The following is a 72089-nucleotide window of genomic DNA, read 5'->3' as shown; positions in this document are numbered from 1 at the left end:
ATATATTAAATTTTTCGTATCTTCAAATATTACTATTAATATAAAGTACCAAATATGTTTTCACCTTCATAAAAAACTAATCAAATCTATTCTATAAAAAAAATACTAAAACATCATTTCAAAAACAATATTAAACGCACCCTTAAATTTAAGGTTTGCTTGCATTGAAGAACCAAGAATTATCATCATTCATCGTTTTAGCTCATTAAATTTATGTCAACATTTAGCAATACACATCTTACGTTTTTCCATAACAACCTCCAAGTAATAAGAAATAAGGCTATGGTGCCTCTTTGACACCAAACCCCATATTTTGTCCTTTTCTTATCAATTATTATCAACTATTAAATAATTATTATCAACCATTTGATTTAATGTAAAAGTATTTCAACGATTTAGATGAATTTTCTGAGTTATTAACTCTCCAATCCCTCCCGTTTGTTTCCAAATTAAGAAAATGACAAAGTTTCAATATTTTGACACATGATTCTAAATCGTTTTAAATTTTTATAATTAAATCCATTGATCTTGTTTGACTGGTAAAATAGTTTATTTTTAAACTTGCAATAATATATATTAATAATTAACTTTATTATATAATAAATCTATATGTTATTTACTAATCATAATTTATCATCGGATAAATTTGATTGCATACTAAATAAATTAACACTTATTCCTTCACTTTCAATAAATTAAAAAGTCATTATTTCATCCTCAATCATTAGAATTTTTATTAATTTAACCATTGACCACCTCGACAATATAAAAATTTAATTACACCCTTTGTTTATTTGATGAAATGATTGAAATGCCCATTTCAGTTAAAGTGCCTATTTTAACTTGAAATAAATAAAATATCCATAATTATAGCTTTAACTTCCATGTTTTATCTCTCAATTTCTTTCACTTTCCTTCATTTTCTCATTTGCCAAACAACCATGATATCAATAGATTAATTTCATTAACTGGGTTATGATTAACTAATTGATCCGCATTATGATATGCATGCTTGTGATGTGAGTGTGAACTTGTAATTATGATCTTTATATAATCACATCTTAATGAATTAATTAATTTCAAGATCACCTTTTCTCCCTCACATTCTGAATAAATAGCTCCCAAATTTCATTGAATACACAATGAAATTCGTTTGCGTGCTTAGTCGGGCCTTGCTCCTAAGTTCAAAGATGTTAGGGAATTTTAATCCCGCCCAAGATCTTGCAAGAAAAAATATCAAATAAATAATAAATAGAAAAATAGATGAGAATAAAACCAAACACACAACACAAGAATTTACATGGAAAACTCCTATACTGGAGAAAAACCACGGCCGCCAAGGATGAATGGAGAAAAATCTACCATGTGAAAAATTATTATAATCACTCTAGTATTCTTCTCATACCCAAAATCCTAATAACACCCAATCTCTCAATAGATCTATCGTTTCTCTCACACTAGAAACTGTCTACATGCAGAGAACTTATTATTGTGTTATGTAAATAAGTAAACTCAACCTCCTTAGATAATGATTATTTCTTGTAGGATAAGTATACTTTTTCTTATTTAGTAGCATTCTTCCTTGAATAAGTCAAGTCCCAAAGGGTAAATTACATATTCTTTAAATAGGAATCCTACTAAAGAGGAAAATATCCTAGGAAATGTCTTGTTGAAAAATAAGACATATTCCCTAACATTCTCCACCTTGGCGAGTTTTTCAATTAGGTGATAAAACATGATCCATTATGTATCCACACAACCATGTCATGTCCACCTTCTTTGCTCCACCAAAACTACACTCATATAGGGCTTATGAGAATCACTCCATCATGGTTACAATCTTGTTTTCTATTCAGCAGCCATAATTCTCTACACCAAGAATCATTATACTCTACCTTATCCAGAGTACATATATTCAACACATGTCGATCACCTTACTGAAAATACTCACTCTCATGTTTGGCTTCCTTGAGAGTCCTCAGCCATTGACAAAAAAAAAAAAATTCACCACACACCTTGCATAAATGCCAAACATGCCTTGTATGCAAATCTTGTGGACCCACTAGCAGTAAGCATTATCTTCCATGGCACTAGGGGCTTACAATGAGGATATTTTCATCATCTATTATAGGGAATCATCATCTCCCATAATGTTGAAAGACTTTCCGCTAGTGATACTATCAGTATCTTCATATACTGACTTGGAGCCACTTGCTGAGCTTGCTCCATTTACTTTCCAACAATCCCTTTTAAGAAGCCCTGATTGTTTACACACCCAGCAGACTCTTTCTTTTGTGATCTTGATCCCCACAATTATCAAGATCCCTTACAAAAGTAAAAGCCATTACACCTTCTCATGATGATTAAATGATCTTGATCCCCACAATGATCGAAAGGAAGTACTCTTTTTTTGTGCATTTTTTTAAAAAAATAATTGCACAAAATAACATTTTTCATGTTAAATAAATGAAAATTAAAATCTAAAAAGTATCCTTACAAAATTTCAACAGAATATCCCCTATTTCGCTAGATGCATTCAATCTCTATATATCAACAAATGGATCACACACAACCACAAAAATATGTTAGATCAAAATTCGCTAATAAATGAATTAAAGCGGCTAATATGCAAGATGTCATAAATTTCTAGAAAATTTTTGGCATGACCTCCCCTGAAATATAAGTTCCAATTTATCAAAATCTAACAAAATATATTACACACTTTCTGCACTTCAAATAAAATTTTTCAAATCAACTGCTTCAGCTTAATTTAAAAAAATCATATCTGGAGCCTCATGCACCCTTTCATGCTTTCATCCTTTCATTATTCAAATTAAGTTTCAATCAGTTACTATAAAAAAAATCACTTAATTAATTTACCATTAACTTGTAACACAAGCTTTATCCAAAATAGTAAGGGTTAGTTGCAATTGTTGTTGAAACAATAAGGGAAACAAATTTGATTAAAAAAAGAAAGAGAGAATGACATAGCTTCTAGTGAAAAAGACTAAGTATGTTATAAGAAGTAACATATCTATGGTTTTTCTCTCTTGCAATAAAACCAACATGAAAGTATTTTTTCATTATACTTTTTCTTCAACAAAAATAATAATTCTTCAACTTTCTCCACAACACAAACTTTTAAAAGTTTCCTACCATCAAATAGTATTCCTTCGCTTTCTTTTTTTTTTATAAACAAAATACAATTTAAAAGTTCTAAAAGCATATGATAAATAGTTTTTACTTAGTACATACCTCATGAGTCTTATTCCCCCAAAGATCACATAATTTGTCCCAATCCTCTTGTTTGACAACTTTTGGTAGATGTGTAGTGCCTCACTTGGAGGCCTTACTCAATGTCTTGTATCGATAATCAACATATCGTTTGCCCATTATTTTGTTCAAATAGCACAAAACATGCATTTGATAAAGGTCTAAATTAAACAACTCCTGCATCAATGAATAAAAGCAAGCCAAAGATTATTAATATGTGATTGTAACAAACATGTCAATTGTAATATTGTTGTTAAGAAAGTTTATATACATGTAAATATTTGAATAAATCTACCTTTCCATCCCAAGGAATCTTCAACCATGACACTACACGAACTGGAGCACAAGTTTAAACGATTGTACCACAATTGTTAATCAATTCTTTATAATATTTCCTTCTTGTTCATTCGTAATTGGTGAGATGATGATAACTATTCGGCCCTTTAACCTCACCATAGCCATTATATCAAGTAAGGCCTTGAGAACTTTGCACCTTTAGAGTTGAACATATATAAAGAAGAAATCACATAATAAAACAGAACACTAATCATACAAAGATAATAGTTAAGGAAATATTAATAGGAATTTGAGCTGATTTCGAATTGCAAGTAGAAAATTAATCAATTACAATAGATTTCAATATCAATAACCTCAAAGTTGCTCTATCAAACCAAGATAAAAAAAATTCATCAATTAATCAATAGAATAAATTAGACAACATATAGTTCAAGTTTATAATTTGTTACCTACACTACTTCAAATATCTTGCAATTCTTCTATAGTGTGAGGAATTGTGTTATCATGCAAAGTTGGAGTACTCTGTGCAGAAGAAGTTACATAAACTGGAGCCATTTGAAAGATAGAATATATTATTTAAAAATAAATTAGATTGTAATAAATTAAAGAAAATAATAAAATAAAAAAGGCTATAAGAAAATTAGTAATTAACCACATTAGATTAATTCAACAATGAAAATAAGTATGAAATTAAATACCCTATATACTTTAGGTTTGTTTTAGTCCAAATAAGAGTCATCCAAATCTTATACAAGTTCACAATTTGCAATAATTTAATCACCATCATCCAAAATGACTTTAACAAATTCATCATCACATAGAGATTTTTGCACAATTTTGGCATCAATTAAATTTGCAGCAACATCATCCCTACTGAATGATTTTTCACCAAAACTATCCGGTTACAACATTAAAACAATATAACCATTTGCGTTAGTAGATTGGTCCTCATCCTATTGATATACATCATGATCAATATTGTCATCATTCCCTTCATTTTTCTCTTGGATATCCCACACACCTCTTTAATTTATATTTTCCACTGCATTGCACTTTTTACTAATTGTAGGTTTATTAATATACATTACCAATTGTGCTTGAGTTGCTAGTACAAATCTACCTTCGTCATACCATGTTTGAGTAACATTGATTGATGTAAGATGATAATCTTTATGTACTATTTTCTTCTTCAGATGATAATCTTTACAACCCGACGCCATGACAAATATACTAACTCAACGACATCATTAAAACTCCCAAGAAATCAATCACATCATCATTGTGTGAACCAGAAACAAGTACTCCACTATTTTGGGTCGTACGACGATCATCACTTTCATTTATAAGAAAACGTACACCATTTACATTACAACCCAAATAGTTATATATTTTGACATCTCGCGCAAATGCCAATGAACACAATAGGTGTTCATCATCCAAGGATCCTTGAAGACACACTTCTCTCACCCAAGCAAAAAAACACATGTATCAAATCTTGATCACACTAATATTAATTAATATTTTATAGTAAAGAACCAATACTTTATAGTAAATAAATAATATTTTATATTAAGGAAAACACTTACACTTGACACAAACCATTTTAAAATAGTTTTTGTTGAATTTCAAACAAATTTGTTTTCCCTTCCATTTCCATCAGTCTCAAATGTTCATTACAATAACTAATAATTGTTAATATACTTAAACTAAATTCTATTAGTAAGCACAAATGCTAAAGAGAGTACTTCACTTTAAGTATGGTTGTACTTCATCAAAATTGTGTAGTAGAAACGAATGAGTTTTATCATTATCATCTTGTGATAATTCTTTAAATTTAATTGGCTGAAATGGTCAAGCTTTTTGTAATAAAATTGAAAATTCAACCCTCAATCCCCACCATTAAGATTTCACTGAGGTGGGGTAAATTTTGTTTCAATTTCATTGAAATACATTAAACAAAAGTCAATGCCTTATTAACAATATTGCCTTCCGCAATTGATCCATCCGCACGAGTTTGTTCTTGACATATTTCTTATATTTACCCAAATTTCTGTTAATATTCAAAGTTATATTGGTTAGATAAAATTAAATACTATGATGACATGTGTGAAAATGAAAATTATAACAGAATAAATACCTTTCAATTGGATACATCCATCTAAAGACAACTAGACCACTGTATTTTGCTTCTCCAGTTAAATGTACAGTTCAGTGTACTATTATGTCAAAAAATGATGGGGAGAAATACGCTTGAACTTGTAAAGTATCAAGATGATTCCTTTTTTCCCACAAAGGTTTCTTCAATCATTGTTTTCACACATAATTGCCAATACACACTTCCTTTTTTAAATGGGCATATCCCAATTGGAAGTAGTTACTCGAATAAAACATAACGATCATGGATTTTTAAACCAAACAACTTACAATTATTAACATTTACACATATACTAATTTTTTATGCATAGCCATTCGAAAACTTCACTAATTTCAGGAATTGACAAAATTCTTGCTTTTCTTTCAAGTAACAGCATAAATTGGCAAAAACAATAAAAACAACAACAAAAAATTGCAGCTTAAAGTGATAGAAATACAAAAAAATAAAAACATAGGCTAATAGGCTATGATGAAAAGCAGTTGCAAATCCTATTTACCACTAGCAATGCCAATATGTCATGTTTAAGAAAGACACCTAATATTTAGATCGATATTGTAAGGGTTGTCATTATACATATGTCAAAAATAATCATTTCATCCTATTATAGGAAAATTATCCATTCGAACAAACCTAATGTGCAAGCCTATAGCACCAAGTCCCATTCTCACCAAACCTCAATTGCCACAACAAATTCCACTTACATAATTAAATAACTTTCATTATATTGTATCTCTTGAGTTGTTCACAATAACACTTTGGTAAAGAGTGGGATATGGAAATTATGTTTGCATAAAACAAAAACCTTGAAATGATATGTCTCAATGAGTAAATTTTGCACAAAAAATAAAAGAGTGAGCAAAAATCCCACCTTCAGATGATATGATACTCTTTTGTGTGTTTTGTACACTATCTAAAATTTTTTGTTCCAAATCTTTGAAATTCCTGAAGCGTATATGAACTTTAATGGTACATCTAAGTACTTAAACTAAATCTATTAGAACAATAAATCCTTTGGTGAAAACCATCACTTAAATTCTCAGAATATTCATATTGTATCACCAAGAATCAATAGATAAATATACGAAAGCATACCTGAATCCATAATACTTAATTGTTCTCTGGAATCATGTGGTTTGTCTTTTAGATCGCACCTTCTCCTAGAGAATTCTTTAAACTTCTCTCTGCATTTTCATTGATGATGGAATGTCAGTAGAAAACAGAACAATACATGTGATTAGGGACCATAACCACTTATATAGATAACTTTTCCTGTTATCATTAGGTATTCCTATTTCAATTTATCGTAGAAATAGAAATTATCATTAAGTCTTTACACATTAGAAGTCCACACCCTATCAGATACATTAAAACCCAGATTATCAAAAACCTTAATATATCACTTTTAATTGGATTTAACCTTATATGATAATTTGTAACACATAATTATTCATGTTTAAGCCAAACGTTGGATTAAGGATCCAACAGTCTCCCACTTTAGCTATATTTGTAACCTTATAATTATGCTTTACAAAAGATAACTGTATGAGCTCAACCTTACTGTCATTACCAAAATGTATATATAACTAATTTAGTCCATTAAACATACTAACATAAGATCAAAGCGACTTTTGTTACAACTACTGTAACTCAACCTATCAATGGTCACTATGATAATATAATTGAATAATATGAATCATGATGTAGATATGTAGTATAGAAATTTCATTCAATTTGATCTTAACATGTCTATATCCAACTAGTTCATCTTAAACCTTAGTAAGATCAAACTATATCAAAATCAGAGTGTGAATAAAATAAAACTTTATTTTTATAGAAAATAACTCGAAATATTCATAAATTGAAATAACTGAAAAATGTATATATAGTAAAAGTATCTCAAATCATAAACTCCAACAAAAACTGAAGTTTCTTTAATGGCACAACACACATATGAGCAGTGTGCTCATGATATATTTTGGTGGCAATCATGGAGTTTATACTGATGTGCTCTATAGATAACTTAGAGGTATGCATTTCTACAGAAAATACCCAAAAATATCCACTCTAAACTCTTTCTTTAACAATTAGGAACTTGATGTATATATACTTTGACTTCGTTAAGATCCTATTGTTGTTGGAATATAGCATTGCTAATTTATAGTCAAAAATAAATTGAGTGGTCCATCAATACCATCTACTATACACAGCCCCGTGACAAAATTTTGTAGCCATATTCCATGATTAAATGTCTCATAACATACTACGAACTTCTGTGTCTCATAACAACCATATTCCATTATTTCTCTCAAATTGATTCAACTCCTTTTGCATTGGCATAATGCAAGATTCATCATTTTCCACATCCGCAAATGATCTTGGTTCAATTTGAGATATGAATGCATCAAGCTCACATGTATTCAATTTGAGAAGTACCTTCTTGTTGCTCCATATTTATTTGTTCTTGTCTATCCTTTTGATTTTCATGTGGTGCATCCTCTTATTTATCTTTTGATAATTTTTCTTGTAACTTTTCATATGCATCATCATCAACAACAACTTTCTCCGTAGAGGAAGGGCTAGACTCATTAAATGTAACATGCATAGATTCTTCCACAATTAAAATTCTTTTATTATATACTCTATAAGCTTTACTTGTGTTTGAATAATCAAGAAATATACCAACATCAGATTTTGGATCAAATTTACCAAGATTATCTTTCATGTTCAAAATAAAACATTTTCATCAAAAAACTTTGAAATAATCCATATTGAGTTTTCTATCTTTCTAATGCTCATAGAAGTCTTATTGAGATAAGATCTAATCAACACACGCTTTAAAATATAGCAAGCAGTGTTGACGGCTTCGGCCCAAAATTACTTAGACAATGTATTTTCATTCAACATGGTCCTATCTATTTCTTGAATATACATATTCTTTCTTTCAACAACTCCATTTTTTGTGGAGTTCTATGTGATGAAAATTGATGATTAATGTCAAAATCATTACAAAATTTCTCAAATGCATGATTTTTAAATTCTCCACCATGATCACTTCTAATACAAAAAATAACATATCCCTTTTCATTTTGAACTTTTTTGCAGAAAAATCTAAATGCATCAAAGGCATCATCCTTATTAGATAAGAATAATACCCTTGTGTATCTAGAAAAATTATCCACAATCATAAATGCATAATATTTATCACTTAAACTAGCATATTTAAAAGGTCCAAATAAATCCATTTGAAGTAATTGAAGTGATTTTGAAGTTGAGATATGGTTCTTGTTTTTTAAAGAAGTTTTGATTTGTTTTCTAAATTGGAAAGCTTCACAAATTCTATCTTTTTAAAAACCTATTTTTGGAAGGCCTTTAACCAAATCATTTTTCAAAATTTTTGAAATCAAATCCATACTTGCATGACCTAGTCTTCTATGCCATAACCAACCATCATCATGTAATGCGGAGTAACATTTATCATTAGTGGATGCACAATCTATATCAATGGTATAAACATTACCACATCTATTTCCTGCAAATAAAATCTTGCCATCACATGCATTCTCAATAACACATTTTGATTTATCAAAGATAACTCTATAACCGTTAGGTACCCAAATCTTTTTGGGTCCTTGAGTGTTAGTAATGGTTCCTTTTGGAATCCAAACACAGTTGACTCAATGGTATGCATTTCTTTTTAATGAAAATCTATATTTCATATAACCATTTTGATTGCAATAATGACAAACAATTTTATAATCACTAGTAGAGGTAACTTTAACAAAGTAATTCTTATAATACTTTTGCTTCAACTTAGGCTTATACCCAAGTTCTCCTTTATCAAATACACATTTTTGAGAGTTTAGTAATTTTTCTAAGTTATTTTGACCACTTGTGAATTTTAATAAAATTTAATTGAGTTCATTGCTCTTTTTCTTAAGCACTTTATTTTCTTTTATCAATTCATCAAGATGTGATTTTTCATGCTCATATAAAGTACTTTTTTTTACCTTTAAATGATGCAATCTTATCATGCAACATTTCATTATCTAATTCCAATCCCTTGATCTTTTCATTCAATGAATCATTGTATTTTTGCAGGGCATCCTTTTCATTCGAAAGTTCTAGCATTTTCTTTTTAAAGTATGCATTCTTTTTACCAATTTTTAACCAATCATCACGCAATTCCTTAAAAGCATCACATAATTCATCATAGGTAGGATCCATTACTTCCTCAAGTTCGTCAAATGATTTATCTCTAATTGCCATGAGAGCTAGATTTGACATCTCTTGTTCCTCTTCATCATCACTTGTTTCCCCATCGCTGTCATCTTATGTGGCTACCATTGTCTTCTTCTTTAGCTTGTTGAGAAGAGGACGTTCTGATCGTATGTGTCCAACTGCACTCATAACAAGTAATTGGCTCATTCTTCTCCTTTTGGTTCTTATAGTTTCTAAATATTTTCCGCTCACCGATTTTCTTGAAGAATTTTCTAAACCTCCTGGCCATCATAGCCATGCCTTCATCGTCAAACTTGCTTTCTTCATTACTCTCATATTTTAATGCTTTAAGTGCAATACTTTTCTTCTTCTTTTCTTCATTGCCTTTTTCTACTACCAAATCTTCCTCATATGAAATAAGAGAAATAATTAAATCATCAATAGGCAAAGTGTTTAAATCTTTAGCTTTCTCTATGACGATTCTCTTAGATCTCTATTCCATTGGTAAAGACGTAATAATTTTCTTAACTTTTTCGCTATTCGAAAACGTTTTTCCTAGGCCTCCTAATGTGTTCACAATATCCGTAAACATAGTATACATAGAATTCACAGTCTCATTTTGTTCCATTTGGAACAATTCATATTGTCGAGTATATCTACTAATCTTAGATTCTTTAACTTGATTTGTCTCTTCATAGAAAACTTCAAGTTTGTTCCATATTTCTTGAGCACTCTCACAACTACACACTCTATGAAATTCTTTCTTATCAAGAGCTCAAAATAAAGCATTCATTGTCTTGGAGTTTAAAGATATCTTTTTCTTTTCTAACTCACTCCATTGACTTGAAGGTTTTGGAATATCATCTTCTACTTCATTTTTCGTCATATGCATGAATAGATCATCACAAACAACTTCCAAAATTTCATAATCTAAAGTTTGCAAATAAATCTCATCCTAGGTTTACAGTCTAATTGTGGACTGTCCTTCCTTAAAGGTTGAGTCATTTTGGGTTGCCATGGATCTTTTACTCTTGACGGGTAAGTCCTAATAAGAGAACCAAGTTCTGATACCAAATGAAATACTAGTTATGCAACCCAAGAGAAGGCGTGAATTGAGTTTTTAAACATTAAACTAAGCAAACAACACAACAATTTAATCTAATGCCTTAATAAAATAAAAAATAATAAATTTAACAATGCTCAATAATAAAATAGTAAGGGAAGAGAGTGCAAACACAAATATTTTTACGTGGTTCGACAATCCCCACCTACATCCACGCCTCCAAGCAAACCACGCTTGAGAATTTCACTATCCAAGCCTCCCAATGCTTTAAATGCTTAAAATTGAATTTCAAGGTGTCAATGGACCTTTACAACTAGAGATTATCCCCAATCTTTTCACTCAAGTGTTTCTCACACTTACACACTCACAAATTTTACAATGAATTCAAGAATTACAACAAATACTCTCTTTTAAAGTGAATGTACAAATAATAGCTCAATGAAGATTTAATCTATGATGATTTGCGAATTGGAAGCTCAAAATATGTTATTTTCACTTTTTTATGCTTGTAAAAGTCTTTAAAAATGAATTGGATTTGAGTTTTATCTAGTTTAGATACAAAAACTATTCGTTATAGACAAAACACCAAGTAGCTGTTATAAATTTTGGCTTTGAAAATTTGACAATTTGCCTCAAGCAGCTAGCCGCTAACCATTGCCGGCTAGCCTTTAACTTTACCATATTTTTTATATTTACTTTTGGCCCAAAACTTAAAATATGGTCTAAAACCTTTAAAAATTACGCTATGGCCCAGAATGTTTTATATTTTTGTACATATGTCCAAACCCAGAAATTCTAAATGATGCTCGTTATTCCCAAAACTTTTTAAAATTATGCTATAGCTAAAACTTTATAATACTTCTCAAAAAGGTTCTTTTTATAATGCTTATTGATTTTAAAACTTTTTCAATTTAATCCAAAATTTGAAAAAACTCAAATCCACAAAGTACTTGTCTTATAAATATAAAACCTTTTGGTTTATGAAAAATAATTATTTATTAAACAAAATCTTGAACTTCTCAAATGCTAAACCATGTATATATGAAATCATATTGGCTTCACAAAAATTTGTCGCAATAATGACTTTGTTGAGCTATCTTTGTTATTGATCAAGCCATTGTTTGTTGAGTGTCTTGATCTTGATTTCCCTAGATTTACTTGCATAAATATCATCCTTCAAGAACTAGTGAATATGTGAAATACAATAGTTATCATATCATTTAAGACACATGTTTGCTATCATCAAAATTACAATATGTGTAGCCCTTTAGGCTAACAAAAGAGGCTGTAAGAGAATGTTTAGTACTCGTCCAGGTAACATTACCTTAGACAGCAGATAGGGCTAATCCTAAGTGGATTTCATACTATCTTGACATCCAACAAAATCGAAGTCAGTATACCCAACAATCTCAAGCTAATATGACCTCCAATATATAAACATGTAGTCTTTTATTCTCTGTAAGTACTGTAAGACCCCGTTTCGCTGCTTTCTAATGGTCTACTTCTGGATTACTCAAAGATCTACTCAACATTCCAGTAACATATGCAATGCCGGTAGCGTCAAGCATAACATACATTAAACTTCCTACTAGTAACTCATGAGGAACTTTCTGCATTTCCTTATCCTCAAAATCATTCTTAGGGCACTAATTGAGACTAAACTTGTCTTCCTTAGGCATAGTGGTATCACCTTGTTTGCAATATTGCATGCCATATCTCTTAAAAACTTTTTGATATAACTATTTTTTAATAATCTAGAAAAATCTTGGGAGTGATCTTAATGTATTTGTATCTGCAATACAAAAGAGGCGTCACCAAGGTCTTCCAATCTAAAATTCTTAACTGAAAATATCTTGGTTTCATGCAATAAGCCTATATTGTTGTTAGCAAGAAAAATTTCATTGACATATAAAACCAGAAAAATATACTTACTCCCACAGAACTTATAATATTATTACTTAATGAAAAATATACTTACAATTGTCAACCAAATTCATCTCGAAACTGAATGAGATTATTACTTAATGAAACTTGAGATACCATTATCGAGATACTTGCTTAAGCCCATAGATAGATTTCTTGAGTTTGCAAGCTATATTATTTGGGTCTCTTGACACAAAGTTTTCAAGCTGCACTATATAGATAGTCTCATCAATTTCACCATTGAGAAACATTGTCTTCATATCCATTTGATGTAACTTAAGTTTGAAATGTTTATAGTCAATGCCTTCTTTCTATATAAAGCCTTTTGCGATAAGACTGGCCTTGTACCTCCCCACTTCGTCTTTTAACTCCCTCTTGGTCTTAAAGATCCATTTGCAACAAATAAGTTTCGTACTTTCTGGCAATACGATTAGATTTTATACGTCTTTGTCCTTTATGGACTTCATCTCTTTATTTATAGCATCACATCTACTTCTGAGAGTTAGAACTTTCCATGGCTTGAGGAAAATTGATTATATCATCTTTCATTACTCTAATGTCAAGCCCATGTTCTTGGAGAAATACAATATAGTCATCTAGCACTGCACTTCTCTTTTCACTAGTGGATCTCCTTAATGGCATAGTTCTTGAAGTGGAAGAGTTTGTTCTTTGGGAATAATTTCATGTATGGGGGTTTCTCAATACTGTTATGATCTTTTGTGTCTTGAATAAGATTAGGAATAAGATCCTGATCAATGCCAATAAGACCTGTGGAAATATCAATGTATTCCTCTTCGAAGACAAAGTTCTTAACTGTATCTTCTCCCACGAACTCAACATCCTCAAAGAACTAAGCATTTCCTGACTTGAAAATTAACTTAGTCGCGGGATCATAAAACTTGTACTCCCTTAGAGTGTCTAATAAAATAGCAACTCACCACTCTTGAATACAGTTTTTTTTCATTATTCTTATAAGGCCTTGCCTCCCCAAACATGCAAGTGCTTTAGACAAGACTTATTGCCCATCTAAATTTCGTAAGGGGTTTTGACAGTCGCTTTAGTTGGAACCCTGTTAAGGATATACGTTGTAGTCTTAAGTGCTTCTTCCCAGAGTGATTCTGGTAAAGTAAAATGAGAAATTATACTCTTCACCATGTCCTTAAGCGTCTTCTTTTGTCTTTCAACAACACCATTCATAGTGGGCAAACCCGATGTAGTGTACTGTAGGACAATAACGTATATCTAATATTAACCATCACGATCAAATCTGATGCTTTTAATTCTTTTCTTAAGTTAGTTCTCAATTTTAGCCTTAAAATTTTTGAACATATCCTACTTTTCATTGAAGAGATATATATTCATATCAAGAAAAATCATTTATGAACATCATAAAATATTGTTGACTATTCTAAGTAGCTATAGAGAATGACCCACAAATATAAGTTCTAAGACATCCAAAGTTCTTTTGGCATAAAATCTTCTTTTATTGGTTTATTTCCACTTTATACAGTTAATACAAACATTAAAATCTAAAAAATCAAAGGGTCAAGAATTTTGTCTGACACAAGTCTTTTTATTCTCTGTTTGGAGATTTGACCTAACCTCTTGTGCTATAACACAACTGAATTCTCATTGGTTTTCTCTTTGAACCTCGTGTACTATATTACAAGGATTCATTAAATGAAGTAATCATATCAATCAAATAAAGATTATTGTAGCTTGAAAAAGTACCAGAATTAACCAATTTTGAATCATGAAACAAATTGAATTTTTCATTTCTAAATGAACAAGAAAAATCAGATTTGTCCAAAGTAGAAATGGAAATCAAATTTTACCTAAAAGACGAAACATTGAATGTTTCATCAAGATATATATAAAATTCAATCTTTAATAAAAATCTAAATATTCTAATTGCTTCAACTTCAATCATCTTGTCATTGTCCATATAGATGTATCTTTCACTATCACTAGGCTTCTGGCAATTTAGTCAACCCTGCATAGATATACTGATGTGAGTTTTTGCACTAGAATCTATCCACCACGTGTGTCTATGTATTAAAGTTAAATTAACCTAAAAAAAACCAAATTAAGAAGCACACCTTCCTTAGCATGCCATGCATGATAATTGGTACAATACCTTTTCTTATGCCCTTCAGCTCCACAGAAGAAACAATTAGTACCTTCTAGATTATTTAGTTTCTTTTGTTGTTTATTTTGAGGTGTTGTATTTGCAGCTTCTTCATCCTTCTTCTTTTTCCCGCCTTGTCCTTGCTCTTATACCTTATTGAAATTAGATTTGTCAAGAGCGTACCTATTTCTACCTTCGTTCTTGACAAATGATTTCTTAATGTCTGCAAGGGACTCCTTAGCTGTAGTTATCTTTTCAGACATAGAGCCTCTAAATGAATCTAGAATGATCTTCTTCATAATTATCATACACATGCGATTTGATTTCTCTCATCTTTACAAATCCTTCTGATTATCAAAAGTACTCACATCAGTAAGTGGTAAGGGAGAACCAACTCTTAACACAAGGTTAAGATCTATGTATGCGAGAACTATAAAGAGGTTCTCTTACCATGCCTTAAAATGAGAGCCATTTAGTATAGTAATAGAATTGTTGTTGGCTGCAATATTAATAGGAGTTATAATTGAATAGAAAACAACAAACAAACAATACAAGCTCATGCAAGTCTCGAAACAAAAATAAATTCAAATAAAGGCATACCTCATCTCAAGATACCAGAAACTCTTTTAATATTTCATCTTTGGACAAAATATTAACTTGTAAGTGATATCTTGGTGTAGTAATTAAATACTAATAATAAGTACACATCAAATAATAAATCTGCCTTTGGGCTGATTTACAATTCACATGTAAAATCGAATATTATCACATTTTTACTATCACAAGTGCACATGCAATTCTATCAAATGTGGACCTTCCTTTGGGGCTTACGATATTCATAGAAATTATATACACATAACTGTTTATATTTAAAAACAAATCAATTTTCATAAGAGAGTTCACTTTAGCGAAATGTCGCTTCAATTAATATATATATATATATATATATATATATATATAACCAACTGCGCCTTATGCAGATTGTATATTTTAAGATAAATTAATTGAAGCGACATTTCGCCAAACGTACCAATACTTTGAATTTAAAATTCTACCAAAATTACCCTAAAAACATTTCATTCAAAGTCAATGATCAACTATTGACATGGTGCCTAAATCGAGTCGAGTCAAACCTATTCGAATCTTAAACCAACCCCTTTCTTTTTCAAGCCCTATTTTTTTTTTATATTGTTTCCTTATGCGGTGGCCATGGCCGCTGCTTGTACCAATCTGCCATGGTCTGGTGGCTGCGGCTTTCATTCGTTCAGCCGAACCTTGCCCGACCATTCAACCACTTTCCTTCTTTTTTCCTTTTCCTTGTGCAGCGGCCATGGCCACCGTCTTTTCCTCAAGCTATCGCGGCTGAAATTGTGAAGCGCTATAAGGACAACCTAGGCCAATGATGCTGACACTAGTGATGGCAGAGGCTGCCACTGACCTATATTCACAATTTTTAAAAACCAAATTTCCTTATATATATATATATATTTCTAATTCCAAATTTTTAAATTTTTTTTTTCTTAAAAACAACTACAATTGTTCTCACACTCAATAATACTAGAATAATTAAATTAAAAAATACTAAAGATTTAATCATTAATTGGAAATAAATTTGATTCTCAATGATTCAATATGAAGAGGCTATGATACCACTTGTTGGAATAATAAATTCTTTGGTAAAAATCATCACCAAAATTTCAAGAGCATTCATATTGTATCAACAAGAATCAATAAACAGATATGTAGAACCGTACCTGAATCCATAATGCTTAATTGTTCTCTAAAGTTGTGTAGTTTGTCCTTCAGATCAACATTTTCTCCTAGAGAATCCTTTCAACTTCTCCATGTACTCTCATTGATGATGGAATGTCAATAGAGAATAAAAATATATGTGTGACCTGGGGACCATAAGGACTTATGTGGATAACTTTTACTATCATCTTTTGGTACTTTTATTTCAACCCATCATAGAAATAGAAATTATCATTAAGTCTCCTCATATTAAAGGCCCAAACCTTATCAAATACATTAAGGTTCAAATTATCAAAACCTTAATAAATCACTTTTAATTGGGATTAACCTTATATGATAGTACGCAACACATAATTATTCACATATAAGCCTAATGTTGGATTAAGGATCCAAAAATGTTGGATTAATGATCCAACAAAATCGTCTAAGAAAATACTTGGTAAACACTATTGAAGATAATCCAACTATGATCTAACACCTTAATCATATAAAAGTGTTTAATTAAGAACGAAAATACCATCACCACCAAAAAAAAAAAACAATTACTCAAAATATTGTGTAAAGCAAGCTAAGATCAAGAATTTTTAGATAAACAAGTAACAAAAACAAAACTAAAGCTTAATCAATACCCTAGCAGAACTGATGTAGGATGTTAATTTAGGATTTTAAATTTTTTATATTTTAAGATTTTTTATTTTAATTAGAGTCAATTATGGTACGTGTCTTACTCTTTTATTTTTATTATAATTGTGATTTAATTTTCCTTTTTAAGTTAACTTAGGAAAGAAAATTTTCTCTATTATAAATAGAGAAATCTTATTATTGTAACTTCAACATTTGATTAATTAATAAAACCCCTCTTTTATAATTTCTTGTGGAATTATCTATAAAGAATATCTCTTGTAAAGTTGTTTGGATTAGAGCTTAATGCGTTATTAAAAAATCTCATTGAGTCACTCAATTTTGAATAAGATCTAATCACACTTCGATTAGAGCGTACCTAATCGCATTGGCTTGCTCCGTTACTAGAATGACATCTAGCGTTATCTATCGTATCAATTTCACTTCCACTACGTCGCTCCGTCAAGAACTCAACTCAATCCCAAATAACAAAATCCCACCTCCGAAATGCAAATCAAGAACAACCTAGATCGCCCATTTCATCCAAAGAACAATCCACAAGCAAGATCCACAAACACATCCACAAGCAAGATCCACAAACACAACTACGTATATAAAAAGATAAAAGATGGAAACAAGATAACACTTGTTCAGTGAAAAGAATCACACAAGAGTAACCTAATGTGCAAGCCTATTGCATCACATATCAAATTCAGTTGTATAACCTTACCTTACATTGCTGACAATGGCAAATGAAGCCAAAGGCAGCAACAACAACTGGAAAGAGGAAGCAAATCAAGAACGGCTAGAAGCTGCAGTGTCGACACACTCAAACAAAAGCGACAACGATAGTAACAGACGTGGACATGGGCATGGGTGATTGTTAGCGGCGGCAATGGCTATATCATGGGCGTGTTTGCGTATGAGTGAATGTGTATGTCATTCTCTCTCTCTCTTTCACAATTGAGAAGATGAAGTCAAGAAATTAAGAAAGGAGAATTAGGGATTGTGTATGTTTTGGTCTTTTGCCATATATGTTTTACACACACACACAGAAACATATCTTATATTTTCATTGCTAATATTTTTTCCCGTTAAAATTTTTTGGTAAGCAAAATTTTTTTTAGCAATATGTTCTCTTTAGTGACGAATTCTTTGTCGCTAAAAATAATAATTAAATATCATTTTTTCTATTAAGAATCTGGCATCAAAATTTTCTTTTCTTGCTAAAAAACACTTATTGCGATGAAAGTTTTTACATCGCTAAAGACCAATATTGTTGTAGTGACCTTACTACCAGAAATAAAAGCTCTCTTAGACTACCTATAGGAGCAGTTGTTATAGTTAGAAAATAAATAATAGAAGTAGTAATTTATTTCTACAAAGAGAAAAACAAATCAGAAAAACATATTTATTTCTTAGCTGGGCGGATTTTTGAGTGAATACAAACAAAATTTTTTTTATTTTAAATTTCAATAACAGAAAAACAAATTAATTTTCTTTTATGCCTCACGTCATTGGAATTCTGTTTCTCCACAAATGATAATAACTAATAATCGTACCCTCGCGTATATTTAAATTTTAATTATATTTGTTTAATAAATAAAGAAAATCCATTTAATTTATCCGTTCAACTTTCCTCAATAGCAATAAAATGGACGTCCGATCAATTAAGATATTTTTTTTTTTTAATGCAAGACAAACGAAATTTCATTAAGAAGTACAAAGCAGAACACAACCCCAGAATACAATTTCAAAAATTTAAATCAGCTCTAGTCTAAGCCCCTGGAGTTAATAACAAAGTAGCAAGATCAATAGACATAAAATTTGATACAGAAATCAACCGGGAAAACCTAGGTTTATTGAAGTTCAAGAGGAAACCAGTGCAATTGGGATTTCCCGTCACAATTACGTACACAAAACTTTCAAAGCACCATTGGAGATATCACTTCAGCTCGTTCAAACGACCCTCCGCCACTTGTGTTAGTTTTCCCGATCGATAAATACCAAGTGACGAAGTCTGACTTTCTACGTGTAAGAGATTTGTAAGTTCGAAATCAAAAGGCTTCAAAATTGAAAAATTTTCCAGCAAAAATACAAATCACCCACTACACCCACGAAAGCTTTCATAGATCAATAAATGATGTCGAGTAAAACCACCACAACTCTACAGATGGAATAGCACCTTCACAACTGAAAGGGTAAAAAATCATTAAGATCAAATAAATAAGCAAAGAAAAAGGCGAAAGTAAGAGGTAATAAATTTAACAAAAGTTTAGTTTTGATTTATTCTCTCATACATACAGTACAATCATAAATTTAACATTTAATTACCCAAATTCATCGACCCCAAAATAAAACCAAAAAGAAAAAAGAAAAAACAATCATAACACACAAATCAGAAAACAATTAAGTAGATCATGATCCCCGGAAGTATAAAGAGTAACATCTCTTATTATAACACTTACTTAAGAGATGGAGAACCTTCTCCTTCTGGGCTTGGTACCATCCATAGCAGCAACGTCATCATCAATATTAGAAGTATCCTTAGACCCATGCTTAAAGGGATTCAATTTGCCAAATGTCTTCGACATTGATGAGAAGAAAGTGTGCTTTTTATGCCCACTAGTACCACTCTTACTAGAGCTACCTGTCCCTGCTTGATTATTACCTTTCTGCATATCCGAGATATAAAGCTTCATCCTCGTCAGCTCTGACCTCAATGCTTCGTTTTCTTTAATCAGCGATACGTCTGCCTGCAATTGATTCCTTGTTGCTGCGGCATCCGGCGTGCTCCGATCGTTGTCCAGTCCGCTTCTTAGCTTTAGCTGGTCGTAATACAAGGCATGCAATACAATCTGCACTGGCAATCGCTTGTTCTGTGATGCGTGAACTCGAGCTTCGTAAGATAGTTTTAGTGGGTCCATTGAACTGCAGATTTTCTCCCGCTCTATTTCGTCGAGATTTGGATGAGCCTGCATTCCCCCATCAAATGCACAAAATTAATAATTGAAATGAGCAACGCTCAAAATATGTATGTATATATATATATTATTCTTTGGTACATACACTTTTATATTTTTTATACAGACATATTATTAAAAAATTACAAAAATTGTGTTAGATTGGTGACATAATTATAACGCGATAATTTATTGTTTCCTTGACACCGTGAATAAACGGGTGGGATTCAAATTGACTCAAATTTGAGAACATACGAATACAAGTGATCCAAAAATGGCCGCACCTGTACCTATTGGCAAGTTTTTTTAATTAATTAAGGAATGTCAAAATTAAATTAAAAAACTAATCACTATCAGATTAAATTAAACATCTCATCACTATCATAATTACCTTAAGATAGATATCAATGGCTCGGTAGAGATCATCGTCAACTTTACGTGAACCTTTGGGAACAAGATTAGCGATTCCATTGAATTTGGAGATGCTTAGCTCGCCAGAAGTTGCTATCTCACCCAGATAAGTACCGACAGTTTTGGCAACTCTGTGCATGGCAGGGGAACATGAACAAGATTCTCTAAAATCACCAGACCCACTAAAAACAGCCATGCTTTTCTCTTTCTCAACGAACCCACTAATGATCTTTCTCACGCTTTCAAGATCAAATAGCCTCTCCCCATCGTAAGTAAAAGAGAGGACCAAAAGATCATCAACAGAAACGTGCTCCAGAATAGCTGAAACTCTTTTCTCGAGCTCGTTTTTGCAAGAAGTGGAGGCTTTAAGGAAAATAGCAGATCGTAGAAGGCAACAGAGGAAGTTGATTGGGAAAGCTGCTTTTTCGGAGGGCATTAGAGAGACAATGGATTCGAGAAGCTCACGTTGCTGGTATCTCACCTGGGAATTGGTAGATTGAGCATCCGAAGACTTAGTTCCATTGCCTGCAGAATGGTCTCTAACAAGATCTCTAAGTGATCTCTCTGTGTATGTTATCAAAGCACTTGCTATGGTTAGGGCTTTTGCTCCTCGTTTTTTCATGGCAGCAATGATTCTGCTGAAGAATTCAATGTCAATGATCGATAGCTCCTCCGTCCACCAGTTTGGTGGCGTGCGACAAGGGAAGTTCGCTTCGTAACAAGCCTATATATAAATTTATATATATACACAAACATAAGCAAAGCAAAGCTTAATTAATTAAAATTGGAATTTAATTAATTCTTCATTAATTAACACGTACTGACAGGATCCAAAATGTGTTATAATTGAAATAACATCTTTTTTTTAGTCTGAATTTTACTATAAAATTTTAAAGATCTCTCACTGTATATTTTTCTATCAGTGTATAAAATGAAATAAAATTAAATTTATAACTTTTTTATTTATTAATTATCAATTAAAATCCTTCCTTCATCGGCGCTATATTAAGTTTTTAAAAATCTCTTATTATATATCTTTTAATAGTAATATATAAATAAAATTTAATTATTATATTTTTTATTTATTAACCACCATCAAAACACATAAATTGAATTATTTGTTCCGTATTAAAAGAGAATCATGATCATTGTAATTGTGTATGTACCTTAGCAGTAGCAACATCGATGCATCGTTGAACAATTAAGAGGTCCTCTGCGAGGGGAAGAAGAGCTTCGCAAGATTTAAGAACAACAACGGCACCAGAGAGACTTGACAAAGCGACTTGAGAGAGGAAGTCTTCAGTGCGACCAGCTAGGTTGTTCTCGCAATACTTGTCAGTCATTTGGAGAAACTCAGCTGCACAACGCAGAGCTGCAACGTTGTGGACTGTGATTTCAAAGTTCACTCCATAACAGAATTTCGCTGCCTTTTCGAACATCTCAGGGCCTCCGGGAATGTTAGATAGATTGATTCTTGTCAAGTCTGCTTCTTTTGATTCAATTATCAGTTTCCTTATGTAATTGCTCTTTGCTACTAACATGAACTGATCATCATCATAACATCATCATCATCATCATCATCATCATCATCACCATCAATCATGGAAGCATAATTAACGAATACAATTATTTAGTTGTGTAATTGTAACTTAATTTAATTTTTATATATATTTACACACGCACAAACACTCACACACCTTATGAAGAGGGAAATTTGCTTCACCAACTGCAACCACGATATCAGTTGGAATTTCCTGAGAAAAAACCCTGCCAAACAGAAATAAAAATTTAGAATAAAATATTAAGTGAATTAGAAATGGAGTAGTTTTGTACCAAATTACTGAATTACCATTGCCCAGTTCTTTCTTTGGCACTAGAGAACCTTTTGTTTAGAGGGGTAGCCATGGCTGTCTGGTTTGGGGAATCTGATATGATGAGAGAATCAAGAGATCATAGTCCGTATAAGATTACCAATATCTCTCTTGTGCTATATAGAGAGATTTTTCATCTACATGTAAAAAAGATGATGAGGGAATATTAATATATATATATATATATATATATTTTTTTTTTTTATCTAACAATTAAAATATTTTTAGATACTTTTTTTCATTTACGAGGTTGGACCATTCTACCCCATTTTCAGTTCCTGACAAAAGAGCTTCGAATTTAACTATCTTTATCTTGTTAGTTGCATGTCAACGCCACTCAACTAATGTTAGGTTATCTTTTAAAGCTGATTGACTACGAAATTGACTTCACCTCGTTTTATATTTTATATTTACTTGCTTCCAAAGAATCTTATCATTCATTTGCATTTATAATTATGTGTAATTTAGTGAGTTATATATTATTAATTTTTTTTATCGAATACCTATTAATGGATATCAAAAACATAAATCAAAGACAAAATGAATTTAGGATCTAAATTCCATCATATCAGCTCCTATGACTCACATAATTCGTTCCTTTCTTTTTGGAAATTGGAAGCAGCATGCCAGCATGAATTTGCCATGATCTTCTCCAATTATGATTCTTTGGCTATTTAAATTGCTTTAGATGTAACATGTATAATTAGAATATGGAGTCCATCAATTCAACTCCTATTTTTTGATAATTAAATGAACGATTATATATAAATAATTTGGGATTAAACTGAATTATTTTATATTAAATTTTGATAAAACTCATGAATTTTGTCCAACACCGCAATTTTTTAAATTACAATTTTAGGTTTATTGAGACTAAACACATATATTTATCATATATGCTAAAAATCTATGGAGATTAACTTAAAAATTTAGTTCCACTAATAGTATTTAAAGAAAAATTTATATATATTCTGTATTTTTATACTGAAGAAAAGTAATTCCATCAAACCGGTGCCATCAACATTGCTCAACAGGGACACTAGTTAATATCATATAAATTAGTGGTTGTTAAGTGGGAACGCGTGTCTGTGCTTTGAAAAGTATATATTTGTATTATAGACTTTCCTACCAGATAATTAATAATAATCATAATTATTATAATATCCAATAGAGGTGAGAAATGAGTAGCTTTCCCCTGTCGTCGTTTCAAAGAATGCCTCAAGAATAAGGTGGATAATCCAGAAAAAATAATAACAACAATAAGCTTTTCAGTCGTGGATCCAACGGCTGAAAGTAACTGTCCATATCACAATTGGAACATGATTCTACCCTAATAATGGTGAGCTTATTCAAATGAAAGTGATTCAACTGTCCATTCCACAATTACAAAAGTGATTCAAAGAATGAAACGAAATGCAATGAATGTACGTACATGTCTGTGGGAGCAAAGTGATGCCTCTACCACAAACAAATGAGTGGCCAGGATTTTTGTCCAGCTATGCTTTCAAAAAAGTTTGGGCTGCTTTGTCGCCACGTCATCCAAGCCGCCTCTTTTACCACGCCAACATCAATTTTCAGGGAGCTGCATCGCACCGGACAGACAGGAACAGGTAAGAAAATAGCGAAAGCGAATGTCGCCGCCCACTGGAATCACACCGCCATCTGTGCTCCCAATAAAATGTATACACGTGGAAATTCAATATCATATCTTCCACTCCAATTGAAGGTGCGGCGGCAGCAGGTACAGATGAATTGACCACAATTTGATACACCACCAATTAAACAATTAATTACAATTATACCTTCTCTCCTGGGGATGAATAATATAGAAAAAAAAAACGCTGGGGCCAGCCTGATCGTGGAAGGACCAAGCTAGGCCCATTTATAAATCTCAAATTTCATTTTATATTTTTAAATACACTCATTTATAACTGAAATCTCAAGGCCCAATCCAAAATGCCAGTAGAAATACTAAAAATTTTATTTTTTTAGAATTATTAAATTTTTTTTAAAAATAATTTTTTAAATTAAATCCAGGCTTGCCCAGGTGCTCCCCGTATAACCTAAACAAGCGAGGGTCAGGAAGGGGTCGGACTTTTCCTAAGCTTAGACTAAATTTATGGTTTGATCATACATGTATGTAGCTAGAATACGAGTATACCTCAAATTGTAAACATATATGTAGATTATGACCATTGAAAAAAACAAAAATTCAACGATCCAATAATCTAAATGCATTCATTTTCAAGAATATACCTATTCTAGTAGTTAATTCTATTAATGCCAGTAATATCTCTAAAATAATTTTTGGGTTCTCATAGAGATTCAATACTATATTATAAATTTTAGTAGAAGAGAGAATACAGTTGTACAACTCATACATCTATTAAGATTAGTTTAAAAATGTAGTCTGACTAATAATATTGGAGAAAAATATATCTTTATTTTATATTTTTATTGTAAGAGAAAATACATTCATTTGAAGGTTCGAATTAATACTTTCAATATTATTGAGAGTATCGACCTATCATTGAGTTATGAGCCCCAATGACAGATGAGTTGTTTGCAAGCTCTAATATCGGAATTTGCCAACTTGCACAATACCAAAAATGAAATTTGACCTCTGTGGCGTTTTTCCACTTGAAAATAAATTGTGCATCAAATTCACGGGTAGGTGCTTGCTGGCTTTCTTTGCTTAAATAAAATAACATATCAACATCCACATTCAAGAATTGTCGCCTCAACGCCAATTTGGTACGCTCTTGGCCAAGAATTTTCAAATTTGCTACCTATCTATGTTCCGATATCTTTAAAGCGCTTTACCTCTGCATTTAGGCAATCTTTTCGTTAGACAATAAATAATAACTAGTTATAATTTAGTATTAATTGCGGTTAGGTTGCTCTGTCTAGGTATGTTGAGTACGTGCAAACATTTGCACCATAAAATAATTAAACTTACATATAATACTTAAAACGACTAATCACACGTATGAAGACCTTTTTTTTTTTGACAAAAAAAAAAAAATTGGATGGTACAGAAAAACTTTATCCATTAAACTATAATTTTACTTTTCTTACTCGAACTTAGGTGAATCAATATGTACGGAGAAGGGAGAGAATCAACATCCCCACACCCATCCTCTTATTCTCACACTATTATTTTCATAATTACCAGAGGGGGCTATGTGGATTCTCGAATAATAAAAATAGATTTTTGAGGACTAATTCCTGAATAATTGATAATTTTATTCTTTTGAACTTGATATAATCATATTAGAGTAAAATAATAAAATCATATTATCGACATAAATCCCATAAAAAAAATTGAATTATTAAAAATATTATATTTTTTTTCATTTACATCCATACAATATCACAATTTAAATATTCTCACTAATTTTTTTCTTAAAAAAATAATAATTAGGTATTAAATTGTTCATGTCCCCATTTTCGATGACCATACATGTTCTAAAGTGTTCGGAATTTGATGATCTTCTACTCAATAAAGCCACCATGGGTTTCAGGTGCGAACGTTCACATTTTTTTTAATGCGGACACATTTTTAAATCGTGCGGTTTAAAAAAGTTAGTTATTGAATGAACTGGAAAACCATGCAATAAAGTATTAAAAACTAACTCTTTTAAACCTCGCAATTTTAAAGTGTGTTCGCATGAAAAAAAAAATGAGGGCGCCCACATTAGAGAAGGACTATATATATATATATATATATATATATATATATATATATATATATATACACACACACACACACAATAAGAATATGAACCAATGTGAGGAAATTATGTTAACGTAGGCTGATTAGGTTCTCGAATCGTAAATGTTGATGGTCCAAGATAAGAGTAAAAGAAAACGCCCAAAAAATCATCAGAAGGAAGTCCTACAAAAGCCAAGGTGCAATCAGTGCGGCAAAACTTACCCTGGGGAATGTCAAGCCAATACTAGAACATATTTCAAATGTGGAAGGGAAGGACACTTCATCAAGGACTGCCTAGAGAATGATGTGCAACAAGAAAAGGCTAATGCCCGAGTATTTACACTTACCAAGATGGATGCGGAAGGAAACCCCTCAGTAATATCAGGTGAACTATCTATCCCCAAAACTCCTGCACATGTGCTAATAGATTCAGGAGTTACAAATTCATTTGCCTTGCAAGCATTTATTAGGAAAATAAAAAATGTCCCTGACATAATAAATAGACCTTTTAGCATCATGGTATCATCGGGTGAAGTATTGAACTCGGGACAATTAGTTAAGGCATGAGAAGTCAGCATAAGTGGTCATAAACTATGTGTTTACCTAATAATCCTAGAGATGCATGACTATGACATAATTCTTGGCATGGATTGGCTATCAAAGCACTATGCGAAGATAGATTGCAAGAAAAAGGAAGTAACTTTTCGACCACCACAAAAGGAATCATTTACATTCAAAGGAGAATACAAAGAGAAAAGAATATCTATCATCTTTGCCTTAAAAGCAGCCAGACTATTAAATAGAGGATGTGAGGGGTATTTAGCAAGTGTGGTCGTCGAAACAAAAAAGCAAAGACCAAAGTTGGAAGGTATTCTAGTGGTGAACGAATTTCCTAAGGTCTTTCTTGAAGAACTTTCAGGATTGCCACCGAATCGAGAAATTGAATTCAAAATCGATTTGTTACCGGGAACTGCCCCAATTTCAAAGGCGCCCTATAGGATGGCTCCATCAGAATTAAAGGAGTTAAAGAGTCAATTACAGAAGTTACTAGACAAAGGCTACATACGCCCAAGTCATTCACCATAAGGAGCACCAATACTATTCGTAAAAGAGAAGGATGAATCAATGTGAATGTGCATCGACTATCGAGAGCTAAATAAGGTGACTATCAAGAATAAATATCCACTTCCGCGCATTGATGACTTGTTTGATCAGCTACAACGAGCATTAATATTTTCAAAGATTGATCTATGATCAAGATATCACCAATTAAGAATTAGAGAGGCAAATATTCCTAAAACAACATTGAGAACACATTATGGACACTATGAGTTTATTATCATGCCATTTGGTCTAAATAATGCCCCAACAGACTTTATGGACCTCATGAACATGGTATTTAAAGACTATCTATACAAATTCATAATAGTGTTCGTTGACGACATTTTGGTCTACTCACGAACAAAGGAATAGCATGTTGAACATCTAAGGATCATTCTTCATACCTTAAAGGAGAAGCAACTTTATGTAAAGTTCAAGAAATGTGAATTTTGGCTTGAACAAATTATATTCCTATGACACGTCGTGTCTAAGGATGGAATTTCAGCAAACCCCTTGAAAGTGGAAGCTATGAGCCAATGGTCCAGGTCAACTAATACAAGAGAAGTCAAAAGCTTCTTGGGTTTTGCTGAATATTATTAAAGATTTGTATAAGGGTTCTCCAAGATCCCATTGCCATTGACCTAATTCACAAAGAAAAATGTCATGTTTGAGTGGACGCCAGAATGGGAGAAAAGCTTCAAAAAATTAAAACAGCAATTGGTTACCACTCTAATCTTAGCCATTCCTAACAACTCTGAAGAATATGTTATCTATAGCGATGCCTCCAAAAGTGGCATAGGATGCGTTCTTATGCAAAATGGAAAAGTCATTGCATACACTTCTAGACAATTGAAGGAGTACAAGAAAAATTATCCAATGCATGATTTGGAGTTCTCAGCGGTGGTGCATACATTAAAAATATGGCATCACTTTTTAATAGGGGCGCATTGTAAGATTTACCTTGATCATAAGAACCTCAAATACTTTTTTATACAAAATGAGTTGAATATACGATAACGGCGTTGGCTAGAGCTTGTCAATGACTATGATTGTGAAATAAACTATCACCCTAGGAAAAGCAATTGTGGTAGCAGATGCACTAAGTAGAAAGTCAAGCCCATCATCTTTAAGGATTCTACCTAACCCATTACAAAATAATATTTGTAAGGCAGAGATCGAGATAGTAATAGGAAAATTAGCCAACATGACGCTTCATTCGACCTTATTAGAAAAGATTAAGGAATGGCAGAAAGGTGATTCCTACTTGAGGAACTTGAAGATAGAGACAACCTCAAAGGAGACGTCGTTTAAGAAGTTAGAGAGGGGAATCATCTTGTTCAAGGACATGATATGTGTACTAGATAATGAAGATATAAAGAAATAAATTCTACTTGAAGCTCACACAACCCTATATTCACTTCATCCTGGTACAACAAAGATGTACAAAGACTTAAAGAAGCATTATTGGTGGCTTGGAATGAAGAATGATATAGTTGCGTTCGTGGCAAAATGTCTCACTTGTCAACGAATCAAAGCGGAGCACTAAAGACCAGCAGAACTTTTGAAATCCAATCAAGTTCCTCAATGGAAGTGGGAAAAAATCACAATGGAGTCATTGGTCTTCCAAGGACTGTAAAAATGCATGATGCTATTTGGGTGATTGTCGATCGACTCACAAAGTCTGCTCACTTCTTGTCGATTCAAATGATGTACACCATGGACCAGCTTATAGAAATATACATAAAAGAGATAGTACAGCTACATGGTGTGCCCATTTCTATTATTTCCAACCGAGATGCAAGGTTTACTTCGACATTCTGGGAAAAGTTACATAGCGCTATGGGAACAAAATTAAAATTTAGTACAACATTTCACCCTCAAACAGACGGCCAGTCAGAAAGATCAATTCAGACGCTCAAAGATATGTTGCAAGGATGTGCTATCGACTTTCAAGGATTATGTAGTAAGTAGTTACCATTGGTTGAATTTGCCTACAACAATAGCTAACAAGCAATAATCAACATGGCACCATATGAAGCTCTATATGGTAGAAAATGTAGATCGCCTATTCATTGAGATGAGATAGGTGAGCAAAGGTATCTTGGACCCGATTTAATTATTGCTTCATCTAAAGCAATCAATAAAATGCGTCAAAGAATGCACGCAACTCAAAGCCGATAAAAAAGTTGTGCAGATAAGAGGCAAAAGCCTTTGGAATTTCAAGTTAGTGACAAAGTATTTCTTAAAGTTTCCCTAATAAAGGAATCCATGAGATTTGAGAAAAAAGAAAAATTAAGTCCAAGGTCTATTGGGCCATTTGAAATACTCGAACGTGTTGGGAATATTTCCTACCGACTTGCACTCCCACCATCGTTAGCAAGAATACACAATGTCTTTCATATCTCCATGTTAAAGAAATATGTTCCAAACTCCTCTCATGTGCTAGATTATAAGCCTCTTCACTTAACCTATAAAGAACGTCCAATTCAAATTCTTGATAAAAGGATAAAGGAGTTAAGAAACAAGAGGATTCCTGTAGTTAAAATAATATGGCGAAATAGCTCAGTGGAGGAAGTAACATGGGAATGTGAGGAAGAAATGAAGAATAAGTATCCTGAGCTATCTAGTAAGTAAATTTCGAGGAAGAAATTTTCTTAAAGGGGGAGGAAATTGTGAGGTACAATTTTCTAACTTAAATATAATAAAATTTACTTTAAGTTAATAAGCTCCCTTAAGTATTAAAATAATACTAATAATATAAAATATTTAATTCTAAGTAATGATGACATAAGTGATGATGTAAGAGAAGTTTGTAGAGGTAGTTAAAAATTCTAGAATTTATTAAGGTATTTATGAAGGATAATCTCAACTATTGATCAAGCGTTATGGTGGAAAAATTCTAACCATCCATTAGCCTTAAGAAATCCTATAAATATCCCTTACCCCCTTTCATTTTCAATGCGACCTATAAATTTCACCATCTTCTATTCTAAGTCATAATATCAAAAGTAAAGAAATCCTTAATTTAGAAAGGTCTAAAAAAGTCCAAATCAAGAGATAAGTAATATTTCAATTGCAATGTAGGGACAAAATTTTTTTCATACTTAACTTCAATTTTAACAATTTCTTTATCTTGTAATGACTACTATGATGTGATTAGTTATATATGCTATGGTTGGCTTGGCCGCCTATATTATAGTCTCATTTTGTTTCATCTCTATATGGATGGCACTGCTGCCATATTATAGTCCCATTTTGTTTAATCTCCATATGGACGGCACTGCCGCCTGCATTAAAGAACATTGTCCTTAAATACCATTGTATGTTAATTCTATTGTTCCTCTACGAACTTCACATGTTATTATATAAGTTACATTGAACACATGCATTTCATGGACTACTTTATAAGAAGATGTTTTAGAAAATGAATTTATGAAAAATAGGTTGTTATACTATAAAGTGGTAAAGTTCCCAAAGAGGGCAAGCCCTCCAAGCTTAGTAAAAGGCAATCTTTTGGGGACGGAGATACGTAATGCCCAAGGGCATACTGTTTAAAGAGTAAAAGTGCTAGCCTGTAGTGCAACATACCTAGGGCCCTAATAAAGTGTCTTTTTTTTTTGTATTTTCTAAGTTATTTTAAAAACTCAATATGATCACCCATGTGCGTAATAATTTATATATGCATCAACGCGTTATCTTACTGGACATTAACTCATAAAATCCTTACATTGCAGGTAACGATGGGTAAGGCAAGCTAGCGCCAAGTCCTAACCAAGATAAAGTGCATATGGGCATAACAAACCTTGGGTTTTATTATGGGCTCAGCTTTGTTTCAATAAAAAAAATAAGTATCTCAGCTTTATATAATAATAAAAGTTTTGAAATATGCTAAGGAATCTCTGTATGACTCATACTTTTTGTAAGAAAGTTTTGTTTGTTGTGTATAACTACTTTTAGAATTCGTATTTATATTAAAAGTATAATATTTTTAAACATTTTTAAATAAATATTTTAGTGGAGTGTTACAAACAGACCATTGGTATTTGCGTTAATTAGTCATGTCTAGCGGATTGATTTCATTCAGTTCAGCTGTGTGTGTATTGTAATCACCAATGTTTGCACTTCTACATGCTTATCATAATAGTTTCCTTCACAAAACATCAGGAAATATCTACTTTAAGTTTGCATAAATGTGCTTGCAATAATATCTTTTCAAATTTTGAGGAAACACCCTCTTTAATGTATTTAATATCCCCTTCAATTGGTCACTCATGCAATACAAGTCCTCTCTATTATTGCAGTTGATCTGTTCATACAGTTTCTCCATAAAGTACACCCAAGATTCTGTGTTTTTATTTTTTACTACACATATTCCAATAGATAAATGCCATAAATAGCACCTATTCTAACTATAAACAATAACACTCCCTTATAAGGACCTTTAGGAAAACGACCATCAACACACATAAACTATCTAGAGCCCCTAAAGAATCCCCTTCTATTGCATCAAAGAACATAAAAAATCTCCTAAAATAAGGATTAACTCTACCCCCAAACAATCCCTATCTAATGATATTGTGAAACTAAGATTAAAAGCAAGTATAGAATATATATAATTGAACAATTTGTTGTAGCTTACTTTATGGTATTGTTCCAAGAGTTTTAAGGCCATATGTCTTGCTTGATACAGCCTCTAATTACAGCAAGTTATTCGATATCTTCTGAATAGTTCTGATGGAATGACATCAATTGGCAGTTGAATATTAGCTTTCAAGAGGTGAAGAAAGGTAATAACTTCTTTGGCAAATGTCTATAGGGAAAGTTGAGTAGTGTCAGTCTCTTATCAGGTCATCAAACTTTGTCTTGATGATGAACATTCCCAAGTGCACTTCTTTAGAATCCAAATCTTAGAAAAAAAAATGGCATAAACAGACATTATAAGTGAAAGCACAACATAAGTATCTTTGTTAATTATTGTCATTTGGTGGTGGTGGTAGTAGTATTAGTAGTACTAGTAACAACAACAACAACAATGATAGTATAAATAAATAAATAACAATAGCAATAATTAATAATAATAATGACATTAATAAACAACAACAATAATTACATCAGTAATAATAATGAAAAATAATAATAACATTAAGAAATTTTAATAATAATAATAAATAATAGTTAAAATAACAATAATCACATTAATAATTCAAATAAAAATAGTAAACACATATATACACTGTTGTGTTTTGCCTGTCGCATGAAAACACCGCAACTTCTTAATAACAGTTCAAACTCAACAAAATTTGGCCGAAAAAATCAAAAAGACAATTTTGATCACTTCTATTTTACATACTATTAGCACAAAAATCACAAATTAATGGCCATATATGCCTCCCTAAACTGTGAATATTATAAAGCACAAAAGAACACAACAGATTGCAATATTCATCGACTAATGTAGACATATGTCCGAACTCATTCTATTTTTAATCAATTTTTCCACCACCAACTTCGTAACAATAGTTCTCGTCAAAAAAAAAAAAACTTCGTAACAATAGTTCAAACTCAAAAAATTTTGGCCTGAAAAATAAAAAAGATAGTTGTGACTATGTCTATTTTACATACTCATTTGTATAAAAATCACAAATTACTAGGTTTATATACCTTGTTACACTATGAATAGCATGAATCACAAACAAAACACAATCACTAATAATTTTTTTCAACTCATGTAGACAAATGTCTGAACCCATTCTCCTTTTAATTAATTTTTCCACCACCAACTTCATAATAATAGATCAAAGGAAATTAACACCAATTTCTAAAATTTCTACCTCCAAAAACAAGAAAATAAAAACTAATTAATAAATTTTAGACTTTGATAAAGTAATTGATGTCTTTCGAGCTTTAATACCAGTAGTATAACCAGGCTGCCGTCGATATTCGCGGATCGGAAGTCTTCTCTAACCGCCCAAGCTTGTCTTGTTCATGGGTTATATGCTCTTTGTGATGATTTGCTTTGGTTCCAGTGACTGCGAGTAGCAGAGTGGAATGAAAATGGTTTGAATTCTTGTTGTAAGAGTGAGGTATTTTGATTGAGTTTTGTTGTATTAAATTAATGCAATTTCAATATTTTACACAATGGATAATTAATTAGATGTAATTATTGCATTCTTTTTAGTTTGTAACATCAACGACTTTCTACATTTTTAGGTAATTTTTAAAAACCTCTCTAAGGTTTGAGGCAATTGCAAATAGATGGCGAAAATCGGTTTATTTGTAAACAACCTCTTATGCTTTTACTCCGTTTAATCATCATTTAAATAGTTGTGGGCACTTATGACAGTTCATGAGAATTTATGACAGTTCATGAGAATACCAAAATTTTGCAATATTTGTTTCCTCGAGTATAGTGACTTGCCTTTTCAATCACTATGCTATGAAATCCAAACTTGTAAGGTTTTCAAAGGCTTTGAAATTCCTCTGCTATTTTATTTTTTTAATTTTTATATTTTATTATTAATCAAATCTATTAAAATTTTAAAATACAAAATTATTAATTAGATAAATAATTGAAAAAGACAAAGTTAATTTTATTAAGTTTTATAACTCCTACTACAATAAAATCTCAACTACAAATTTGCAAGTGTGATGAGAAGCCAATAAAATCTCAACTACAAATTGCAACTACAATAAAATCTCAGCTTTCATAACTCCAAGTAGATAAATAACTCCAATTACAAAAGTACCTCAGAAAAACTATGATGAGGAGTCAAATTGGCTTGGTGCCAATGTTGTTAAAATTGATGTAACATTCTTCAGCTCCTTAGACAAGTCTTCGATCTTGAATTACTGCGATTGTAACTGATCTTTTGTATTCTACAACTCCCGCCCAGTTGTCTGCAACCGATCCTGAGTTGTTTACAGTTGAGCTAGAGTTGTCTGTAACTCAGAATGGGTGGATTCTAACTCAGTGCGCAACGCCTCCTCATTGGATGATGGAACTTGAAAATTTTGACGAGCCCACTTTCGTTTTGCAAGTCCCGTGTAATAGTTTGACTTTTCTAATACTTGTTGTGACATATGTTAATCACTAATTGGTTGAGATCCTTCAGCTTCAGATAATTGATGTAACTCAACCATTTTTTCCTATAATAAAAAATAATCATTTTAAAATAAATTTAATTATGTAAACAATCTATTTAATTATGTAAACAATCTTGAATTTAATAAGAATAAAAATCTTACATGTGCAGATTGTGCCTTCGAATTGATCCATCCATTTTTTTCATTGTAATGAGTGGAACGAAAAAAATCTGGAAAACTTTGCACTTTACCTGACTAAGAAGACTGTGAATAAGAAAATTTATAACATTAGAAATGTTAACACTTAAAAATTATGACTTAACATAAATTAAAAGGCATTATACCTGCTCACAATGAATCTTAAATGGTTTTGATCCCCCACGATGGTTGAAAGGAAGTTTACTCCTATTTTCTGCATTTTTTTTTAATTTCATAGAATTATGAGATCTAAACAAAGAGATGATGAAAGGAGAAATAATAAATGAGAAAATAAAATAATAAAAATGAAATTGACATCAAATTTAGAAAATTCCCTAACAACGAAGCTAAAAACTTAACACGACTAAAAAGTGTTGATTACTCCTAAACATAAGAGTTTTGATTATTCATAAACATAAGAGTGTTTAGTTATAATATAGCCTGGTGAGTTGGTGTCCAACCACAAAAAATCTAAAAAACTAATAATCAATTATTAAATAAAATTAATTTTCATAAAAAGAAATTATTTATTTAAAAAGAGTTAAGGTTACAGGTTTCACTCATGGTATTCAAATTATGGTCATAATATTCTCTCTTAATTATATTTTTACTAATTTAATTATTGTTAGACTTAATTATTAATTAACTAGTTATGGATAAATATGGGGATAAAATACATAATGTGCCATAGCCATTCAGATGTGTCAACATTATGTTTAAATACTATATGGATCCAAAGTGAATCTAGTTTTATAAATCAAAATAAAATAAAAACAACTGGTGAAAAATATAACTTGTAAATATAAAATCAAATTAATAAACTATAAACTTAATTAAGAAAATAATTAATTCCATAATTTGAATTTTTGAGCTCACCTTTCATTTTAGCTTCGAAAATTAAGTACTCATTTTGACAAACAAAGCACTCATTTTATTTAAAAAATTTATTAAATATATTATAAGAAAACTAAATACAAAAGAAAAGAGAAGAGGTTATTTTCTAAAATTTTATCTTTCGTTCATCCTTTCCAATTTTTTTCCTCTCTCTCCCCCTATTCTTCACCTCCTCGTCCCCTTTTACAAGCAGCCAGTGGCCTCTTCTCTTCTTATTTTATTATTATTTTTATTATTATCAAGATAGAAAGAAAAAATAAGTGATAGTTAAAAATGGCAACTACCACCTGACCGTTGCTCTATTATTTCCCAATAATACCTTCCACTTTTAACACCGTCTCTTTTTTTCTTTTTTTAATTCAGCTCATCTTATTTGTCTCCCACTTTTGACTCTGATTTCTTCTTTATTCCTTAAGCATATCTAAAATATAAAATTAAGATAAAATTAACATACTACAATTTAATTTAATATAAAATTATATTAGGGAAGCATTAGGATAATTTATGAGTAATGAATGCATTAATCAAAATTATAAGTGAAAAAATATAATTTTAATTTTTATTAAATGTAACTTTCTATTGTTAATCAATAATAACATTTTTAAATCATATCACTATGTAGATCGAAGAATCAATGGTTAGACTATTGTTGATGAATAAAAAATCTATTCTAAAATATGATGGTTATAATTAAAGTTATTTTACTAAGTTCGAGTTTATGAAAAGAATAAATAAAAAGATGGAGGATGAAGTTTGCAAGTGCTAAACTGCTAATTACGAATAAAGAAAGAAGTGTGATGAAGTTCAGTTACTCTATAGATGAAGATATAATATTAGAATAAAAAATATTTAATTAAATACAATTTAAGAATTTTGAGACATTTTCGTTAATAATATTATTAGAAACATTTAATTTAGCACACATGTTTATTTTGGTCATACATTATTATTATTATTATTATTATTATTATTGACAAATTAATATATTTTTGTTAAGTATTCCTTTTTAACTGATATATTCAAATAATTTATTGTATATTAAATAGATATTATGTTATAAAATGTGTTTATTAACCCATGTTAATTTTCATGTATTTTGGAATTTCTACATAAGATTACATTGCTGTCCATGTAGCAGCACTCATTCCAAAGTCCAACTAGGCCAATGGATTTAAAGTGAAAAATTTGAAACAATTCGGACACATATATCAACATTTAGAAACCTCTGCCTTTTCTGAATTTTTAGCAGACAATAGGGATGGCAAATTCCATAGCCATCTAGGCCGTTATGCAACTCTGGTTAGGTCTAATGGTTAAATCACTAAATGACAAAATAGAGGTGCCAAACACCAGTTACAAAATAGCTGGATCCTTTAGCTCAAATATTCCAATTGGTTTCGATTTTGTTCCAAGGCTCATCAGTCCCAGTTTCTTTATGGGTAATTTTTAAAAATCTCCCCTGAGGTTTGGGTTTGTTGCAGGTAGATGGTGAGAATTTATTTATTTGTAAAAAATCTCCTACTGTCAGTTAACTTTAACATTGACCGTTAGTTGACTGTTCAAAGATAATATTACCTTTAATAATAATTTGTAGACGAAAATAACTAAAAAAAAATTAAAATTGTTGGCGTGAAAAGCACAAACCCTTTTTTTTGACAATTTTATCCTTGTCAATTCCAAAGATTTACAATATCATAGGTAAAGATTATAACTATTTCATTTTCAAGTTTTTAATTTTATCTTTTTTGTAGAAACTTTAAGAAAATATCAATAATTTAAAGAAGATTTTTAAAATTTTTAATTTTATCTTTCTTGTAGGAACTTTAAGAAAATATCAATAATTTAAAGAGGGTAAAATAGCCAACAATTTTATTTTTTTTTAGTTATTTCCGTCTATAAATTATTGTTAAGGGTAATATTGTCTTTGCATAGTCAACTAACGGTCAATGTTAAAGTTAATTGACGGTAGGGGGTTTTTTACAAATAAACAAATTCTCGTCATCTACTTGTAACAAGTCCAAACCTCAGGGGAAGTTTTTAAAAATTACCCGTTTCTTTATACTTGCCTCTAGGCATTGGCTAAGTTTGTATAAAATTAACTACTCGGGCTTTCCCCCCCCCCCCTGGGGTGCCGCAAAAGCGGATGTCTACCAAATATCATTAATCAATTCCTAAACAAAGGAGTAGATCCTAAATTGATCCCAATTCCTTAAATTCAATATAGTGCCATAAAATGCATTAAACGTCATGTTTGAAATTGAGAAACTGTAACTTTTAAACTACAGCTGCTGTAAGAAAAAAATTATAGCTATGAAATAAAATTTAATAATTAATAATAAATATAAATTTTAAATAATAATTTTGAAAATAATATTAAAGATATAATAGATTTTTTATGATACAAGTGAAAAATCATATGAACATAACTTTTAAGTAACGATAGTTAGCGTTTACCAAACACTTTAGTGTTATACCTTTTAAGTTACAGTTGTCCAACTTAATCCCAAACACACTTCGAGTCTACTATAAAAATATATTAGATAAGCGGAATTTAAATTCTCTCTTCACCTATGGAAGTAGGTTCGCACTTCAAACTTTTTATACAATCTAAAAATTTATCAGTTGAGCAAACTCCAGCTACAATCCACTCCAATCCTTTTAACTTCATATAGGCTAGTGTGATACATCAAACACACTATATTGTACAAAAGAAAAAAAAAATGATTTTTAAAACCCCTTATATAACTTTTCATCAAAGAAAGAAATTGAATGAAAACATGACAAGATTAATAAGACATAAAACGAAACATCATAGATAATAAAAGCAAACTTGAACTTGTTAATTTCTTGGGATGTGGATATTTACATAATATTATTTTTAATTTGTTAACCCACCTCAGTTTTAAAAAAAAAATTACAACACTTCATTTTTTTTAAAGAAAAAACAAATCAACGAGTAGTTTAAACAATTAATTAATCAAATCCTTTTTATAATTTTTTTTGTTAGGGTCTTCTAATAATATCTGATTATATAAGATTAATTTAAATTTATGTTAAAGTAATCTTTGAGATCAAATATAATAAAAAATTCTTAGTCACAAAAAAATAGATAATGAGATTTAAATAATTAATTTTTCAAACTTCTTCTGTATTTGAATTTTCAAAAAATAATGTGAACTTATTGTAAATATTTTCTTGATATGTGCTGGGGTGGATCAAATCCTAGAATGGACAATTGACCACGCTCAACAAAAATTTCCCTTATTTTGATATTAATTGTTAAGAAAACTTTGTTTGGGTGGGGTAAATTTATGAAGAAATTTTGATATCGCAGTCAATCTTATAAATTATTAATTTTTGTTATAACTTTGTCCTAGTGAATTAAACTTTTACATGCGCCCTTAGATATGAAATGAATTTACAAAAATAGTGGGGTAAAAATACCATCCAATTACTTGTCATTTTTACATGGTGATATTACATTTTACACCCTTCTCTTTTGACAATTTTAATAACATTTGTAAATAAAAGGAGTCATAATAAATAACAAGATTTGCATAACAAGACAAAAAGCTAAATTAAAATACACGTGTTTATTTCTCAAAATTTACTCTGGGACTTGATCAAATAGTTTTTAAGCAGCTTTCTTGGTGACGGTGTGACTAACTAAAATTATCGATAATTGGATAATGTTGACTTCTAATCCACGCATGCATTGAAGGAAAACAATCATCAACATATATAGAACTGGTCTTACAAGCTGATTACGCAATCAATTAGAATTTCATAATTAATCAATAAGATAATTGTGTTAATGGTAATAGAATAAAATCAAGTGGATAAGTTTGACGTCCATACAAATCAAACCACTAATATTGACGCCTGAATTAGTAAACTAATTAATCCTCCTCAGTTACTTGTCTTTACAAAATTTGCTTGGTTTAGGTCACCTAATGCAAATTTCACACGCGTATCTTGTAAAATATTAAGTTTCTTACAAAAATAACAAATGAACTGATATGTTATCTATTAATAATATTCTAAAAAAGTCTCCATTTATACCTCTTGTTAGGATGAAGATAGTGTCACCAAAAGATGACAAGGTCTTTTTTTAAAATTTTTAAATATATTACTACACAAATTTAATTCCACGGTATTATGATCAGAAATTTGTTGAGACCTGACTCAACATATGTATTTTATATGAAGTTTAGTTCGAAAAATCTACTCCAATAAAAGATGGAAAGTTTACTCTGAATTTATAATCACATGAGAAAACTTGAACCTTTTGGCAGTGATTAACCATTTACTAGGCCAATAAGTGACTAACAAAAACATACCTTGACTACAAATTTTCTTACTATTCATATGAGTAAAATTGAAACCCTAGGTATTTTTGTCATCTTGACTGCCTGACAGATTTTATTATTGACAACTTGTCCCACATACACTGGTCAAGTACGTTAATTGTGATGATATCTCAGTGAAAATTCAGCGATTAAATACTTTTTTTTTTAAATAAATCACTTTTTGGATCTTTTTACTCTCTTGTGAAGGTATGTCAAGTAAGGATAGATATTTAGTTTAGTTTGAATCGAACCGAACTAAATTGAAAATCCGATCGGTTCAATGTTTAATTTAAAAAGAAAAAATTATTTATATAATAATAATACTTTATGGTAATAAGATTATTTTATATTAGTATTTTTGCCTAAAATATAAATGACTTGGGATTACAATTAAGTTGGATTAAAAAAATATCAAATTTAGGTGAAATTTTTTTGGCTAATATTAAAAAAATATTAATTCTCTATATCCAACCGAGTCCCTAAATTTGGTTCTCATTTGGTTTATAACCTCTTGAACCTATCGCATTTATTTGATTCAATTTTTGGGTAAAATCGACCTAACGGGTTAATTGTCTCCTCTATTGTCAAGGTTAAAATGGCAATCAACTTTGGAGGGTCGATGGAGATATTTTTTAAGCTTTCGAAAAAATAAAATAATATGATTTTTTTTTTTGCAATAAAGTAAAACAACAGGGGTACCCCCGATTTAACCCCCAAGAAAAGTACACATTGAAGTATTCGCTCAAAGGCCTCCGTTATATATCCTGCGTTTCACTTTCGTCATCATTTGCTTACAATTTGCTTTTTGAAATCTCCCTCGCAGTCGCACTCATGGCCATCGGCATTGGGGTGGTTGAGGTGGTTGAGGTTGGGTCTCTCCATTTTAAAAAATGAAAGTAATAAATAATAAATAAATATTTCTATGTCGAAATCAAAAATCAAAACGCCCAGAAAGTCAAGACCAATACCCATCGATTAAGATTTAAAAGCTTCGTATAATTTAATATTCCATTTCCCGAAAATTTGCGCTATATAAATAATTAACTGAAAGAAAAAAGAAAAAGGTGGCCATCAATCATTCTATCAATTACAAATTATGATTTTATGATCTGTATCTATATTAATTGCAGCATTCGTCATGGCGACTGGGTCAGAATTGTACTAAAAACAACAACCACATCAGCTCTGCTATTCCTATATCTGCATGCACAAGCTTATAGCTCAAGAATTCACTTAATCTGTCTCTCTTTTCTTTTTTCTTTTTTCTTCGGGTAACAGTTAATCTGTCTCTAGTTTATTAACCTTTTTATGAAAGCTTTATAGAACTGCAAAGTATAATTCTCTTTGTCTTTTTTTATTTGTTTGTAAGTGCTTGGAGCTATTTGTTTTGTTTATATGGGTCTGGCCTTTGAATTATTCTGTTACTCGTTTTTCCTTGTTTTCAGACACTGAATTCGACCAGATACTTCAAAGACAAAGATGTTTTCGTCGAGAGGAGCTGTTCTGTTCTTGTTCTTGTGCTTGTGTTGGTCTTCTTCAAAAATTGTTGTAGCTGCAGATGATGATTCCATAACCGACCCCATTGAAGGTGATTAATTTTGCTTTTGCCCAATTCTACTTTTTATGTTATAAGGTTTATTCATTGCTTGTGTTGCTCTCTAGTAGTTGGTCTATTGATGATGGAAGTAGTTTTTAATCAAGAATGTAGTAGCAATGAAATTTATGATTTTTGTTTTTTGGAGGGGGGTTGTTGTTGATTAACACTTGCATCAATTTGCAGTGAGTGCATTGCGTAGCATCAAGAAAAGTTTGGTTGATGACTATAGCAAATTGAGTAACTGGAATCGAGGAGACCCATGTACGTCAAATTGGACTGGAGTTTTGTGCTTCAATACAACAATGGATGATGGCTATCTACATCTTCGAGAATTGTACAATTTCAGCCTTTTTCTAATTTTTGATAACATGGCTGTTTGATGTATTGTCTGTCACTTGCACACATGACACAACTTTCGTGTAATAATTCTTGTTGCTGCTCTCTTAATATTAAAGCAAAAGTGGGTCACACATTCAGTTAGGATATTGGACATAGAAACAGCAAGAGGCTCATTTTTTGCACAGAATCTTCACCAACATATTCAGAGATTAATTGATTAACTTTTGGATGCCTAATGAATAATCTACTAAACTTACCTACTGATAGCTCTTTACATTTTTTTTTTTCATAGAGCTCAATTAATGTTGTGTTCTTTGCAGGCAACTTTTGAACTTGAATCTGTCGGGAAACTTATCACCAGAGATTGGACGCTTATCTTATTTGACAATATTGTGAGGCTTAATTTATTATGAACATTAACATTATGCTAAAACGAACCCTCTATCTGTTTTAAATAATTTCATTTCCTTCTGATATAGTTTGCTCTATCCATGTTAAAGGGATTTCATGTGGAACAAAATAAGCGGGAGTATACCAAAGGAAATAGGAAACATCAAATCTTTGGAACTCTTGTAAGTTTGGTTGCTTTTTCCTGGCCTGGCTTGAGGCTCCATTTGATTTTTGAAATATTGTTTTATTTGTCTATTTTGATGCTATTAAGATACATCTATATTTTCATTGTTAGATATTTCATGGGAGTTCAACTTTTTTCTGAACTGCATGTGTTATCTATATTAATATCTGGACTAATTTTGTGTGGAGTTGTTGCTTTTGTATTTTGGTCATATTTTGACATCTCAGACACTATATAATTTGATATTCTTTGTTTCCAGACTCCTGAATGGAAACGAATTAACAGGATCCTTGCCTGAAGAGCTGGGATATCTTCCAAAGTTGGACAGAATACAAATTGACCAGAATTACATATCTGGATCACTTCCTAAATCATTTGCAAACTTGAACAAAACCAGGCATTTGTGAGAGTTTTCTGATGCTACATGTCCAAAAACCGCTGGTTGCTTGTCTAGCTGTTTTACCATCAATTTTTTTTTTTTTGGTGTTCTTATTCCTTTTTATTTTCTTCTTCTTGAATAGCCACATGAACAACAATTCAATTAGTGGGCAAATCCCACCTGAACTCTCCAGATTGCCAAGTCTTGTTCATATGTAAGTTGATTGTTGATAACTTTCTACTATTTTCAGCGTCATTTATTTTTAATATAATTGAGATTTTCAAGAGTCTTCAACTTTTGTTTCATTGTAGTTCATTTCTATTCCTTGTTAACTAAGTGAATCTTTGCAGGCTTCTTGACAATAACAACTTAACAGGGTATCTTCCACCAGAGCTCTCCGAATTGCCAAAATTACTGATCCTGTATGTTCTCTTACTTCCCTGGAAGTAGTAGGATTTTTATATCCTTTAAAATGTAAAATTTACCTTATTTAGCTCTTTGTGTTTGTGGATTTGTTTTGTTTGTTTGTTTTTTCTTCTCGAATTAAACTTATTATTACAAAAGTTTCCTAGAATGTTCAGATGTCTTGATTTATGCTTTTAGCATACAAATGTGAACTCTGTAGCCTAAGTATTTTTAAATTTACTGCAATTGATAAATTTCTTGAATTAAATCATGGCATTTCTCTTTCACCAATCGAAATTGTAACTCAACTCGTTCCAATAATAACAGTACTTATGCATTAATCGCAGGATGAAAAGAGTTATCAATTAAAAGTAGAAATACTTAATATGAAATAGTGGACCTAGCATTTCTAAAACAAAAAATGGATAAATAAATTAAAAACTACTATAAGAGAAAGGAGCACTTGAAGAGTCATACTTGGAAGGAAAAAATGAAGGGTGTAATAAGTGTAGATGATGAATACAATGGTGATAAATCTATAAATATTCACTTTGTTTCTAGAATATATAGCCAGTTGTGGCCTTCAGTTGCTTCTTGAATCCAAGAGGGTGGTTGTGAAAATGAGTGATATCTCCAAAATGACTTGGGCTACTACACATTTTGTAAATGATGAAGTGGTGGGAGAGGTTTAAAGGGAGGAGATCGTAGAAAGTTAAGCTGAAAATTTAGATGTATTCAAAGGTTTGTATATATATATCTCCAAAATTGAAGGAAATGACTTACTACTCATTTTGTAAATGATGAAGTGGTGGGAGAGCTTTAAAGGGAGGAGATCGTAGAAAGTTAAGCTGAAAATTTAGATGTATTCAAAGGTTTATATATATATATCTTTTATTCATTATATGAGCAAAATTTTGACAAGTTTCTTAACGTTGCTATCTTTCTTTCTTTTGCAGACAACTTGATAACAACAACTTTGAAGGGACTACAATACCGGCTTCTTACAGCAACATGTCCAAATTGTTGAAATTGTAAATGCTAAATCTTTTCTCTTGTTTGCAAGTAGATCAAGAGCATTGAGCTTAACCAACATCCAGACCTCTCTGTTTCACTTAGGTTTAAGATGCAAGTGTTGAGTTGTAAGGCTGAAAGTATTATGACCTCACAATCTTTAAGATGCAAAATGAAACTAAATAGGAAAAGTTGGTCAAAATAAGTACAATGAAAAATGGACACAGTGTATGCATATTCTTTGAAACAAATTTCTAATGCTTCGTTCATTATCTGTGGACTACAATTGGAAATGTTCTTACAACTCGGGCATTCAGTAGCTTAACCGTAGATAGTGGCATTACTGCATCTGATTGCAATTTCCAGACATGGAGTCCACTAAGTAAACCTTTAAGAACTAGATTCACAATTTTTAATCCATTGTTGTTTAAATGCTTTATTTTGAAGTAAAGAGTCAGCCTGAATGGAGTTGTAAATTCTTTAATTTGCATAATTGACAATCCACGGTCTTAGAATCTTTATAGGATTGATGACAATTAAGAAGCATGCTCTTGATTGTAATAGATAAATTTTCTATTAAACAAATTGGCTATTTCTCTGTTGGATTTGTCAGGAGTCTCAGAAATTGCAGCTTGCAAGGGCCAATGCCTGATCTGAGCCGGATACCAAACCTTGGTTATCTGTAAGTATGGTGTTCCTTAGTCATTTTCTCCATGGTGAAGCATGGGCTTTCCAATTATAAATGTGCAACTTCATTGGTATTTTATTTTTTCTTTATACTTGATTAATGTCAGAGACTTAAGTTCAAACCAACTAAATGGATCTATACCTCCGGGCAGGCTCTCTTTGAATATCACAACCATGTAAGATTCTCCATCTTGCAAATAATACACAATCTTGTGTTGTTGGCATTTTTCTGTAGGATAAATTTTAGATGTTTTATTAATAATCAATTTTAAGTTGTAGAAAATTCTGTATACTATTGCTGATGACTAAAGTACGTTTCGATGCTATTTCCGATCTATATCTGCAGCAAGCTATCCAACAACAAGCTCACAGGAACAATTCCGTCCAACTTTTCAGGTCTTCCTCGTCTGCAGAGATTGTGAGCATTCGCCTAAGTGCTTTTTCTTGCATTCATTCTGTTGTGGTTTGTGAAATATTATTTTAAGTTATCATATTGACTTCCCTGGTCTCAGTCTATGAACACAAGTATCTGAAGTTGCTAGAATGTGACCAATAGCGATTCAATTGAAATATTGTAACAAAGTAACTAGCTTTTTCTTATGGCAGGTTCATAGCAAATAATTCACTTAGTGGCTCCATTCCATCCTCCATTTGGCAGAGCAGGACTTTAAACGCAACTGAGACATTTATATTGTAAGACCTACAGTGGTGAAATTACACGTTTCTCTGGCTAATTTTGTGTGTGTGCATGCGCGGTGGCTTGTCTACATGCTTGTGTTCTCATGTAATGGTAAAAAAGCATCATGCTAGGGGGAAAAAGGTTTATTTCCTTTTCTAATTTCAACACATTTGAGCTCAAAAGAGCAACAGCTTTCTGGGTAATATTCCATACTTCAGCGTCCTGTTCTTGATTTGGCTAAATTATCTTATCTGCGCTGTCTTCTCTTGCAGGGATTTTCAGAACAATAATCTTACAAATATTTCGGGCAGTTTTAACATCCCTCCCAATGTCACTGTCCGGTTTGTCTTTGCCTTTGCTTCCTATTTTATACTCTAAAAAAGTTCAATATGGATCTACTTTGATACACAACATATCTTTGTATGCTATGAAATTTAATTTCACATATGTAACTCCTTAAGAAAGATGAGCCTATGATAACGAATGCAGCTAATGATATTGATGATGATAGTGAGAAACTTTTTTGTTTAATTTTACAGCTTGAAGGTCTAACAGACTACATGCTTTTAATAATGCACAGGCTACGAGGAAATCCCTTTTGTTTGAACACCAATGCGGAGCAATTTTGTGGATCTCACAGTGATGATGACAATGAAATTGATAGATCAACAAACTCCACTCTTGACTGTCGTGCTCAATCATGCCCAACTGATTATGAATATTCACCAACTTCCCCCATACGTTGTTTCTGTGCTGCCCCTCTGCTGGTCGGATACCGGCTAAAAAGTCCTGGATTGTCATACTTCCCTGCATATAAGAATTTGTTTGAGGAGTATATGACCTCTGGTCTCAAATTGAATCTTTATCAACTGGATATTGATTCATTTCGCTGGGAAAAGGGACCTCGACTTAAAATGTACTTGAAGCTTTTTCCTGTATATGATAATAGCAGTGGAAATTCTTATGTTTTCAATGCTAGTGAGGTTGGACGAATCAGAAGCATGTTCACAGGATGGAATATTCCTGATAGTGACATATTTGGCCCTTATGAACTAATCAACTTCACTCTACAGGGCCCTTACAGGGATGGTCTGTCTCAGAAACTTTATCTAATATGTTTTACCTGAACTGATTGTTATTAATTAATTTTTCACAATTTGTTAAGTGGCTAATGATGGTGTTATCTGGGTAGCAAACATACCCAGCTCTAAGGTTTGAGCTGATTGTTTTGCCTAAGTCTCCATGCTATTAGTATTGATATGAAAAGCCCTCTTTACTAAAATTGCAAGACAATAACCTACCTTTTTCAAGAACATTTTTAAAGCATATATATAGTTGTCATTGTTCAGTAATGTGTGCATGTCATAGTGTGGGTTTTTCCTTCCTTGGCTGCTCCCTCGCCTTGATGACCTTTTTAGAAAGCACTTTGGTGCACTTATTGTGGGAATGCTATACGGGCTATCATAATAACAAACTATTGGTTTTGCATAGTTCTAGATGATTTTTGGTTCGTGGGAGATTGTGTCATGAGCTATGTTATATCCAAAATGGCAGTTCCAAATTCATATTGTTGTTGGGATGGCCTTAGCATAGATTAAGTTTGGGTCAGGCATATCACTCTTTGAATGTATCCACGTATATGATGAATATGGTTGCATGACTTGTTTGTGCTGGTGACAGTGTTTCCTCCATCTCGCAATTCTGGCATAAGCAAAGCTGCACTGGCTGGCATAATTCTCGGGGCGATTGCAGGTGCAGTTACCATATCAGCAATTGTTTCACTTCTTATCGTCAGGGCACATATGAAGAATTATCACGCAATTTCAAGAAGACGTCACTGTGAGTGTCTTGCATCTCTCCGGTGTCCTAACTCTCAACTTTTATGTGTCCGCAAAGTCTGATCTTTCTTCATAAGTTAACCATTTTATTTCAATCATTGGTTTCTAATTTATATCCTTTGGCACTAAAGTTAAGGTCTTCTACTACTTTCATTGTAACTGTTTTTTACAACTTGTGATCAAAATTAAATTTGGTCTCAACTGGATGCTATTTCCAAAAGGTCTTTTGTTTCCTTTTTCCAAGTTTCATTTTGAAGAATTTCATTTTGGAACTCATAAACCAGAACATTATTTATGATAAACTGTTAGAAATTCTTTATGCATGCAGTTTGCTGGTCAAGTGTTAAAATCTTAAAATTAGTATTTTAACCATGTGCAGCATCTAAGACCTCCATTAAAATTGATGGTGTGAGAAGTTTCACTTATGGGGAAATGGCCTTGGCTACAAACAATTTTAATAGCTCCACTCAAATTGGCCAAGGTGGGTATGGAAAGGTTTATAAAGGCATTCTTCCTGATGGCACGGTCGTTGCTGTGAAGCGTGCCCAAGAGGGATCTTTGCAGGGAGAGAAGGAGTTCTTAACAGAAATACAATTTTTGTCAAGATTACATCATCGGAACCTTGTATCTTTGGTTGGATACTGTGATGAAGAAGGGGAACAGGTACTTCCTCTCAAATTGTACATTTATTTATTTATTTTTCAATTTTCCATCAAATTGATTTTTGCCATCACCATGCTTGACTAATTTTGTGCTAAATAAATGAAGGTAAGAAATAAATTTGTGTCCACTTAGGAATTTGATGCATCTGACCAAAATTTTAAAAATATTAGATTGCAAATATTAAAGATGTAAAGCTATTTACTTCAGATAGTGGAGCACTAAATAAAATTTAACTGAGTTGGGAGTAATATTTATCTTGCTGTAATGCGGAGATTAGAACTTTGGTTCATACGTATATGCAGCAAATTTTTTTAATAATATTTATCCTTTCATGGTGAACTTAGATGAAACCTAAACAAGATGTATTGAACCCATAATTCATGAAATACTTTTCATGAGTGTCAAATAATTATCCTTCATTTTACTTTGTAGTAGCAGTACCATATTACTAAAATGTCACAGATATGCGGAAATTTGTTCATTTTCATTTTCTCTGTTATTGAATGTGTTAGAGAATTTTATTTTAAAAAACTTCATGTGTCTTGTTGCTTTGCATGCAGATGTTGGTGTACGAGTTTATGTCAAATGGCACTCTGAGGGATCAGCTTTCTGGTATTTTTTCAGTTATACGTCACAGTGGAATTTGCTTTTTCTTGCACTGAGGAGTTAAAATTGCAATTAAAAAAATTGCTACAGTAGATATAATTTTTCTTGCAACAGTATTCTGAACTAAATAGGACATACATATTCATGTTTTTGTAACTCAATATGCCAGTATAGTAAGCTCTAGTAACTGGTTGATGTAAATGATATGACAGCTAAGTCTAAAGAACCTTTGGGATTTGCAATGAGACTGTCGATTGCCCTGGGTTCATCCAGGGGTATTCTCTACCTGCATACAGAAGCTGATCCTCCAGTATTCCACCGAGATATTAAGGCCAGCAACATATTATTGGACCATAAGTTCACAGCCAAGGTTGCTGATTTTGGACTTTCACGACTTGCACCGGTTCCTGATATTGAAGGAATTGTACCAGCTCATGTATCCACAGTTGTCAAGGGGACTCCGGTAAGGCTTGTTGTTAGCAAAATGAGGGATTATAATTTGATTTTATTCATATCTCTGCTCCCAATTAGCAGTATCCACATATATATGATCTACAAGTCAACCTTTAGAAATTTTGTCATGCGCACATGATTAATTGTAGAATAATTATTAGCAATGGGTAATGAGTTTGTGGTTCCAAAATTATTTGGTCAAACACAATAACAAATGCTTTGACATACATCATCTTGATGGACTGCTGAGAAGAAGCTGCTGCATAGCCACTTTGTACAAATAATTAGTTGACACATCAGTTAATCTTTCTTCAAAATGAAGTTGAAATTCATTGTCAATTAAATAATACATCAAATAGAGAAATGGTTTGGCTAATTGATAATAATATGCTAACTCTTGTATAATCTTTCCAGGGTTATCTTGATCCAGAGTACTTCTTAACTCATAAATTGACCGACAAGAGTGATGTGTATAGCCTTGGAGTGGTATTTTTGGAACTCTTGACTGGTATGCAGCCAATCTCCCATGGCAAAAACATTGTTCGAGAGGTATTACCTTACTAATCATTCCTTGTATTTTTAAGTTCGGTATAATTTACTGCTTCAAAAAATTATGATTGAACGCATAAAATTATAATCAATAATAGTCTTGCATGATTTAATTTGAAATCAGGTAAATATTGCGTATCAATCTAGTATGATGTTCTCAGTGATTGATGGGAATATGGGTTCTTATCCTTCGGAATGTGTGGAGAAATTCATTAAACTGGCCTTGAAATGTTGTCAAGATGAGACAGATGCAAGACCTTCAATGTCGGAGGTTATGAGAGAACTCGAGAGCATATGGAATATGATGCCGGAGTCTGATACAAAAACTCCTGAATTCATAAATAGTGAACACACATCAAAGGAAGAAACTCCACCGTCTTCATCCTCAATGCTGAAGCACCCATATGTTTCATCAGATGTCTCTGGTAGCAATCTTGTTAGTGGAGTCATCCCTACCATTACACCTAGATAAAATCCGAACTGAGAAAATTTTTTATTACTACTTTTGAGCAGGCAATGATCCAAGAAAAGTTTACAGTAGGACTTGTTAGTGACTCTTTTGGTTTCTAAATTCTGTATAGCCTTTCTTATTTTGTTTTGTTTTGTGAAAATATTTAGATTAGACAACAATGTCATGCTGTCGTTATAATGCTGATACTACTGAAGAAACATAACCGTTCGTATTTGGTGGAAATCATTGTGCAATGTAAGTGTGAATGATGATATAGTGCGCGCATCGCGTGCGTGTCAGCTTCCTACTGGGAGAATTGAGCTGCAGGGCTTACATTCTCTAATGGGGAGCAGACACAAGTGCAGTCGTGCACCATAAGAGTGCGCAGCTGTGTGCACCAGAACAGCCCTCGAATAAGTGCATTGGAAGTGAGAATTTGTCCTCCTGCAAAAGCAATGTTAATTTCAATTTATCTCTTAATGAAGTTGACTGTCTTTATTCTTTAGTAAACTTCAATTCATATCCTTTTTTATATTGATATACTACAATTTTTTAATTACAATTGTTATAAAAAAAAGTTATAATTATAGAATAAAAGTTAATGTTATGTCGTAAATATAATTTTTAAATAATAATTTTAACAAAATAAAAATATAATTTTTTATCATACAAATTAAAATTAAATCAATTTAACTTCTAACCTACAGCAACTAATGTTTAACAAAAATTTTAGTATTGTAACTTAAATGTTATAACTGTCTAAATTTAATCTCACAACACCCTTACTCCTAATTATTGTTAAGATTATAATTTTTTTTTATGAACGTTCCCCCCAAAAATTTAAGGATAAAATAAATTACATAAGGAACTAAAACTCATGACATTACTCCTCAATTCACAAACTGTTACATGAATAATAAGTTCCTTCCCTTAATTTAATTATGAGAAATTATTAATTGTCTTAAGAAAATTATTTACAATAATTCACATTATTTTTGAAATATTAAAATAAAGAAAAATTAAAATATTATTAATTAAAATCCTTTCATTCACATGAGTCTCTTAACTATTGTTGATCATCAATGTTATTTGAACATAATTTTAATTTGACTATTTTCATAATAAGTATAAAAAATAAAAAGGCTAAATTGTCCATAACATGTTCTTTTGTGCCATAAGTTTAAACAATTAGTGAGGATTTATTTAGTTAATTTTTAAATTTCTTCTTTATTTATCATTGTTAAAAATAAAATGAATTTTTTATAAATTTTTTTTTATGGTGGTGTGAGTTTACATAATTTAAGGGGTAGAAATATATCACCATACTTATTAATTTCCCTTAAACTTTTGTTGAAAGTTCAACTCACCCCTAAGGGATTCTGACAATAGCTCATGAGCAACTGATTTTTCAATTTTTATCAACAGTATCTTTAACACAATCTATGATAAAAGACTGTTTTACCTATGGAATTGTTTAAGAGCATAAAAGGTGATTTTATCCTATAAAATAAAAAAAATTATTCATAATATTAATAGATTTATTCATTCGAATAAATTGAAATTAAAAGGGAAAATTGAACGGATACAAAATAATTAAACAAATAAAAAAATTGAGCCACAAAATTTATAGATTTATTAATTTCAATAAATTGAAATTGAAAGGGAAAATTCAACGGATACCAAATTCAGTAAAACCTCTTTATAATCATAATGTTTGGACTAACTAATTTTATTACTATTAGAAGGTTATAACTCAATAGAAATGTAGTTACAAAATCATTGTTTTGTCTTAATTCCTTAGTGAAAGTAATATAGAGGTAAAACTACATTAACAATTAATATTAGATCCAATGTATAGTTGTCAATAAAAGAGATAAATATAGTTTAAAAAAATTAGTATATATATTTATTTAGCGCTGGGAAAATGCAAGTCATCTTAAAAGTCTAAACTTTTGTATTTTCTTTAATGCTTTTCTCATAGTGTAAATTCTATAAATACTATATAATGATTTGGTAATAATTCTAAAGAATAAACCATTTTCCATACAACTTTAGAAAAATATTTTTTCCATCCTAAGCCTTTAATGTAACAAAACATATATATTCTGCAATATACATATAATTATTACTATGTAGAGGCAAGTTTCTTAGGATGGAATCTAAAAAAAAATAATTTATTATAATGTGAGATTTAATTCTTATTTATAACTAACCCAAATTCGGATCAGAATTTTTTATGACTATGTGGAGGTTAGTCTTATATAAAGTATCACCATAGAGAAATTTTACTATATCTATCAATAAAATCTAGAATGAGATTAACAATAACATGAGGAATCTTAACAATTATCTCGACATTTAGATCTTAATTTATTATAGTAAAACCTTTCTGTAGTTCATAATGTTGGAACTATCTATTTTTATTATAATGAGGAGGTTATAATTTAATAGAGGTGTGATTAGAAATATTATTGATTTGACTTAATTATCCTTAGTCCAAGTGATATAGAAGTAAAATATGCACTATATTAATCTTATACAATAGAGAATATGAAAAGTCATCTAAAAAGTTTAAACGTTTGTGTTCTTTTTAAAGTTTTTCTATCAATGTAATTTCTATAAATATTATATAATACTTTGATAGAATAAATCATTATCTCAAACAACTTTAAAAAATTATTGCATTCCATCTTTAACCTTTAGTGTATTATAGCACATATTTTTCACCATATATACATAATTATTATTATATAGAGGCGAGTTTCTTAAAGTAGGATCTAGAAAAAAATATATAACTTATTATAATATAGAGTTTATACTTTTTTGCAACTTACTTAAATTTTGAACAAAATGCTTTTATGACTATATAGAGGTTATTCCTACATAAAGTATCATTATAGAGAGATTTACTGTACTAACTTATTTGTAATTTCTAATTAAAAAAAAACTTATTTATAACTACTTACCTCATATTAGTCACTATTATTTATTAACTTTTATTTAATTACAATTCACAATAAATAATAATAAATAACTGATGTTCTAGGATTATAATTGAGATCCCTAGCATTATTAGATGGGGAAAATATCCACCGTCCACTTGTTTTTTACACCTTTTTTAAAAATACACAATTCCTTCATTTTTTGGCTGAAATCCACCTAAAGTTACATTTTTTTTCACTTTTCCACTTCCGTTTGGAATCTGTTAAGAAAACTAACGGAAACTTAAAAAAATGACCATTTTACCCCCAAAACGAAAATTACAATTTCACCTTAAAAAATACCAAAAATAATAAGATTTAATGATGAATATCATTATTGGTACTTTAATGAAGTACAAAAAAATCTTAACTACTAGAGATTATAACTCAATTAATAATAAAACTCTACTTATCTTAAATTCAATTGATGATTTGCGAGATTGGACTATTTTTAATACTACTGTTATAATTTAGCATTCTAATTACAGACATATTTAAAAAAAAAACCTGCATTTGATGGTTGTGGAATTAATTTATTTATTGACCGATGGGGAAAATAATTAGATTTAATCTAATTATTTTTTATAATTTTTAAGGTGAAATTGTAATTTTCGTTTTGGGGGTAAAATGGTCATTTTTTTAAGTTTCCATTAGTTTTCTTAACGGATTCCAAACGGAAGTGGAAAAGTGAAAAAAAATGTAACTTTAAGTGGATTCCAGCCAAAAAATGAAGGAATTGTGTATTTTTGAAAAAAGTATAAAAAATGGGTGGACGGTGGATATTTTCCCTTATTAGATGTGTCAATAGATGAATGTGGGATTAAATTTAGTGAAATAAATGTTAAAATAAAAATTCAATCTCAACAAGATTTTGAATGCTAAAACAATAAAGATTAATGATATGATTTGGGTACAAGTCCCAACTATTTCATCTATGTTATGGTAAATATTAATTTTACAAGTTAATGAACAATAAATACAATAAATTATCAGTAAATTAGTATTTAATAAGTTTATAACCTTGATTCAATAATAGGTTGTGTTAATCCAGACTTGGGGTCAATGTAACAAATTTGTAATTAGATAAATTTATAAGATATTGATCTTTAAAAAAATTCTTATGTCTATATAGGATCCACTTACTATATAATTAATAATTATCTATTTTGAAACCAAATCCAAATGATGTCTATGTGGCTTTTGTGAAGTATGTTTTTAATGTTGATTTCTTCTTTTTGAAATTGATTTCCGCTTGGATTTCGTCTCTAACATGTTGGGAAAAGAAATTCCAATTGTATCGTCATCTTACAACAAAAACTATGCAATGTCATTATTGCTTAGAGTGCTTCTTTGCGCCAAATGGCTTCTACTGTAGAAGTATCAATATGTTGGGGAAATAGCATATTGAGTTGGTATTTTAAAGCATTTGTTTTGAGTGGATCTACTTTGTGTAAATACGTTAAATGATTTAGATAATCCTCCAAGAGTGTATCAACACGATTTATTTTTACACTCAAAATAACACTTGAGTGAATGAAAAATTGACACTCAAAATCTCAATGATTGCATTGTATAAGAGTTAAAGATTGTGATGGCTAGTTAAATTCGAGATTAATGACCTGATTAATTCTAAAATTTATTTATAACTGCTAATTAAATTCAAAATTTATTCTGAGAATTATAACGGTCAATTAAATTCACATTTTAATATGAGATTAAATGGGATTAATCGGTTGTGGTTAAACTTTGAATTTAATTCAAGAATTAAATCAAAAGTTTAATAATTAGCTATTAAAAGTAGCAATTACAAGTACATTTAATAAAAAACTAACTGCAGCAATTACAAAATTTATGTAGTTAAATTTTCGATAAAAATGCCCCTCATAGAATTATATAAATTGACATTCCTTTTCATTTCAGAGTGTTAACATATATGTTTCCATAATGTTAATTTTGATGATAACAAACAAGATTAAGAATGATCAATCTTTTAAGCTCAAATTATTTTTTTATACATTTTAAATAAACCATTATTTTCACATTATAAAGGTTTTATATTAAATGGAAAAATGATTTTATGAAATTAGTTGTTTTTCAAGTTTATGGTTTAATTGAAAGAGTTTTGAAAACTTTGAAATCAACAAGTACTGCTTGAAATTTTGGAGAAGGACTTATTTGAAAAGTTTTATAACATTTGGGGCCATATCATAATTTTAGAAAGTTTTGGGAATAGCAAGCATTATTTAGAGATTTTGAAATTGGACTTATTTATAAATTTTATAACATTTTGGGCCATAGTACAGTTATATAAAGTTTTGAGGTCAAACTATAATTTTAGAAAACATTTCACTGTACCGTTACTGTAGCAAGCGACTAACCGGATATGACAAGCGGCTAGCCAGATATTGGGCAAAAACTCTTCGGATGGAAAACGACTATCCGGATTTCGTAAGGAGCTATCCGGATGTTGGGCAGTAAGCTTCTGGAGCATAAACGACTATCCGAATATCATAAGCGGCATATCGAATGTTCTAAAATTTAAATTTTTGCCTTAACGGTAACATACAAGCGGCTAACCGAATTCCACAAACGGTAAGTCGGTTATGAACAAAAAGTGAATAACTGCTAGTTTTTGAGCTCAAACTATATAAACTCAAATCCAATTCATTTTTAGCAATCTTTGCAAGCATAAACAAGTGCACACAATATATTGTTTGTTGAGCTATCATTTGTATATCTACTCTAAAAGAGAGTTGTTGTAATTTTTCATTTCTCATCAAATTGTGAGTGTACAAGTGTGAGAAACACTTGGGGTGAAGAGATTTGGGAGATAATCTCTTGTTGTAAAGGTTCATTGACACCTTGAAAGTCAATTGTAAGCATTTGAAGCCTTGGGAGGCTTGGATAGTGAAATCCTCAAGCCCGGTGTGCTTGGAGGTGTGGACGTAGGCGGGGTTGCCGAACCACGTAAAAATCCTTGTGTTTGTTTTCTCTTCCCTTACTATTCTATTATTGAACTTTATAGAATTTATTGTTTTTTATTTGATTAAGGCAATAGATTAAATTATTGTGCAATTTTTTGAGCTTAAAGTTTTAAAAACTCAATTCACCCTCCCTTCTTGGGTTGCCTAGTTAGTATTTCATTTGGTATCAGAGCGAGGTGCTTTTATTTAGACTTAACCGTCTAGAGCTAAAGATCAATGACAACCCAATATGACTCAACCTTTAGGGAAGGACAGTCCACAATTAGACCACCGTTCTTTGACAGAAATGACTATCCGTATTGGAACACTAGGATAAGAATTTATTTACAAGCACTAGATTATGAAATTTGGGAAGTTGTTTGTGATGATCCATTTATGCCTTTGACTAAAAATAAAGTCGGGGAAGATATTCCAAAACCTTCTCGGGAATGGAATGAATTGGAAAAGAGAAAAGCTTCTCTAAATTCCAAATCTATGAATGCCTTGTTTTGTGCACTAGATAAGAAAGAGTTTTATAGAGTATCTAGTTGTGAGAGTGCTAATGAAATTTGGCACAAACTTGAAGTTGTTTATGAAGGCACGAATCAAGTGAAAGAGTCTAAAATTAGTAGGTACACTTGACAATATGAATTGTTCCAAATGGAACAAAATGAGAGCGTGTATTCTATGTATACTAGATTTACGGACATAGTGAACAATCTAGGAGCCCTAGGAAAGATCTTTTCAAATAGCGAGAAAGTTAAGAAAATCATTAGGTCACTACCTAAGGAATGGAGACCAAAAAGGACTGCCATTGAGGAAGCCAAAGATTTAAATATCTTACCTATTGATGATTTAATTGATTCTCTTATTTCTTATGAGGAAGACTTAGCAACCGAAAGAGGTAATAAGAAAAAGAAGAAAAGTATTGCTCTCAAAGCCTCGAAACATGAGAGTGATGAGGAAAGTGAGCTGGATGAGGAGGAGATGGATATACTGACTAGGAAGTTCAGAAATTTTTTTAAGAAATCCAGTGAGCGAAGAAAATTTAGAGACCTCAAGAATCGAAAGGAAAATAAGGAAGCAATCAAATGTTATGAGTGCAAGAAGCATGGCCATATAAGATCAGACTGCCCTTTTCTCAACAAGCTCAAGAAGAAAGTAATGGTAGCCACATGGGATGTTAGCGATGAGGAAACAAGTGATGATGAAGAGCATCAAGAAATGACAAATCTAGCTCTCATGGCAATTGGAGATGAATCGGATGATGAAATTGATGAGGTAAATGATCTTCCTACTTATAATGAATTACATGATACTTTTAAAGAATTGCATTATGAGTGGATGAAAATTGGTAAAAAAAATACATGTCTTAAAAAGAAAATGGTAGAGCTCAAAAATGAAAATGAATCTCTAAGTGCAAAAATTACAAGCCTAGAATTAGAGAATAAAACATTGCATGATAGAGTTGCATTATCAAATGAGAAATCTAGCACTCCACACAAGCATCTAGAATCACATGTAGATAACTTGAAAAATAAAAACGATGCCTTACAAAAATGCAATGTTTCATTAAATGAAAAGATCAAAGAATTGAAACTAGATAATGAAATGTTACATGATAGAATTGCATCATTCACTTGTAAACAAAGTACTTCATATGAGCATGAGAAATCACATGATGAATTAATGAAAGAAAATGAAGTGCTTAGAAAGAAAAGCAATGAGTTAAATGAGATTGTCTTAAAATTCACAAATGGGCAAAAGATGTTGGATTGTTAACATATATGTTTCCATAATGTTGATTTTGATGGCAAAAGATGTTGGATTATTTATACATTTTAAATAAACCATTATTTTCACATTATAAAGGTTTTATATTAAATGAAAAAATGATTTTATGAAATTAGTTGTTTTTCAAGTTTATGGTTTAATTGAAAGAGTTTTGAAAACTTTGAAATCAACAAGTATTGCTTGAAATTTTGGAGAAGGACTTATTTAAAAAGTTTTATAGCATTTGGGGCCATATCATAATTTTAAAAAGTTTTGGGAATAGTAAACATTATTTAGAGATTATGAAATTGGACCTATTTACAAAATTTATAACATTTTAGGTCATAGTACAGTTATATAAAGTTTTGGGGTCAAATTATAATTTTGGCAAACAATTCACTGTACCATTACTGTAGTAAGCGGATAACCGGATATGACAAGTGGCTAGCCAGATATTAGGCAGAAACTCTTCGGATGGAAAACGGCTATCTAGATTTCGTAAGCAGCTATCCAGATGTTGGGCAGAAAGCTTCTGGAGCATAAACGGCTATCCAGATTTCACAAGCGGCATACCGGATGTTCTAAAATTCAAAATTTTGCCTTAACGGTAACATACAAGCGGCTAACTAGATTCCACAAACGGTAAGCCGATTATGAACAAAAAGTGAATAACTGCTAGTTTTTTAGCTCAAACTATATAAACTCAAATCCAATTCATTTTTAGCAATCTTTGCAAGCATAAACAAATGCACACAACATATATTGAGCTTCAATTTCGAAAATCATCATAAATTAAATCTTCATTGAGCTATCATTTGTATATCTACTCTAAAAGAGACTTGTTTGTTGTAATTTTTCATTTCTCATCAAATTGTGAGTGTATAAGTGTGAGAAACACTTGGAGTGAAAAGATTGGGGAGATAATCTCTTGTTGTAAAGGTTCATTGACACCTAGGAAGTCAATTGTAAGCATTTGAAGCCTTGGGAGGCTTGGATAGTGAAATCCTCAAGCCCGATGTGCTTGGAGGTGTGGATGTAGGCCGGGTTGCCGAACCACGTAAAAATCTTTGTGTTTGTTTTCTCTTCCCTTACTCTTTTATTATTGAGCTTTATTGAATTTATTATTTTTGATTTGATTAAGGCAATAGATTAAATTATTGTGCAATTTGTTTAGCTTAAAGTTTTAAAAACCCAATTCACCCCCCCCCTCTTGGGTTGCCTTGGTAGTATTTCACAGAGGACATGGAGAGCAAGAGATATATAGGACGTCTAGAAAGTAGTGATAGATGAAGGAATGAAATTAGTTTATTTTCAATTCTTCTTTTGTTGTACATTTATTTTTATACAGTTCAGACGCAGTGGAAGTTCGCTGTTGAATAGCCTAGTAGTGCGCCAGAGCTATTCATTATCATTATATCCTAAAAAAAAGATGTTCGAATCCTAAAGCACCCAAGAATAGAAGGCGAATATGTTTTAATGAAAATGTGGTGTCTCATGAGCCTTGGTTTCCATTCTATTCTTTTGTTTATAATAATTTGTTGTTATTTCAACTTTATTATTATAAAATTGCGACAAGTGCATAAGTGGCTATTAGTAAGCTTAAGTACTCTAGGAAGGTTTTCTCACAAAACTTATATGTTGTCTAACGAATCTAAGTTTTAAGTGTGACAGTTTGCAACACTTCTAGTTTTTCCTATGTACTTTTTTTTATATATATTTGCATACAATATAGGTTGTCTTATATCACTATTGTATTCTCAATAGTAATGTATGTTATCTTGTAAAGTTCTAATTTATGATTTGCAATTTCAAAATCTATTCCTGCTATATTGTATTATGTGTATTTTCTTTAATAATCTTAAAATAGATTTGAGATTCTGAAATGACTAACTCAGATTAGGTTGAATCAAGCCAACATGGACCTACTAATAGACAATATGGTTTATTGAAGGTTGATGATGACAGTAGTTCATCTAGTTATTCGCAAGTTTCACAAAACTATGCCAAGAAGTCCATGAGCTCATGCCATTCAAACCAAATTAAATTTGTATAAGGTGATTGGTTCACTGAATTGTGTGTCAAGGTAACTATTGGGGCAATAAATGCCTAACTTTTATAGGTTGAATAAATTGTACGAATTGTACAATTGAAAATTGTAGAGAGCAAAATGACAAAAATATTAATGGTTAAAGACCAAGTATGGGTAATGAAGAATGCTTCATATGCCAATCAGGCAGGGTAAGAAATTGAAGAAATCCTAATTATATTGAATGTTATAATATTTAAGAATATTTTAACAAATTTATATTCTAGTTTAATTTGGTTGGCCACTTAGAGTTTTATTATTCATGCATTACTTATTGAGTTGTATTCTTAATTTAAGTATAAGTCTTATTAAAATAAATTTTCTAGTCGAATTAAAATAAACCGTGGTTAGTATAAATACGGGTCTTTTGTAGCTCTTACAAGCAAGTCTTGATTATTTGTTATTGATTTATTTCTTAGAATAAACTTTAGATTTGAGTCCAACAATATTTTCAAAGCTCTGTGTGAGTTTTTTAGTTTAGTTAATTTTCGGCATTCTATAGAATCAATGAGTTTTAATCTCCTAAGTTCATGGTATTCTTTTAAATCAATGTGAATTTAGATTGTTCCTTCATTCCATTATTCTCTAGAATCAATGGAATATTAGAATATTAAATTTCTGATGTATCTGTTTGGTACCATAGTTGAAAGCTTGGTTGAAAATTTTGCTAGTTCCATCACCACCAACTTCCACAAATTCTAGATAATCGTCGTACACATAACCGTCATAATTGTCGTACACATCTGACCCTCAACATTTTTCGTCAATTGTCTCTACCATCCAAGCACCCACATACCGCCGATCATACCCAAGCTAGGGGTGTTCGAGGATTAGATTTTGTAGATTGAATATGAATCCATATCCGATCCACTATTTTGCGGATTATAAATTTTCAATCAAATCCAATTCACGAATCGGTGAAATTTAATCTAAATCTAATTCATAAATTTGTGGATCATATGTGAATTTAACTCAGTCCATATCCAATCCACCATTTTACTGATTGTTTTGCGAATTAAAATTTTTTAATTATGTCCAATCTATGAACTAATTAAATAAAAAATAAAAAATAAAAATAATTTTATTAGTAATCAAATTTAAAATTGAATAAGATTTTAAATAAATTAATCGTTTAGATAAAACTAGAATAATACATTCAAAGTTTCAAAATATAACAAATCGTAAAGAAAATATCACATTTGTTTCGATCAATACATAAAAATTAACTAAAATTATGAAAATTAACTATTTAGGAAGCTATATTTGTTTATTTAAATATTCAATTATTTGATTATTTTTATTTTATATTATTATTGGATAAGATATAATATGGTGTTAATGTAATAATATTTTAACTTATTTATTCATTAATAAGTAGTAATGTCACATTTATAAATCTTATTTTATAATTTTTTTTTTTTTTGCGGATTCACGGATTTTCGCGGATTTATAAAAGTAAAATCCATTGACTGCGGATTTTTAAATTTTTAATCCAATCCACCAATCCACATATCAAATTTTTATAGGTTGGATTTTTACAGATCAGACGAATTAGTGAATCAGATTACATTATGAACACCCTTAACCCCAGCCATCAATACTATTAATCTGACACCATAGCCACCACAAACACACCAAAACAACTACAAACTACCATGCCAATTGTCGTTTAATTCACTGCCCTCAGTCGCGATTCACTAACCTTCGACACTGGTAAATTATTCCCCATCATTAACTCTCTCTTTCTAGCGTAAAACCCACTTCTAGCAACTATTCCGTTCACTGAAAACCAAAATCAAGACTTCCATTGTCAAGATTTCAATTCCATTTTTTGATCAATTCACAACAATTCAAGTTAAATTGTTACCACCATCACACTCACAACCTCAAATATTCTAGATCTACCCATCATTGTCCAAATTTTCTTATTTATAGTTTTGGCCCAATACTTTTTTTACTTACAATATTATCCTTTAATTTTTTTATCTTATAAAAAATCTCAAACAAACACCAAAATAAGGAACAAACACCAAAAAGGAAAAGAAAGAATTTGAAAAACAAAAGTGAGTGATTAAAAAAAGAAAAAAAAATTGAGTCACGAAACCATGACACAAAGAAGATGTTTTGGTTAGAATGTTGAGGACTTTGTATTCGATTATTCAAGACTTCAGAAGAGTTTAAAATATGGAATTATTACATATAAAGAAAAAATATGAGTTCGATGAAGTTGCTCGTGATAATGCATAGTATGAAAGTAACATCATTAAGGAAACCAATGACACATGGGTACATTTAAGGAAAATAGAGATTGGTCATTCACGTCAATAGAAACTTTTCAAATTCCACTCATTAATTTAACTTAGCCTCCGAAATTTGATGATTATTTTAATGTTCTCAAGTAAATTGAGGTACATATTGATACATCTCTTGATCTTGTGGAACAAGATGAGATAGCAGTTGATGCGATCTCATATTATTCACCTGATTCAAATGAAGGGGGGAATCATAAAAAATTTTAACAAATGAAATATTTTAAGAAGAACACTTTTGTTATTAGTTGTTCTTCAAGCTTAAAAGCATGCTATGACAAGGTATTATTAGAAAAATTGTTGATTTAAGATTTTATCTTATGCTATTGGACAGACTGGATGGATGTCGTCACCAAGGTTGGAAAGTTCAAGGTTAATCATCAACATCAAAGTGGACTTTTAAATATCAATCATAAGGTTAATTATCAACATCAAAGTCATATTTTAAATATTTTAATGTTGTCAAGCCAATAAAACTCTTTTTTTATTAGTTGTTCTGCGAGTTTGAAAGAATGCTATGACAAGGTGTTATTAAAACAGTTGTTGAATGAAGATTTTATCTTGTGCTATTGGACAGACTAGATGGATGGCATCACCAAGGTTGGAACGTTCAGGGTTAATCATCAACAGAAAAGTCGTATTTTAAATATTTTAATATTGTCAAGCAAATAGAGGCATCTCTTGATCTTGTGGAACAAGATGAGGTAGCAATTGATATGGTTTCATATTATTCACTCGATTGAAATGGAGAGAAGTATCATAAGATTTTTCAATAAGTGAAAGATTTTAAGAACTCTTTCATTATTAGTTGTTCTGCGAGCTTTAAAGACGCTCTGGCAATGAATTATTAGAAAATTGTTGATTGAAGATTTTATCTCATGCTATTGGGCAGATTGGATGGATGTCGTCACCAAGGTTAGAAAGTTAAGTCAAATGATGATTTTCTTAAGAGTTACAACTAGCAAAGTTTGGGAATGAATTTTTATCATCCTGGTATGAATGATGCAAAGTAAGAAATTAAAGAAATCCTAATTAAATTTAAAATGTTATAATAATTAGGAATATTTTAATTAATTTGTATTGTAGTTTAATTTGGTAGTCTATTTAGAGTTTTATTGTTTAGGTATTACTTATTTGAGTTGTATTCCTAATTTTAGTTGTTCTGCGAGCTTTAAAGACGCTCTGGCAATGAATTATTAGAAAATTGTTGATTGAAGATTTTATCTCATGCTATTGGGCAGACTGGATGGATGTCGTCACCAAGGTTAGAAAGTTAAGTCAAATGATGATTTTCTTAAGAGTTACAACTAGCAAAGTTTGGGAATGAATTTTTATCATCCTGGTATGAATGATGCAAAGTAAGAAATTAAAGAAATCCTAATTAAATTTAAAATGTTTTAATAATTAAGAATATTTTAATTAATTTGTATTGTAGTTTAATTTGGTAGTCTATTTAGAGTTTTATTGTTTAGGTATTACTTATTTGAGTTGTATTCCTAATTTTAGTTGTTCTGTGAGCTTTAAAGACGCTCTGACAATGAATTATTAGAAAATTGTTGATTGAAGATTTTATCTCATGCTATTGGGCAGACTGGATGGATGTCGTCACCAAGGTTAGAAAGTTAAGTCAAATGATGATTTTCTTAAGGGTTACAACTAGCAAAGTTTGAGAATGAATTTTTATCATCCTGGTAGGAATGATGCAAATCAAGAAATTAAAGAAATCTTAATTAAATTTAAAATGTTATAATAATTAGGAATATTTTAATTAATTTGTATTCTAGTTTAATTTGGTAGTCTATTTAGAGTTTTATTGTTTAGGTATTACTTATTTGAGTTGTATTCCTAATTTTGGTATTAATCTTATTAAAATAGGTTTTTTAATCTAATTAAGATAAGTCGTAGTTAGTATAAAGTGTCTTTTATAGCTTTTACAACCAGGTCTTGATTATTTGTTATTGATTTATTTCTTAGAATAAACTCTAGATTTGAATTCAATAATATTTTCAATTTTCAAAGCCATGTTTGTTTAGTTAATTCTCGTCATTCTATGGAATCAACGAGTCTTAACCCCCAGGCTCACGGTATTCTTTGAATCAACATGAATTTAGATTGTTCCTTTATTCCAGTATTTTCTAGAATCAACAAAAAATTAGAACATTAAACTTTCACTGCATTAGCCAAGCAATGTATTGTGCACTAAAGTCTCCATGAGAGAAACCCTTCTGTGGAACTGTAGGGACATATTAAAAAAGAAAATCTCACAAGATATGGTGCTGAACTCTAGATTAAAGAGTTTGAATATAATCTATCAATTAAATGTAAGAGCTAAACATTTATTTAAACTCAAATTGTTCAATGTCAAATCAAATATTAATAAAGCTTTATTTTATTGGTTTGAACATTGTATGTTAACATATTGTAATGTTAAGACAAATTTGACAATATCTAAATTTGTGACATTAGAATTTTGGATCTACAAGATTAGAGGATTGTATAAAATCCAACCTTGTTTACAGTTAGAATAATTGTGTATTAAGAGAAAACCTGAGAAATTCAAATAATTGGATTTTTAAAGTTGGTAACATAGATGCCGAATCATCGACAACTTTAAATCATGTTAGAGTTTTGTCTAAAGATGTTGTAGTGCCCAAAGAGGGAGAACAATGTCTAAAGCAATTGATGCTTAGAATCCGTGGAAGCATGGAACTGTATTTAAATCATTGCCAACAAAATCATGGTGGTAATATGATGAAAAGAACAACCCAAGTCATGCAACGGCTAGGTAATGTTAGAACAATAAAACTTTTGGTGAAAACCATCACCCATAATCCATAAACATTCATGTTGTATCACCAAGAATCAATAACAAGTTATGCGGAAATGTACCTAAATCCATATTGCTGAACTACTCTCTAGAGTCGTGCGGTAGGCATTCTAGATCAACTTGTTCTCCTAAAGAATCATTTAATTTTCTCTTTGCTTTCTCTGTTATGATGGGATGTCCGAAAGAATAGAAAGATACGTGTAACTTGGGGACCATAACTACTTACATAGATAACTTTTCCAGTTGACTTTAGGTGGTTCTATTTCAGCCCATCATAGAAATAGAAATAACTCTTAAGTATCTACACATTAAAGACCTACACTCTAATAGATACATTGAAGCCCATATTATTAGAAACCTTAATAGATCAGTTTTTATCTGGCTTAACATTATATGACAATCCGCAATATATAATTATTCACATATAAGCCCACAGTGGATTAAGGATCTAACAATGCTGGATTAAATATCCAACAATCTCCCACTTGCGTTATATTTGTAACCTTATAATCATGCTTCGCAAAAATAATCCTATGAACTCAACCTTACCTGTGATTATTAAAATGTATCTATAACCAATCTGGTCCATCAATCATACCAATATAGGATCAAAGCGGTCTTCCTTACAAGTATCATTATTTGACTTATCAATGGTCACTCTACCAATACATATGAATGACACAGATCATGATATGGATGTGTAGTATGAAAATTTCATGCAATGTGATCCTAACATGCCTATTTCTAACTAGTCCACCTTAAACCTTACTGAAATCATATCATACTAAAATCAGAGTGTGAATAAACCAAAACATTATTTCTGCAGAAAATAACCTAAATATTCATAAACTGAAATAATTGAAAATTTTATATATTATAAGAGCATCTAAAATCACAAACTCCCACTAAAACTGAATATCTTTTAATGAAATGACACCTATACAATCATGATGCACCTTGGCTAGTAATCCCTTAGTAAGCGGATCCGCAATCATAGAGTTTATACCCAATGTGCTTTATAGACAACTGTCCACTCTAAACTATTTTTTTAACAACTAGGAACTTAATGTCTATATACTTCGACTTCGTCGAGCTCCCATTATTATTCAAATATAACATTACTGACTTATTGTCACAAAATAACTTAAGTGGCCTATCAACACAATCTATTATACCTAGCCTTGTGATAAAATTCCACAACCATATTATGTGATTGGATGTCTTACAACATGTTGTAAACTATGTTGTTATCATAGAAGAGGCTCTAAGGGACTGTTTAGCACTCTTTTAAGAGACAGCATCCTTACTTACTAGATAGATGTAGCCTGAAATGAATTTCATACTATCTTAGCATCCAGTAAAATCGGAGTCAGTATACCCAGCGATCTTAAGCTTATTTAACCTCTGATATGTGAGCATATAGTCTTTTATTCTCTATAAATACCACAAAACTCGTTTAGCTACTTTCTAATTATCTACTCTTACATTACTTAAATACTTGCCTAACATCCCAGTAACGTATGCACTATCTGGTCATGTACAAACCTGAGTATACATCAAACTCCCTACTACTAATGCATGAGGGATATTCTCTATTTTTTTGCTTCAAAATCTTTATTAGTACACTGATTGAGGGCTTGTCTCCCTTAACAATAGAGGTATCACCTGGTTTACAATCATGCATTTCATAACTCCTAAGAACTATTTCAATATAGCTCTCTTATGATAATCCAAGAGTACTTCGAGAGTAATCCATGTGTATTTGTATGCTTAATACAAAAGAGACGTCATCAAGATCTTTCATCTCAAAACACTTAGCTAGAAATCTATTGGCGTCGTGCAATAAGCCTATATCGTTGCGGGTAAGTAAAATATCATCGACATATAAAACAAAAAAAATATACTTGCTCATATTAAACTTATGATATATGCAATTATCGACCAAATTCATCCCAAAATCGAATGAAATAATCACTTGATAAAGCTTAAAACACCATTGTCGATATGCTTGTTGAGCCCATAAATGGATTTTCTTAAGTTTGCAGACCATATTTTTTTGGGTCTCCTGACACAAAGTTTTCTGACTGCCCTATATAGATCGTCTCATCAATGTCACCATTAAGAAACACTATCTTCACATCCATCTGAAATAACTCAAGATTCAAATGCACCATTAATGCCATTATAATCTTGAAAATGTCTTTTAAAGAAACTAGAGAGAAAGTCTATTTATAGTTAATGCCTTTTTTTGTGTAAAGCCCTTTGCGACAAAATGCACCTTGTACCTCTCTGCATTACCTTTCAAATCTCTCTTAGCCTTAAAAATCCATTTGCAACCAGTAGGTTTCATACTTTCTGGCAGTGGGACAAGATTCAAATACAATGCAATCATTTAGCACTGTACTTCTCTTTTCTCTAGTGGATCTCCTTAATGACATAAGTTTTTGAGGTAGTAGAGTTCGCTTTCCTAGAACAACTTCTTGGATAAGGGGTTCTCTAACACTGTCTTGATTTGTTTTGTCTTGAACAAAATCAGGAATAAAACCCTTATCAACGCCAATAATGTTAACATGTATATGTCTATAGCATTGATTTTGATGATAACAAACTTTATATGTTTTTGATAAATTTTAGATTTTTTAATTAATAAAAAATTTCTTAAAAGCCGTATAATATTTCTATATATGTTCATGAAATCTGGATAATCGTTAACTTTAATCGGAAAATCATTCTCTGCGAAATTTTGTAAAAATTGTGATTCTAGAATTAAACAGTGAACCATTAATATCAAAACGATTAACCGATAATTTTCAAGGAGGCATTAATCTTTGATCTTAAACTATTTAGCAAAAACATATAAGGCTAGTCTATTTTGTAGGATTCTGGAATTAAACAGCAAACCGTTTATATCAAACGGCTAACCGATAATTTCAAAAATAGAATTATATGCTAACCTTGAACGGTTTAACAAAAACGGATAAGCTTATTTTGTTTTACAGATTACTGGAAATAAACGGAGAATTGTTAACTGTAAACAACTAACCGATAATTTCAAGAATAAAATTTCATGCTAACCTTGAACCGCTTTGTAAGAACGGATAGCCAAAATTTGTTTTGTAAGTCTCTGAAAATTAATAGCGAACCAATAATTGCAAAAGATTAATTGATTATTTGAAAATCAGCTCAACGGTCACTTCAACCAGTTAAAATGGTTAATCAATAACAGTTAACGACGATCTGATTTCGGTCAAAAAGTCAATAACGACTAGTTTCAGCTCCAACTATAAATAAGCTCAATCAAATTCAAATAAAGGTTGATAAAAGAGTTATCATTGAGCTTGTAATTGAGAATACAACATTCATTGAGCCTTAAGCTTGTTCTTGTTTCATTTATTCACGTATTGATCATTCATTTGTAATTATATATATTGTGTGAGAGAAAAACACATTTGTAATCTTTGTTTTGAGTGATTGTAAGTGTTGGGATACGCTTGAGTTAAGAGATTAGGGATAATCTCTTGGTGTAAAGGTTGATTGACACTGTGAAATCAATTGTAAGTGTTCTTGAAGCCTTGGAGGCTCGATTAGTTGAATCCTCAAGTCTGGTGAGCTTAGAGGCGTGGACGAAGGTAAATTTTATTGAACCACGTAAAATCTTTGTGTTTCAATCTCTCTTTCATTATCTCTTCACATTTTGGTTGATTTATTTATTATTGTTTTAAATTTGTTTAATATTTGCATTAAAGATTTATTCAAGCATTGCATATCTTTTAGAAACCTAATTCACCCCCCTTCTTAGGTTGCTTAGATTGTATTTCATTTGGTATCAGAGCAACGTTGTCTTATTAGGACTGAACCATCTAGAGTAAAAGATTCATGGCAACCCAAAATGACTTTACCTTTAGGGAAGCACAATCCATAACTAGGCCACCATTCTTTGATGGTAATGACTACCCATATTGGAAAACTAGGATGAGAATTTATTTGCAAGCTTTACATTATGAAATTTGGAAAGTTGTTTGTGATGGTCCATTCATGCCTATAACTAAAAATGAAGTAAGAGATGATATTTGAAAACCGTCAAGTCAATGGAGTGAGTTAGAAAAGAAAATGATATTTTTGAACTCTAAGGCAATGAATGCTTGGCTTTGCTCTCTTACTAAGAAAGAGTTTGATAGAGTGTCTAGTTGTGAGAGTAATCAAGAAATATGAAATAAACTTAAGGTTGTCTATGAAGGGACAAATCAAGTTAAAGAGTCTAAAATTAATAGATACACTCGTCAATATGAATTGTTCTAAATGGAACAAAATGAAAGTGTATATTCTATGTATACAAGATTTACGAACAAAGTGAACCCCTTAGGAGCCCTGGGAAAAACGTTTTGAAATAGCAAGAAAATTAAGAAAATTATTAGGTAACTTCCAAAAGAATGGAGACCTAAGAGGACTGTCATTGAGGAAACCAAAAGTTTAAATACCTTACCTATTGATGATTTGATTGGCTCTCTTATTTCATATGAGGAAGACTTGGCAGCAAAAAAAGGTAATGATGAAAAGAAGAAAATCATTACTCTCAAAACATGAGTGATGAGGAAAGCGAGCTAGATGATGAGGAGATGGCTATGCTGGTTAGGAAATTCAGAAAATTCTACAAGAAAACTAGTAAACGGAGAAAGTTCATAAACTTCCAAAATCAAAAAGGAGAAGAAGGAGCTAATCACTTGCTATGAATGTTAGAAGCCTGGACACATACAATGGGAATGTCCACTTCTCAACAAGCTCAAGAAGAAAGCAATGGTAGCCACATGAGATGACAGCGATGAGGAAACGAGTGATGAAGAAGAGCATCAAGAGATGACAAATTTGGCTCTCATGGCAATCGGGGAAGAATCATTTGGTGAACTTGATGAGGTAAGTAATCTTCTAACATATGATGAGTTACATAATGCCTTTAAAGAATTCCATGATGAATGGATAAGAATTGGTAAAAAGAATGCATTCTTTAAAAAGAAAATGTTAGAACTTACAAATGAAAAAGATGCCCTACAAAAATGCAATAACTCATTCAATAAAAAGATAAATGAATTAGAATTAGACAATAAAATGTTGCATGATTGGATTGCATCATTTAAAGGTAAACAAAGTACTTCATATGAGCATTAAAAATCACATGTTGATGAATTGATACAAGAGAATGAAGTGCTTAAGAAAAAGAGTAATGAGCTCAATGAAATTGTGTGAAAATTCACAAGTGGTCAAAAGAACTTGGAAAAATTGCTAAATTATCAAAAATGTGTGTTTGATAAAAGAGAACTTGGGTATAAGACTAACTTGAAATAAAAATATTATAAGAATTATTTTGTTAAAGTTGCCTCCACAAATGATCATAAGATTGTTTGTCATTATTGCAATGGAAATGGTCACATGAGTTATAGATGTCATGTTAAAAGAAATGCATACTATGGAATCAAATGTATTTAGGTTCCAAAATAAACCATTACTAACATTTAAGGACCCAAAAAGTTTTATGTACCTAAAACTTAGAAACGTTTTCTGCAGGAATTAAAGAAAAGGAAAAATATGCGGTATTTGGACAGTGGATGTTCAACACACATGACAGGGAATTACTCTTGGTTTTCAAGTTTTACCAAGATCGAGAAACAGTGGAAATGTTTTCTTTGGAGATAATTCAAAAGAAAAGATCATTGGTATTGGCAATGTCGGTAATGTATCCTCTACTCTTATTGAAAATGTGTATTTGGTTGAAAACTTGAAACACTGTTTGCTTAGCATTAGTCAATTGTGTGATAAGGGTTATAAAGTTATTTTTTTATAAGACTAAATGTATTATTGAGAATTCATGTGATGACAAGATTTTGTTGTAGGAAATAAATGTGTTAATGTTTATACCATTGATATAGATTATGCACCTACCCATGATAAATGTTTTTTTGCATTGCATGATAAAAGTTGGTTATGACATAAAAGACTAGGACATACAAACATGGATTTAATTTCAAAGATTTCTAAAAATGATTTAGTTAAAAGTCTTCTAAAAATCAATTTTCAAAAAGACAGAATTTGTAAAGCATGCCAATTAGGTGAAAAAATCAAAACCTTCTTTAAAAGTAAAAATCATATTTATACTTCAAAACCTCTTCAACTACTTCACATAGACGTATTTGGACCTTCAAGGTATATTAGCTTGAGTGGCAAGTATTATTCTTTTGTAATTGTTGATGATTTTTCAAGGTATACATGGGTATTATTCTTAGCTAATAAGGATGATGCTCTTGATGCTTTTAAAGTGTTTTGTAAGAAAATTCAAAATGAAAAAGGGTATGTTATTGCATGCAATAGGAGTGATCATGGAGGAGAGTTTGAAAATTCTGCATTTAAGACCTTTTGCAATAATTTTGGCATTATGCATTAATTTTCATCACGTAGAACTCCACAACAAAATGGATTTATTAAGAGAAAGAATATGTTTATTCAAGAAATTGCTAGAACCATGTTGAATGTGAAATAATAACTAGGCAACCCAAGGGGTGAATTGGGTTTTTAAAACTTAAATTAAACAAACCACACAACAATTTAATCTATTGCCTTAATGAAATCAAAAACAATAAATTTAATAAAGCACAATAATAAAAGAGTAAGGGAAGAGAGAGCAAGCATAATGATTTTTACGTGGTTCGACACTCCTCGCCTACGTCCACGCCTCCAAGCAAACCAAGCTTAAGGATTTCACTATCCAAACCTTCCAAGACTTCAATTGCTTACAATTGACTTCCACGATGTCAATGGACCTTTACAACAAGAGATTATCTCTAATCTCTTACCCCAAGTGTATCCCAACACTTAAAACCTCTCAAGGATAAAAATTACAAATTAATTTTCTCTC

The 72089-nt window shown here is 31.1% G+C and overlaps 2 protein-coding genes across 5 annotated transcripts; one reads left to right on the top strand and one right to left on the bottom strand.

Annotated features, from left to right (window-relative positions):
- Positions 1-19134: 19134 nt before the first annotated feature.
- LOC18040470 (root phototropism protein 2) lies at positions 19135-22824 on the bottom strand. The gene is made up of 6 exons (XM_006431983.2): positions 22654-22824; positions 22502-22571; positions 21971-22348; positions 20785-21528; positions 19899-20405; positions 19135-19623 (listed from the first exon to the last, which is right to left on the bottom strand). The coding sequence occupies exons 1-5, from the start codon at positions 22707-22709 to the stop codon at positions 19899-19901; spliced, it is 1755 nt and encodes a 584-aa protein (XP_006432046.1). The 5' UTR covers positions 22710-22824; the 3' UTR covers positions 19135-19623.
- An 18029-nt stretch (positions 22825-40853) lies between these two features.
- Positions 40854-50708, top strand: LOC18040469 (probable LRR receptor-like serine/threonine-protein kinase At1g06840). Of its 4 annotated transcripts, XM_024184009.1 has the most exons (22): positions 40854-40882; positions 41146-41286; positions 41461-41603; positions 41796-41946; positions 42272-42343; positions 42452-42523; positions 42785-42928; positions 43047-43118; positions 43255-43326; positions 44266-44340; positions 44934-45002; positions 45115-45183; positions 45354-45425; positions 45614-45700; positions 45959-46027; positions 46267-46775; positions 47367-47525; positions 47904-48187; positions 48748-48799; positions 49006-49256; positions 49661-49795; positions 49920-50708. In XM_024184009.1, exons 3-22 carry the CDS (start codon positions 41495-41497, stop codon positions 50265-50267), a joined length of 2871 nt encoding a protein of 956 aa, XP_024039777.1. In that variant the 5' UTR covers positions 40854-40882; positions 41146-41286; positions 41461-41494; the 3' UTR covers positions 50268-50708. The 4 variants fall into 4 exon arrangements, with proteins under 4 accessions (XP_024039777.1, XP_006432044.1, XP_024039778.1 ...); XM_006431981.2 differs by lacking the exon at positions 40854-40882 and having other exon boundaries at positions 40926-41255; XM_024184010.1 differs by lacking the exons at positions 40854-40882; positions 41146-41286 and adding an exon at positions 41328-41347.
- The last annotated feature ends 21381 nt before the right edge of the window (positions 50709-72089 follow it).

The sequence above is a fragment of the Citrus clementina genome, unplaced genomic scaffold (genome assembly GCF_000493195.1).
Source record: "Citrus clementina cultivar Clemenules unplaced genomic scaffold, Citrus_clementina_v1.0 scaffold_5, whole genome shotgun sequence".
Classification (NCBI taxonomy): domain Eukaryota; kingdom Viridiplantae; phylum Streptophyta; class Magnoliopsida; order Sapindales; family Rutaceae; genus Citrus; species Citrus x clementina.
This window is presented reverse-complemented; position numbering and strand designations above follow the sequence as displayed.

Excerpts from the sequence above, each read along its gene's own strand:
- LOC18040470 (XM_006431983.2), bottom strand. The coding sequence starts at position 22,709 with ATGGCTACCCCTCTAAACAAAAGGTTCTCTAGTGCCAAAGAAAGAACT. Across the intron at positions 22,572-22,653 it reads AAAGAAAGAACTGGGCAATG|GGTTTTTTCTCAGGAAATTC; the intron begins GTAATTCAGTAA and ends TCTGTTTGGCAG. Across the intron at positions 21,529-21,970 it reads TCGATGTTGCTACTGCTAAG|GCTTGTTACGAAGCGAACTT; the intron begins GTACATACACAA and ends ATTTATATATAG.
- LOC18040469 (XM_024184009.1), top strand. The coding sequence starts at position 41,495 with ATGTTTTCGTCGAGAGGAGCTGTTCTGTTCTTGTTCTTGTGCTTGTGT. Across the intron at positions 41,604-41,795 it reads CATAACCGACCCCATTGAAG|TGAGTGCATTGCGTAGCATC; the intron begins GTGATTAATTTT and ends ATCAATTTGCAG. Across the intron at positions 42,929-43,046 it reads TTGAACAAAACCAGGCATTT|CCACATGAACAACAATTCAA; the intron begins GTGAGAGTTTTC and ends CTTCTTGAATAG.